The sequence below is a fragment of the Cryptomeria japonica genome, chromosome 10 (assembly GCF_030272615.1).
Source record: "Cryptomeria japonica chromosome 10, Sugi_1.0, whole genome shotgun sequence".
Taxonomy (NCBI): domain Eukaryota; kingdom Viridiplantae; phylum Streptophyta; class Pinopsida; order Cupressales; family Cupressaceae; genus Cryptomeria; species Cryptomeria japonica.
Genome location: NC_081414.1, coordinates 232399285 through 232471373, shown reverse-complemented (window position 1 = coordinate 232471373; position 72089 = coordinate 232399285). Strand labels below are relative to the sequence as shown.

The 72089-nt window shown below is 35.7% G+C and overlaps 1 protein-coding gene across 1 annotated transcript; it reads left to right on the top strand.

Moving 5' to 3' along the window:
- Window positions 1-28952: 28952 nt before the first annotated feature.
- Window positions 28953-57633, top strand: LOC131077792 (AT-hook motif nuclear-localized protein 1). Its single transcript, XM_058015343.2, has 5 exons — window positions 28953-29939; window positions 33959-34008; window positions 41431-41562; window positions 57036-57173; window positions 57254-57633. The coding sequence occupies exons 1-5, from the start codon at window positions 29267-29269 to the stop codon at window positions 57470-57472; spliced, it is 1212 nt and encodes a 403-aa protein (XP_057871326.2). The 5' UTR covers window positions 28953-29266; the 3' UTR covers window positions 57473-57633.
- The last annotated feature ends 14456 nt before the right edge of the window (window positions 57634-72089 follow it).

Here is a 72089-nt window from a genome sequence, read left to right as displayed (position 1 = left end):
TGTGGTACTAAGGCCTTTGTTTTCATCAAGAAATTGCAGTTTATTAAGTCAAAAATCAAAGAGTGGAACCGAATCAAGTTTGGCAACATTTTTGCAAATGAAAGAGATTTGGAGGACAAGCTGGCAGCCTTGCAAGAAGATATAATTCAAAAGGGGATGACATCCGAGATGTTCTGGCAGGAGCGAGACCTCAAAGGACAATATAGTGAAGTGCTAGCTCAAGAGGAGATTTACTGGAGACAAAAGTTGAGAGAGTGTTGGCTACATGAAGGGGACAAAAATACAAAAAAAATTCATAACTCGGTTAAGGCGAGAAGATCCAGGAACAAAATCACAACCATCTACAATAGTGAGAATGTCTTACTAGACAATTTGGAGGACATAATTAAAGAGGCGGTTGAGTTCTTTCTAGCATTATTATCCAAGGATAATGAAACCAATTTGGAGCACCAACAAAATGGCCTAAGTGTTATCACGGGGCTGATAACAAACACGCAAAATAGGCACTGATGAAACCCATTCAAGTGGAGGAGGTTTGAAATAAGGTTTTTAGTATGGAAGGTGATAAAGTGCCAGGACTGGATGGTTTCCCGACTTTTTTCTACCAAACCTTCTAAGAGATTCTAGGTAATGAGGTTTGGGAAGTAGTGGAGGAATCACAGAGCAAGGTGAGTGTTGCAAAGGAGCTAAACTGTACACTACTTGCCCTTATCCCCAAGGTGGAGCACCCTACTACTTTCAATGAATTCACGCCAATTTCTTTGTGCAACACCATTTACAAAGTGATAACTAAAGTGATCTCAAATAGAATGAAACCATTGCTGAGTCATATCATCTCAGAAGAACAGAGCGGCTTTGTCCCAAGCAGGTCGATTGTGGAAGGAATAATAATTGCCCATGAGGCCATCCACACAGTTCGTCAATCGAAAGTGGATCGAATGCTGATCAAATTAGATATTAGAAAAGCATATGGCATGGTGGATCGGGAATTTCTTCTCCAGGTTTTGCAGAGTTTTGGCTTCTCCAAAGAATGGATTAGCTGGATACGGGCTTGTATAGGGGGTCATAGACCTCTATCTTGGTCAATGGTAGCCCGCAAGGCTTGTTTCAAACCACACGGGGGCTTAGACAAGGGGACCCATTATCGCCTTTCCTGTTCATTATATTAGCGGAAGTCTTGGGAAGACTAATTCGATCATAGCAACAACGAGGAAGCTGGAAAGGAATTAAAATTGCGGAAGGAATGGAGCTAGTTACTCATCAACAATTTGCGGATGATACCCTACTGTGTGGACAATCTTCACTTCAAGAGGCCCGAGTGATTAGAAAGATAATAGATATTTTCTACAGAGCAAGTGGTCAGCAGGTTAACTGGGCCAAATCGGAAGCTATTTTCTTTAATACAGAGGTTGACAGACAGCAAGAAATTTCAAACATCCTAGGTGTCAAAAAGGGTATCCTACCTGGAAATTTTTTGGGTACCCCCTTATTTGGTGGGAATAATGGCCCTACACTATGGAACAATCTCATTGATGTGTGTGCAAATTGCCTTGAAGGGTGGAAGAGTAAATGGCTTACTCTGTCCGGGCGGATTATGCTTCTCAAAGCAGTCCTCTCTGCCCTCCCCATTTTCTCCATGACAACCCTGAAGATCTTGGAGAAATTGATTGACTGTATAAACAGGGGGATGAGAAAATTTATGTGGAATGGCAAAGAAGCAAATGACAAATCTCCCTTGGTCACATGGGATAAAGTCTATCGAGCCAAACAGGCAGGGGGAGTAGGACTGAGAAACTGGAAACTCTTAAATGAAGCAATGGGGGCAAAAGTGATTTGGCAGATTTACGCTCAGCCGAACCAGAAATGGGTACAAATTTTAAAACATAAGTACCTAGATCAGATGAGCAGGGAGCGTATATTCACTATCAGCACCTTACCAAAAGGCTCAGCCATATGGAATTTTATTGCTTCTTGCAGACATGTCATTACTAAGCACATCACTTGGGAAATAGGCAATGAGACAGTGGCCAATTTCTGGATAGATTCATGGGAGGGGAGACCAGCTCTTTCAGATAGACAAGACATTGAGAATATTAAACAAGTTACTAGAATCTAGTGAGGAGAAAAGGTAGGAGATTTTCTCTTGAAAAGTAGGGTCCAAGGGGTAGATATGTGCGAATGGAAAGACATAGAAAATCTACCATTGCCAGCAAATCAAAAAGATATGTTAAAGAGGATCATGCAGGAGTACACCCCTATGTTGTCCACTAAGGAAGACACTATAAGATGGTGTGGTTCAAAATCGGGGCAGTACTCGGTCAAGATTGGTTATAGCATTCTTGACAAAATGGAAGAAAGAAAGGAATGGCCAATAAAACTTATGTGGAGCTCCCCAATTCTCCCAAAAGCAGGAGCCTTCACCTGGTTGGCTCTGAAAAAGCGCATCTTGACAGGGGAAAGACTATGCAGACTGGGCTTATTGGGCCCTTTCAGATGCATAATGTGCAAGAAGGCAGAGGAATCCCTGGATCACCTGCTTCTACAATGTGAGGAAGCACGGAAGGTATGGAGCTTCCTTTTAGGGAAGCTAGGATGGATGGTCCCTCTACCTAATACAGTCCTTGACCTTTTCTCCAGCTAGAATATACTGAGTCGTAGATCTATTTTTTCTAGTGTATGGTTAGTGGCGCCATCCCTTGTTGTATGGGAGATTTGGAAGGAGAGAAACAGAAGGATATTCCAAGAAAAAGAAGAATAAATGGAGAGTTTGTTGTTAAGAGTTGAAAGAGCGATAATTGAATCAATATCAGTGGCAGTCAGAAACCATAATCTGGTAAAATACCCCTATACTAGCAAGGACAGAGATATTCAAGCGAATTGGCCGCTTGTGAATTGTCAACCTATTAATGGGTCACTGCAGGTTAATCCCCCTTTAGAAAAAGAGGAGGTTAAATGGGAACCACCAAGCAAGGAATGGATAAAAATAAACTTTGATGGGGCATCTAGGGGAAACCTAGGAACCTTGGGAGTGGGAGTAGTTGTGAGAAATGATAAAGGGGTCATCCTTTTCAAGGGTGCACGACGACTGCAGGATGGAAAAAATAATGAAGCAGAGGTACAGGCGGCACTTATGGCAACTAAATTGGCTATAAACATGAAAATCCCAAAGTTGCACCTGGAAGGAGATTCCCAAGTGATCATCAATGCAATTGCTAAGGGCAATACCCCATCATAGAAATTATCCCATTGGGTAGAGATCATTCGAGAAAAACTCAACCTCTTTGAGGAGTTTTGGGTCTCCCACGTTAAGCAAGGTGCCAATGCAGTGACAGACCTTCTCTCCAACATCAGATGTGACATGACAAGCCAAATGGCCAAGTGGTGGAAGGGAGATGGCAGAGTGTGGAAGTGGATTTAATGCAATCCTAGAAGCATGAAATAATCAATATGCACACAAGCCAGCCCGTAATGACAAGTACGCACTCTCAAAAGCACTGCAATTAATGCGGCAGTTACGGAGTGCAAAGTATCTGTTCGAGATGATGGTGGAGGGCAGCAAATTTGCTGTGAAATCTCATTTCTTTTATATCATTAATTATGCATTTATGACCTGTCACAAATGACAATGGAGGAATTACTATTTTGGTTTGTGAGCGAAGTATTATCAAATAATCTGATTAATGAGAGTTTTTATGTCATTTTTATTATAGTGTTTGGAGATAAAAGTTTTGTGCAAGTTCAATGGAGGCAAATTTTACTCTGAGAACAGAGAAGAAATTGGTTCCTTTTCTAGGGACAGTGTCAGATAAAAGAATGCAGGGACTCTTCAAATACAAAGAAGAGAAACTGTGGAGTGCAACGCGTCTAATGTTAGGGGAGGAGTTGTCGCACATTCACTTCCGGTACAGGATGAATATGGAGGTATACTCCTTGATTATGGCCTGGGCATGCGAATTTGAACCAAAGGTGGAGAAAATAAAGCTCACAATGACAAAGTTGATTGATGGGGACTATCTGATCAACCTTGACTCCATTTTGGAGTGGGTTGTCCCTCATACATGAATCTGTATTCAGGAGGGAGATGTTGAGAAGGAGATATTACCGTTTGTTCGAGGGCCAGAAAACTGAATAAAGGAACAATGTCGTGAGTGAGCTTGCATAGGTTGTGAAGCCATGAAGCTCTGCGTCAAACTAATCATAATAGATGAAGTGTTGAAAGCCCTCAAAGTGGTGGCATGTATGGAGGTTGGGAGAGAATTGCAAGACCGATTTGAGGAAGGGTGGGCGGTCCAGTTTTTAGCAAGTCTAGAAGGAGACCCTGATTTCGGGAGTTTGGATTGCATCCCAAAAATGAAGACCGAAGCAACAAAAGGAAAAGCACTGGAAAATACTGCGAATGAGGAGGAGAAGCAGAAGAACCAGAGCGATATCGACTTAGCGTCAACGGGTCTATAAATTTGTTTTGCTTTACTTCTACGACTGGTTTTTAAAAAAACTATATTCTATGGATGACTGTAATATTTCAGTGCAGAGATGCACAGTACTGGTGTCTTATTTCCTTGCTTTTAGCTTTGAATGCTTCCCATAGTAGGTTAGGACTGTTAGTTTTTTGGGCCGATGTTTAAATCTGGAATGGCCTCAGATGATTGTATCTCTTTTTTGGAATCAATATACCACAAAATTACCGATCAAAAAAAAAAATTTAAAAATAACTTGAATTAAATTAAATTAATTAACTTAAATTAAGTCATTTAAACTTAATTTCCATAATAACTAAATTAAAATTGAAGCTAATCAAAATTTAAGAATTCAAAATTTAAAAAAACAAACTTAAATTAAATAACTTAAATGAATTAAATTAAATAACTAAAATGAATTTAATTAAACAATTAAAATTAAATTAAATTAAATAATTAAAAAATTAATATAACAACTTTTCATTTTATTTCTTGATTTCCTCACGATACATTAGTAGTTTACAACTTATTTACTACTTAATCTACTTGTGCAAGAGTATTGATGTAAAACTTTTATTTTTTGATGGTGTCGTTTATGGGTTGATTATATGAGTTGGACTGAATTTTTTTTTAAAATTATATTTTTAAACTATTGCTTCCCACCCATATGGTTGAGGAGAGAGAAATGCAAACATATGCATGAAATAGAATGACAGTTGCATTGAAATGCAACTCCAAGATGAAGAGAATTTGATGTAAACTATGCATGCGTAATATAGGCCACTATTACTAAACCGTATAGGCACAAAAGTCCAATATTTTTAAAAATAAATTTAGTCAACTTGTAGTTATTTTGAATGTATAAATTCATTATATGTTCAGAACAATTTGTTTATGCTTTATTTAGAACAGCAAAGTCTTTGTATTCTTTTTTATGTATACACTACTTACATAACAATATTGAATGTTCAACAATTTTCAATAATCTAGTAAGACAATAATCCATCCATCTCTACGAGGTGAATATTATTGAGCTTGGTTTGAGTAAATAGTTTCGTGGGATATTCAATTGCATATTAAAAATTGTACTTTGGTTGTAAGCAGATAGTTGTGTTCCTAGTTTATTCTTTGCATTTCTTATGAGTGGTGTGCATGGTTAATGTTTTTCTCTTAGTTGGTGAGTTATGGATCCATATTTTACGCATGTGTTTATTAAATTATCATGCAATATGTTATTTCTTTGACATATTTGTTTTATCTTTCTCATCATTTATGCAACTAAAACATTCTTGATATTACGATATAATTTGTAAACTAAGATGGATATTCTATATTATAATTCATCAAATAATGTATTTATGGGAATGAGGAATTAAAATGAAATTGTTAAAGAAAAGAGGTTTGCAACTAGGGTTTGACGTGGACCCGTTGGTGCGCCTGACATCGGGCTTCTCGCTCCTACATGTGGAGGAGGTGGTAAGACCTCCTCCATGGTGGTAACCTTCTCCCCCTAGTTTTCCTTCTTCTTGCTAACTTTTGTCGAGGTTCTCTGTGTGCGGCAGTTGCAGTTATTGCAAGTGCGAGTGGAGGTAGGATCATTTAATGCTCGATGGAGGTGGAATAAAATGAGCCGTACGCGAATCATTTGCCCTCTTCAAAATCTATGGAGGAAGAACTTATTGGAAAGTCTTTCCAAGACGCCATTGTTGGTGATGTCGTACAGATCTTGCGAGAGGCCAAGTTTTCTCTAGTAAGTGCTTCATCTACAGGCTTCAATGGTAGAGACAGGGGACTAGGTAAGGACCTTGCCTTGGCTCCTTGTACTTTCTCTTTCTCTCCTAACGACTCTATGACCGAAGCCCTTGAACTAGAAAATAAAAGACTCCAAGACATTGCCATTTTCTTTGTTGTAACTAATATGGATAAGTGTCCGACTAGGAAATTTCTTGATGACTGGATGAAAAATGTGTGGGTTAGAAAGCTAGGGTTCAATTTTTCATTCTATAGAATGATTCAAAAGGGTCTTTTTGGTATTTTCTTTAAAGACAATAAATCTCAAGCAGAGGTTCTACATAAACAGTTCTAGGCCGTTGGGAAAACCACCTTCAGGTTCCTCAAATGGTCCTTTGATGCGATTAATGAGGAAATTCTAGCTATCTCTTGCCCTCGTTGGCTTCTAATTAAAAATTTACCTCCCATTTTTTGGAATTTCATTCCCCAAGTTCTTGAATCTATTGGAAAAGTGGTTAGGATTGATCATTCTATGAATCTTATCCCCAACCTGGATGCCAGAGTCTTGATTTCTATCAATCCGAGCATTGATATCCCTAGATTTCTTGAAATCAAACTACAAGATGAATCCTTCACTTGCATTTTGGAAACCCTAGGTGGTCTGGACTCGTGCTTCTTGTGTAGACAAGAAGGTCAAATCAGAAGATCTTGTCCTATTCTCTTGACTGGAACTAAAGTCAATGGTAACCCCCCTGGAACTGTTGCTAATAAAGACGACCCTCCCCCCCTAAATCATCCTCCAAGATTCCAGAGTCACCATATGTCAGAGATAAACTGGATTCTCTTAGTAAGGCCATCAATAATGCAGTGGCTCCCAAAGGTTCAACCTGTCAACCCTCCTAGTTTTGAAAATAATACCGACTTCGGCTTTTTTAATGCAGAACCCCCCCCCCCCCCCCACTTGGCGGTTTTTGCTGCCATCTCCCAGATGGATGGACTCGAAGACTCCGACTTCCAGGTGGTTTCTAGGAAAAACAAGAGGTCCAAAAAGAAGAATTCCCAATAATTGGCTCTGGAAAAAATCAGGGCTAAAGGGCACCAGAAAGCATGTACTGCAGAAACAGGCATAGGAGTTGGTGGATGTAGACCCCCACCTGAGACTCTGGCAATGACCAACCCTGACAAAGACTCTCATGTCAAGTCAGTTGTTAGAACTTTTGAAGGAGTTGATCATGGGGGTGGTGTTAGTAAGAGTAGGGCTGCAACCCCCCTACCCTCTATGATCCTCAATTTGTTCCTGCATCTAATCAATCCCAAGCCTTGGATAACCCATCCAATTTAGCCTTAGTGTAGAACGATGTTGTGGATCTCCCAGGGCATGATGGTCATTCCCCTCATTCTATCCTTATTGCCTCCCTGACCTCTGCCCCTTTGAAATCAAAATCCTTGATTGATGATGATAATGTCCTCTATGAGATTATCCCAGCTGCTCCAAGGATTGACAATCATATAGCCTTTTGCCCATCTGAGACAGGCGTATTTGAGGGTGACTCCCTTGAAGATGCCTCCTCGGTTGACATTCACGAGTCTGAGGTGGAGATTGAGTTGAGATCCAACTTGTCAACTATTAATGGTGAGGAGATGAAGGATACAGACAATCCAAATGAAGAAATATCTGAGGCTGAAGCACTCATCAGAAGGAAAAGAGGGAGGTCATTAGGCTCTAAAAACAATCTCTCTCCCCTGCATAAAAAATCTAACTGAAAGGCTAGTATCCCTAAGTGCTTTAACATCTTTAAGGCTGACAAGAATGATAAGTAACTGCTTGTTCTCTATGAAATGCCTATCCTAGAATATCTGGGGACTAGAATCCCCAGATAGAAAATATGTGGTGAGAAGATTGCTTAATCACCATAAGGAGTTGGATTTTGTCCTGCTTCAGGAGGTTAAAGTAGTTAACTTTGCATTGGAGGTCAATCTGAACTTTATTTGGAGGGAATCCCTCAAATTTTTCACTAAACATGAGAAAGGCAAAGGGGGAGCTGCCATACTTGTTAACCCTAATTGGCGAAACTCTATCCTTTGCTCAGGAATCTCCCCTTGCAATAGAGTTGTTTGGGTAACTTTCCAACATGGTGATTCTTCCTTTAGGTTGTGCATAATCTATGCCCCCAATGACTATAGGGATAGATCTAATCTCTGGCAGTGGATTGCTTCTCTTCCTGACATTCCATGGATCCTAGGGGGAGATTTCAATATGGTTGAGTATAAGGAAGACAAATCAGGAGGAGTTGCTATTGAATGGAAAGGAGAGGAAAAGCTTCATTGGGATGGGCTGAAAAACATCAAGAGACTTTTTTACCCTTTGGAAGGTTTAAAGCATGTACATAAGGGAATTTGGTTTACATGGTGCAACTATCAGAAAGTTGGTAGCAGAATCTATTCCAGACTGGATAGATTCTACACCAAAAAAGATGTCTTCTCCTTTATCTCGAATCACCAAGACTGTCCGGTGGCTATTCGACCCTCCTCCCTCTTTGACCATCACCCCATTTTTGTAGAGATTGTCACTAGGAACTCGAGCAAACCCTTTAACAAGACTGGTGACAAATTCATTCTTAACAACAATCTTCTTAAAGACCAGGATGTTTTAGCTGCTATTCATATTATGAGGGTATATAATAAGTGGAACTCCAAAGATGGTTCTTATATTCATTGAAGAGGGGGAAAATATTTGGAAGGATAATAAGATGGTTAGATTGCACATAAACAACAATAAAATGTGAAACACAAAGAATGCAATAAAACTCAATTATACCTTGCTTTTACCTTCTTCCTCAATGGAGCTTGGATGAAGTTGAAGTGCACCCAAATGCCTCCAATGTGATGTTGATTTGCTCTTAGATTGCTTGATGTGGTTGCTCTCCTTTGCTCGACAAGACTAATGGATTATTGGATTTGATTGGATTTGGACTAAAAGATTAAGGATGAATGGATTTGATAGAGGATTATGAAGAGAGAGAGGAGAAAAGAGCAGCATGACAATGCATGAGAAGTGGATGATTTGTGAGGAGAATAGGCTCCAATTTATAAATTGGAGGAGGCCAATGGAGGACCAAGATTGATTTCCTTATGGAGGGTTGAGATTGATTTGAGATAGAAGGCATGGATCAAGGGTGCCTTGGGAAAATAAACAGGAATATAAAATTCCTTGGAAAAAGGGGGGAGAAATTTGAATTTCAAATACGAGGAATTAAAAATTCCAAAATAAGGATGCATTGAGGGATTCAAAGAAATTTGAATTTCTTTGAGAGACTCAATGTTGATGTGACATGAGTGGGAATTAGAAAATTGAGGGATAATGATAAGCATGATTATGAGAGATTCTAGAAGGATTAATTAGGCTAATGAGATTAGGAAAAGTGATTTGTAGGAATCACATGACTACGTTAATTAATTAGAATTAATTAACTGAGTGGGTTTAGAGGAAATGATTATTGGAGGGGACTTTAGAGGAATAGGGGGATAATTAATTAATTTGATAAATTAATTATTGGACAATAGTGACAGGATTAATTAAATTAGATTTAATTGATTCTGAGAGGAATAAGGATAACGTAATTAAATTAATTAATTATGTTGATAGGCTTAAATTAATTAAATATTAATTTTAGGTGTCTACATTTTGCCCTTCTTTGATATAGCGTCGTGAAATGATGTTATATCAAAGAAGAATAAAACATAGTGAAAGAAAAGGATAACGACTAGTAGCATGATGCCCTAGTCATGAGATGAGAAAGAATGATGAGGAAGAATGACGAGGAGGAAGCAGTGGTATGCCCCCTCGAGAGGACATGCAGGTTCGAAGAACACAGGTGTGCTCTCAAAAGGAATTAGAAGAATAAGTGATGAAAGGATGAAGATAATGAAAGAGGGAACTAGGATGGGTTGGAGTGTTGTGAATGAAATGAGACAAAGAAATGATAAATGGACAGGATTTCTTGTTGAGCAAGTATAGAGAGAAAACCTAGATTTGATATTGCCATGGTAGTCTACACCACTGATTATAAGAACCATGATGATATGAAAATTCGAGGCATGGATTGACGCTCAGTCAAATAGGAATGCCTTGCACACAATCATGCAAGTTTTGATAAACACTAATGCAGGGTTGTCAGTTCGTACAAGGAAGACCTTCAAACACACCATGCCATGAAAACTATGCCCCATTATACACCAGCCAAGACATACCAAGATATAGGATGATCAAGGCAGTCCTGAACAAGTATAATCCTAGGACACAAGATGAAAACAAAGAAAAATGCTCAAGAATGCAAACAACATGCACATGACCAACTGACATCTCTTGCCAAGAGTAGGACATAGATTTGGATAAACTATCGAACTAGGGAAGGAGACATCCCAATGGGTAGGTGATGGATTGATGGACGGATGACAAAAGGCAAGTTGGATGTGCAAGGTTTGCAGATAAGAGGATTTTCACTTGGATTTGATTAGCCAAGTATAAATGGGTGCTTGGATTAGGCACAACTCAGTGCGATCTTAGGTAGATGGGGAAAGCTCAGTTTGATGGATTGGATAGGATTAGAAGAAGGATAAATGATTAGATATGATGAAAAGGGGGATGGATGATTGAATAGGATTGGATTGGGGATGAGATTATTGATTGAATTGGAAGAGATGGAGAATATGATTGGATAAGATAGGATTGGATTAGAAATTGGATAGGATGGGGTGGATTAGTGGATAGGATTTGATTGAATGGAACCAATGACAAGGGAGAACCAATGGGTGGGTAAGAGGATGGATGAATGGAAGGAGGGAGTTATTGTTTAGGTAGGAAACAAATGGATGGAGTGGATGGATATGTATAGGATATGGAGGACTGGATGGTAGGGTGATGGAGACCCAAGGACTATGTTGCAAAGGAGTGCAATGCCCCATGCTAGAGGTAGTGGAATTAAGGATGCAATGAATGGTGGATAAATATGTATGAGTTTGAAGGATAATATGTAATGGATATGGATGGTAGAGAATTAAGGCGATTAAGGCTTGAATGTTGCATGCTTCATTATTTTGCCTCTATCTGATCAAGACAAAAGATAGAAATGGAGGATTCATTTTGATAGGATGAGAGATATGAGATGGAGGGTATGGATAGGATAGTCAAGATCAAAGATAGGAAAGGAGAATGGACTTAGATATGATGCAGATGGATGGGAGGATTGCGTGGATGAAATTTGCCCCCAAGTGTAGAGTGCAAGGGGATGAAGGGTTTACATGTGATGCTTGTTTGCCAAGTTTTCATCATGGTACTTACCCAAGGCGCCACAAGAAGTGGTTCTCACCATTGGATGAAATGATTTTTCTTTACTTTTCTCTAATTTATTTTTTTGTATTTTTCTTGATTTTTTATTTTTTTGGAATTTTTGAATTTTTGGAATAGTTTGGATGGATAAGGATGAGGTTGAGTAGATATGGAAGATAGTGAATGCGTAGAGGAGGAAGGGAGGACTCAAGCATCTAGTTCCATAGATGGTATCCCTTAGTATTTCTTTGAAGTGGAGGTATGCTCATAGATGTTGGTAACAATAATTGGGGAGATGAAATGGATAGGGGATGGAAGATAAGGATTTGGAAAGGATTGGACTAATGGAATGTGATTGTGAAAAGTGGATGGTGGATAATGGGTGGGGTTTTGAAGAATTTTTGGAAGATCAACATTGGCACACACCTTGAAGGGTGGTGGAGTAGTGGGGGGGAGTGTTTTGAATTAGATGGGGGATAGAGTGCGAATTTTGGGAATTGAGGACCCAAAATAGAAGAAGGGGATGATGGAGTTGGGATGGTGGATTTTGGGACATAAGGACCCAAAATGGATTTTGAAGATGGAGGAGTGTTAGATGGAGGATTGGAAGACTTATGAATGGATGGAGCTTTTGGATTAGCAATTTTGGATGCCAATTTTGATTTTACTTTGGGATGCATTGCTCCTTTGGGAAACCACATAGTTTTTGATTTTTTCTTTTGGGGCCTTTGTGGCCTTTTTGATTTTTCTTTCTTTTGGATCACATTTTTCTTTTGAGCATGTTATTTTGAGGGGACATGTTCATCCTTTGATTTTTGTGGATTTTGAGCTTTATGCTTTTAAGATTGGGCATCCAAATTGCTTCCAATAGCAATGGGATGGGTGTATGAGGATGAATGACTTAAGGATTTTATGGATGGTGGGATGATGAAAGGAGAGTGTTGGGAGGCATTCAATGAAATGTGCCTTTGTTGATCTTGCTTAGGGATTATTTGAGGTGATGGAGTGGTGGATGGAGGGATGCAAGGACCCGATATGGATGGAAGGGATGGAGGATTGAGCATCGGAACATAGGGGCCCAAAATGGATGGAAGGAATGAAGGGTTTAACTTTGGAACATAGGGTCCCAAAATGGATGCAGAAGATGAGGGATAACGAGATTTTGATTTGTATGAGGTAAATTTGGATTTAGGAGGAATAGAGGGTGTACCAACATCTTGAGCATTATCTTGAGGACCCTTATTATTTTAGAAACAAGATGCGAGTCCATTTTGAGGGGGATGAGATGTGGAAGGAAGATTAGGATCTTTAGATGGATTGGGATCATGACATGGAGATGAAGGGATACTTTGATCTTGACTAGGGAGGGTATCATGAGATGCAGTGGGAGGGATGATTGGATCATGAGATGGAGTGGGAGAGGTGATTGGATCATGAGATGGAAGAGGATCATGTGATGGAGGGAGAGGGTTGGATAGAGGAATCATATGATCATGAGAGGAAGTATCATTAGATGGACTAGAGGGAGATGCATCATGAGATAGAGAGGATTCTATTCTAGCATGCTTTAGAACAAGCTTTTGGCATGTTTGGAGTTGTGGGGACTGTGTGATGGAGGAAGGTATGGAAGCTTTGATGTGAGTAGATGGGGAAATGGGGGTATCATGAATGTGGGGGATTGGGATTTATTTTGAGGTGGAGGTGATTGGGGTGGATGGAGGACTTGAGGAGACTTAGCCACTTTGCTTTGAGGTGAGGGTTTTGTCTCCTTTGCTAGCATGTCTTGGATAAGATTATGGATGATGGATTTGGAGGACGTGGATAATATGGATTTTGGAGGATTAGGATTAGATGGAGAATTGGGATTATATGTGGGATTGGGATTGGGATTAGATGGAGGATTAGGATAATGGATTGGGGAATTAAGACTAATGCTTGGAGGAATATGGAGTAAAGGATTTGGATGGGGAATAGAGGTAATGAATGTGTTGTGAAAGGATGGGGATTGGGATGTAGATGGGGGGAGATGGAGGTATACATTTTGGATTAGAGGAGTATATGGATGAGGGATAATATGGAGATACAGATGTGGAATAAGATGGATTTCCTTTGTTGAAGGTAGAGGAAGGATAAGAGATATGGTATAGATTGGGATTGGGTGTAATGTGTTGAGATGGGATGGATGAAGGTATGATAGGCGAGTGGGAGATTATGGGATTAACTTGGTAGGCGGGTTCATGAATTTCCATGAGCATCTTCTCATACCAAGCTTTGAAATTCTGGGTAGTCATGTTGAGAGTGAAGGATTAGATTGGAATTGGATAAATATGTTTTGGAGGGGAAATATTACGAAGATGATGTTAAATGAAGATGAGGATTAGGACTTGGCTTGGAATGATGATGGATTAGATTTGATTGGATTAGTCCTTGTATTAGGACTTGATTTGATTGGTCCTTGGATTAGGACTTGATTGGATTTGGATTTGGATTTGGATTGGATTGGATTGGATTGGATTGGATTGGATTGGATTGAATTGGATTGGATTGAATTAGATTTGATTTGATTTGGATTAAAGGATTGGATTGGATTGGATTAGATTGGATTGGATTGGATTGGATTGGATTGGATTAGGACTTGGATTGGATTTGATTTGGACTTGGATTTGGATTGGATTGGATTTGATTTGGATTGAAAGATTAAGGATGAATGGATTTGATAGAAGATTATGAAGAGAGAGTGGAGAAAAGAGCATCATGACAATGCATGGGAAGTGGATGATTTGTGAGGAGAATAGGCTCCAATTTATAGATTGGAGGAGGCCAATGGAGGGCCAAGATTTATTTCCTTATGGAGGGTTGAGATTGATTTGAGATAAAGGCATGGATCAAGGGTGCCTTGGGAAAATAAGCAGGAATATAAATTCCTTGGAAAAAGGGGAGAGAAATTTGAATTTCAAATATGAGGAATTAAAAATTCCAAAATAAGGATGCATTGAGGGATTCAAAAAAATTTGAATTTCTTTGAGAGACTCAATGTTGATGTGACATGTGTGGGAATTAAAAAATTGAGGGATAATGATAAGCATGATTATGAGAGATTATAGAAGGATTAATTAGGCTAATGAGACTAGGAAAAGTGATTTGTAGGAATCACATGACTAGGTTAATTAATTAGAATTAATTAACTGAGTGGGTTTAGAGGAAATGATTATTGGAGGGAACTTTAGAGGAATAGGGGAATAATTAATTAATTTGATAAATTAATTGTTGGACAATAGTGACATGATTAATTAAATTAGATTTAATTGATTCTGAGAGGAATAAGGATAACACAATTAAATTAATTAATTATGTTGATAGGATTAAATTTATTAAATATTAATTTTAGGTGTCTACATTCACAATTGGAATACCTCGGTTAAAAGCTGGCAGAAGATTCTTAGCACCATTGGCAAGAAGAAGGCCAAGGATGCCAAGCAGGTAGAGCTTATCCTATCCTCTAAATTGCATAATGTGGAGCAAGACATTCAAAATGATCCTAGCAACTCTCATCTTACCCACCTGGTGGCGGTGGCTACAGATGAACTCAAAAAACGTCAACATGATAGAGCATTGGGAGCCCGAACTAGAGCTAGGATGCTTTGGCTTTCTTAAGGGGATAAAGGCTCTAAGTACTTCTTTAACCTTCTGAAACAAAAACAATGTAAGGAAAGGATTGACAAGCTTTGGGTGGATGACAATAAAATATTTGCTGATGAGGAAATCATGAATGAGTTCTTCAACTTCTACAAGATGCATTTCTCCTCAGAGGACTCTCGAGCATCCAAGATTGCTAGGGACAAATGTGAGACTCTTATTCCTAAGATTGTATCTCTCGATGAAGTTAAATCTCTTAGTAAACCCTTCTCAACTGAAGAAATCATAAGAGCCATTAACTCCCTTCATAATGACAAAGCCCCAGGGCCGGATGGGCTTACCATTGAATTATATAAGGCTAATATCACCTAGATTGCTGATGATCTTCTTGAACTCTATAATGAAGCCACCAGGATAGGGTCTATGGGAATTGACATCAATAGAGGTCTGATCAAGCTTATTCCCAAAGAAGGGGACAAGGCTCTAATAAAAAACTGGCGCCCTATTACACCACTTAATGTCTCTTACAAGATACTTGCCAAGATGCTTGCTATTAGACTTGAAAATACCTTACCTAAATTTATCTGTTCCACCCAAACCGGATTCATTAAGGGGAGATAAATTTTAGAAAATCTTATAGCTAGTTAGGAGGCTATGGAATGGGCTAGAATTTCAGATCAAAAGGTGGCCATATTCTTGTTGGACTTTGAAAAGGCTTATGATAGGATTGAATGGGGTTTTATCTCCACTATGCTCCAAGCCTTTGGGTTCCTTGAGATCTTTTGTCAATTTGTTCAGGTCCTTCTTAGGGATGCTCATGCCCAGGTGGAAGTGAAAGGTCTGATCTCACAGCCCTTCAAGCTCAGTAGATCTATTCAGCAGGGGTGCCCTCTGGCCCCTGCCCTCTTTGTGATAGCCTCCGATGCTTAGTTTTACCTACTCAGGGACAACTCTCTCTCCCCCAAGGTTAGAGGAATTTCCCTTCCAGATGAATCTGAATTGCTTAACATTCAATTTGCAAATGATACCGCTCTATTTTTTGAATTATCCAAGGAGAACTTGAATTCTTTATCCTCCAAGCTCTCTCTTTTTTGTGAAGCCTTAGGGGTTAAGATCTCACAGTCCAAGACTACTTTGCTCGGATGGACTGAGAGACCTCCAGACTGGCTCTCTACCTATGGGTATCAATGGGGAGGACCAAACACAATTGCCAAATATTTGGGGATCCCCTTTGTTATCTCTCCTTACCTCAAGGATATGTGGGCGTCGATCAAGGGGAAGATTAAGTCCAAACTTACCAAATGGAACAAGCACTATCTCTCACTGGCAGGAAAATTGCAAGTGTGCCAAAAGATCTTGTCCTCCTACAGTATCTACTATGCGTTTGTATGGATGTTTAATAACTATCAAATCAATGAACTGCAAAAAACCATTGGAGATTTTATGTGGTTGGATGGTAGAGGCCACATGAAAACTCACTTTGTCAAGTGGGAGTGGTGTTGTATGGATAAATCTATTGGAGGTCTGGGTCTTAAGGATCTAAAAGTACAAGGGATTGCACTGGCTGCCAAATGTATTTTTTATGCACTTAAAGGTAATGAACCATGTAAAATTCTCATTCGCAATAATATTAGAATGGGAATTCCCAAGAAAGCTAAATCATGGAAATTCCTCCCTATTAGTGATCTATTAGCTGGATCCTTCTCAGTTTCTACCGCAAGCTCTGCTATCTTTAAAACTATCTGGAAAGCATGGGAAGCCATTAGGTTTAGTATTGGCAATAATTAGATCAGCTGAGATAACCAAGTCTTTGGGGAAAGGTCAATCTGGTGGAACTTAACCCACAACGGTTAGCCTCTCGCCCTCACTCAAGGGTGCTCGGCCAAAAAATGGGTCAGCAAAGGTATTTGTTGTCTTAAAGACATTATAACTAACAACAATCTCATCCCATTGGATGATCTCTCTAGTAAATATCAACTTCCTATATCTAATAAAAGGACTTATAACATTATGTGCAATGCCTATAATCTCCTTCAGCTTCCCAAAACTTGTAATGTTAATGAAAACCGATTTCTCTCCTTTGCTTGGATTGATGGAAGCCCGCTTGGGAATTTAAAACCTATCTCTATTTATAAAACCCTCTCTTCTAATGACAATATTCATAAGCACCTCAATACCATTTGGTATTTCGACCTTTCTCATGCTCAATGGAACAATATTCTTAAGGCGTTCTGGGGTTCTCCGCTGGCTCCTAGGAAAATTTTTTCAGATGGCTACTACTACTTGATAAGCTACCTATTAGATCTAATTACACTAAAGAGGATCTGTGCTCTATATGTAAAGTCAAGGAATCCAATAGGCACATCTTTTTTTACTGTATTATTACTAAAGAAATATGGCTTACGTTTGGTTTTACTCTTCCATTACATAGTTGCATACTTGATGTTGTTACTGGGTGCATTAAAGGCATTAAGAAAGACACTAATCTATTCTGGAATCTACTTTCTGGTGATATCCTTTGGTATTTATGGAAAATTAGGAACCTAGAAAAGTTTCAAGGGCAAGAAAGGGCCCATTACTGAGTCTTTTCAAAGTCTCACTCTCCGCTCTGTTTGCTTGCAGCTTACCATGGTTTTTAGGTTAAATAAAGAGAAGTTCCAAAGATTTCTAGCAAACGGTCACACGTCTTCATCTTCGAACTCTATCATGGCTTCACCTAGGGAAGAACGAATGTTGAAAGAACACCATTTGTCAACGCCTTAGATTCTCTCATGGAAGAAATCAAAGGCAATGGCCATTTGGTTCGACAACAGATGATCCAGTCTGTCAGGATGCTGGATGATCCTAGGCTAGTTTGGATGGAAGGTCCTTCAGGATGGATCGCCTGGACTTAGTCCAGACATATACCATGGATAGTTTTTTTTGTATTTACCTCCTTCGATGGATAGTCTTTATATCTACCTCTCTAGTTTTGTAAATAGGCAGTCTTTGTCCATGACTCAATCGTTAGATAGACATGTATTTTTTGTAAAGGAGCATGTTGACTTAGCATGTACAGGAAGGTCTTCTTGACTTATTATGCACAATCGTGACCTACTGATAAAACTATAATATCTATATTGTACCTTAGTTTATTCGTTGTAATCAATACAAATAATGCATTTATGAAAGAAATGAAGTGCCGAAATAATAAACTAGATTTATCCTAGAGAAACCCATGTGTTGCCCAAACATGTCCGAAATGTTGAAAGAAAGAAGAATTTTGAAGACATGGGGTGTTTCCTTGTTATAGAAACAAACTGCTTCTTTTTAGTAGGGGGCACTCTCAAAACACTATTTCTCTCTCTCTCTCTCTCTCTCTCTCTCTCTCTCTCTCTAAACATTTTTTTAGTTTTTAGCCTTATTCTTATGGAAACTATAAATTTTGTATAAGGTAAAGTGATCTACCACTCAACTTTGAGTTTAATAGATCAATCATGTCTATCTCCATCACGCAATTAGTAAACTTCGTAATTATCTTGATCTAATATTATAATAAAAGAAATAAAAATATAATAATATTATAATATCTTAATAATATTTTGTATAACTTGTCTTCGAACATGTAATGTCGTGGTTAAAACACTTCGTTGGTGAAGCGGCCACCAATGTTCAAACCCCTGTCGACCATTGTGCTTGCAGGCCTTGTGTTTTCGCTGGACTGTTGTGCTCGCGGGTTTGAACAAGTGAAGTGTGGGGATGAGGTCCCCCGACTGTGGCCTCATCGGTTCATAGCTCCAGGTCAAAAGCGTTTCATGTGGAGCTAGAGGGCGTGTCATGCCAGTGTCGCCGGTCACGTTAAAAAGTTTACCAGACATTTAAAATATATATATTGTATAACTTGAGTTGGCTTAGTGGTGGAGAACTTGTGCTCTTGAAAGAGAGGTCACAATTTCAAATCACACAAGGGGGTAGGGTATTTACACCTTATTGGCTTTAGCCCATTATCGATAAAAAAAATTCTTAATAATATTTAAATATTAATTATAATATCTTTATTTAATATTAATTACAATATAAGAATATAATAATTTTTAAAATGAAATAATGAACAAATATGATATCTTTTAACGCACTTTATTTATAGCTTAAATATAGTTAAATTGTCAAGTAAATTATATAATTATTACAATATTGAGAGCAAATATAGTTAAATTTTTAAATAAATTAACAAATATAAATTATTATAAAATTGAACACAAATATAGTTAAATTATTAAATGATTAAATTTAAAAAATTTAAAACCATACTTCTAATAAAAATAAAAATAAAAATAAACCATATAACAATTCATAAATTAAAATTTTTAACTTTTATATTAAAAGTTACAAATAAAGTCAAACATAAAAAGTTAAAAATAAAATGAAATCTATCAAAAAAATACTAAAATAATTTGTAATTTATAATTTATAGAATTCACATTATATATATTTATAATAATAATTATTATTATTATTTTTAAAAATTTCAAAACATATTACTATCTATGCATATATATAATAATATTAAAAAATTTTAAAATTAATTTTTAGGTTTAAATTTTTTTTCTTCGAATTCTTTGGCTCTGCAACTTTGTCTGCAACTAAGTCTCGCCTTCAGGGTTGGCACGAGGCTGCAGGGGTCATAGCTACTGACGTGTGGGAGTGCAGACAACCTCCTCCATGTAGGTAAGTTTATTTTTGTGTTTTGCTTGTTTGTATCTCCACTATTCTCTTTTTGTGTGCATGCGTTATTGCTTCTTGTCCTTCCCCGCTGTTGTTCGTACTCTCTGCGGGGGTGGTTAATGTGCATTTATGGAAGGCTCTTTTGGAGGCATCGACAAGCCAAGCGACAAATTGAAAGCAGATGAAGTGAGGAAAAAAACCTTCAAGGAAGTCGTCAATCAGGCGCTCTTCACTGTCGCGGAGGGTGCAAGGTTTGTGTCTTTCGAAAATGGCGGCCCCGGTGGAGAAGGTAAGGACCCTAATTGTACAGTGGGATCCATCTCCATTTCTCCTAATGAATTATTATACAATGAAATTAATATGGAAAATAGTAGGTTAAGAGATACCTCTATTTTCTTTGTGGTTGTTGATGTCGATAAATGTCCGGCCTGAAAATTTCTTGATGACCAGTTCAGGAATATGTGCAATACTAAATTAGGTTATCATATCTAATTCTGTAGATTAATTCAAAAAGGCTTATTTATAATTTTTTTCAAAGATCATAAATCTCAAATGGAGGTTGTTAGCAAACAATATTGGACAGTTCGAAAATGCACCTTTCGTGCCCTAGGGTGGTCTCTTGAAGTGGTCAATGAAGAAATTTTGGCACTTTCGTGCCCTAGATGGATTCTTGTTAAAAATGTTTCTCCATTGTTATGGAGATTTATACCACAAATAATTGAATTGATTGGCAAGACTATCCGGTTGGATAACTCGACCTCTCTTATACCTCACTTCGATGCTGGGGTTCTAGTTTTGATCAACCCTGGCCGTGACCTTCCCAATTCAGTAAACAATGATCTAGGAAATGAACTTGTTTCTTATCCTATTGAAATCCTCAGAGGGATTAATGCGTGCTTCCTCTACAGAAAAGAGGGGCATATTTGGAAGAATTGCCCCATTGTTAATCGATATAAGGGAGTGGAGAAGGCTCACAATGAAACTAGCATCCCTCCTCCAGTCCATGGAAATCATATTCCTATCATGGACAATCTTGACTCCATTAGGAAAAAAATCAATAGTGTTATAAATGGAGAAAATAATAGAGCCACGGATTCTAGTAAAAATGCTAATGTTGGAATCTCCAATAATATCTCTACCACTCATTCTTCTATATCGGAAGCCCTAAAATAGATGGGTGAAGAACAAGAGGATGGTTTTCAAGTAGTTGAAAAAACCCTAGGAAAAGGAGAAGAAAAATTGCCCAACAATTGGCATTGGAGAAAATTAGAGCGAATAACCCTAATAATTTAAAGAGTAGAAAGGACAAATCTTTTGTGGGAAACAACTTGGCCTCGCCTATGGATGACGATGTGCAATAGATTCCCCCAGAAGTGATATTCTCAATCTTGAATGCAACCTCTGCCCTTGATAAACCCATTGAACAAAATATCGAAGGGAGGGACGGTGTCAGTAGTGAGTTAGGTAAGGGAGGGAGTCCTGGTGAGACTGTGAGTTTAGAGGCTTCTCATAGGAAGTCGACAGACATGGATGTCTCCTATGAGCCGACCTTAACATGTGTCACGAACATTGTAGTAGAATCCCCCTCTCATATAGAATTCACTCCTGATACGGTCGTTTCCCTTCCCCCTAAGAAGTTTGTAGAAATCAAGGACAACTGTGTGATTGAGGTCATTGTTGCTAACCCTAATTGTTGTGATGACAGGTGTAGTAAACCCCTAGCCCTTGAGGATGAAACCCTAGACTATTCTAATAGCTTGAAGGCACTCAAACATTGTTCTAAGAGTAGTGAGGCTCCCAGTCAATATGTCCTCAAGGAGGTCCCTGATCTCGAGGAGGAATCTCAGAATGATGATTACATCGGGGAAGAAGGGGAATGGATGATGAATAGTGAGAACCCAAAGGCTTTACCCAGAAGAAGAAGAGGTAGACCACTAGGTTCAAAGAATAAGGGCTCAACTAATAGAAGGAATAATGAAGAAAAGAAAGAGCTCCCTAAGTGTTTTAACAGTTTTATGTTCTCTAAAGAGTAAAGAAATCTCATATTATCATGATGAAGTGCATCTCATGGAATATTAGAGGGCTAGAGTCACCAGACAGGAATCAAATAGTTAGGAAGTTTGTTAATTAGCACAAGGATGCGGATGTTGTCATGTTACAAGAACTTAAAGTAGTTAAATTTACCTTCGAGGTCAATTTAGAGTTCTTTTGGAAAGACTCTATTAAGATTTGTTAAGACCATGATAAAGGTAGAGGGGGAGCTGGGCTGCTCATCAACTCCAAATGGAAAGACCACATAGTGAACCAAGGGTGCTCACCGTGTAACAGAGCAGTATGGGCCTCATTGGACATTAATAAAACCATCATCAACATATGCTCAATCTATGCTACCAATGATTATAGGGAAAGGACCGCGTTGTGGTATTGGATTGCCTCCCTCCTTGATATACCGTGGATAATTGAGGGAGATTTCAATATGATTGAAGGGCATGGGAATAAATGTGGTGGTGCACTTATGGAGTGGAAAGGATCGAAGAAACTACATTGGGAAAGAATGAAGAGTTGTAGAAAACTTTTTGACCCCCTACTAAGTAACAAGAAGGATGCCAAAGGAATTTGGTACACATGGTGCAAATACCAAAGAGGAAAACATAGACTTTACTATAGACTGGATAGGTTCTACGTTGATAGAGAGAAATTCTCCTTTGAACCAGATAAGAAGGGTAATATCATGATAGTATGGCCGACCTCGCTCTCGGACCATCATTCGGTTATTTCCCATATTAGACTCAGAGATTCAACAGTAAGGCAAGGAAAAGAAAGAGAGAAATTCTTCCTCAATACCCATCTACTCAAGGATCTAGATGTGTTGATAGCACTAAAAATTGTTAGAATGTTCAACAAAGGTAATAAGGATTTGAACTCGCGTGTAAGCAGATGGAACTAAAATGTTAGAAGTTGGTGGGCTCTTCTTCAGACTATAAGGTAGAAGAAAGCTAAAGATTATAGGTGAAGGAGAAAACTCTTTCTGATGAACTGCACCAATATGAGGTAGAGGTCCAAAATAGCCCAAGCAGAGTAGAACTATCAGACAAAGTGGCCCAGGCAAGGGGTACTCTGAGGAAGCACCAACAAGCTAAGATTAGAGGGGCAATGATTAGGGTTCAAAGTCAGTGGATGCACTTCAGTGACAAAGGATCTAAATTTTTCTTCAATATGCTAAAGCAAAAACAATCTAGAGAAAAGATTGATAGGATATGGATAGACAATAAAGAGGTAGTGGCTTTGGATGATATTAAGGAGGATTTTTGCCAGTTTTACAAAGGCCTCTTCTCCTTGAAAGATTCCCTTAACTCTTAGGAAGAAAGAGAAAAGTGCAGAGCTATTATTCCCAGTAAGATTGTAGCAGAGGACGCTCAAGCGTTGAGGGGCCCTGTCTCGTGGATGAGCTGAAAATTGCTATTAGGAACCTGAGAAATGACAAAACTCTGGGCCCGGATGGTCTGCCTATCGAATTTTATAAAGCTAATGAGTGGATTTGTCAAGATCTCCATGAACTATATTTAGAGGCCTTTGAGATTGGTTCCCTAGGTGAACTTGTCAATAAAGGGACTATCGAGCTTTTACCCAAAGAAGGGGACAAGTCACTTATTAAAAATTGGAGACCAATTACGCTCCTCAATGTTCCCTATAAAATACTGGCTAAAACCCGTGCTCTTAGGTTAGAGAATTTTCTGCCCAAATTAATTTATCCCACACAAACAGGGTTCATTAAGGGAAGATTCATCCTAGAAAATCTAATCACCACCTGGGAGGTGATGGACTGGGCAAATGTATCAGGTCAGAATGCGGCCATGTTCCTTTTAGACTTTGAGAAGGCATATGATAGGGTGGAAAGGGACTTTATTTTAATGATGTTAGAAGCCTTTGGATTTCCAATGGAATTCTTCAAATGGGTGAAGATTCTCCTTAAAGATGCATCGGCTCAGGTAGAGGTGAATGGTTCTCTCTCTCAGAATATCAAGCTCGACAGGTCCATTAGATAAGGTTGCCCTCTGGCCCCTGCTCCTTTTATTATTGTTGCAGATGCCCTGTATTATATCCTAAGAGATTGCACCATTTCCCCTAAAGTAGAAGGTGTTAAACTTCCTAATGGCTCTGAGCTGATTAATACACAGTTTGCTGATGACACTGCACTTTTTATAGAACTCACCAAATAAAATATAGAAGCACTGGAGTGCAAAATTAAGTTCTTAGGAGAGATTTCAGGGGCCAAAATATCTCAGGTTAAATCCACCCTGCTTGGCTAGAAAGAGGAGCCTCTAGAGTGGTTGCAGCAGTTTGGGGTCCAATGGGGGGGCCTAATAGGATTGTCAGATACTTGGGAATACCCATTGATATCTCCCCATCTCTCAAGGAGATGTGGTAATGGGTTAGAAGCAAAATAGACAAGAAGCTCAATAATGGAATAATATGTATCTTTTGCTTGCTGGAAGAGTGTAGGTGTCAAAAAAAATTATCCTCTTACAACATATATTAGTCCTCGATGTGGATCTTCTCCAACTATTAAATCTTGGAAATACAAAAAGCCATTAGGAAAGTCCTATGGTCTGATGGGAAAGGAAATAAATAGATTCACTCTGTAAAGTGGGAGTGGTGCCACATAGAGAAGAGTCTGGGAGGACTTGGGTTAAAAGACTTGAGAATTCAAGGGGTTGCACTTGCTGCAAAATGGATCTTCTAGGCATTTGATGGCAATGAGCCATGGAAAATTATGGTAAGAAACAACATCCCGAGAGTTGTTCCTAAAAAGGCTAAATCTTGGAAATCTCTACCCTTTTGTGACCTAGTGGCTGGAGGTTTTGCAGTCTCAGTGCAAGGCTCGAGTGTCTTTAAGTCTATTTGGAAATCCTAGGAAACGATTAGACCTTTCATCAACAATAATAGGGCCACCAACAATGACCTCATCCATGGGGAAAGATCCATCTGGTGGAACCTTCGCCACTCATCTAGACCTCTTGCACTTACGCAAGGGTGCTCTACTAAAGTCGGGGCCGTTAAAGGCATTCGCTGCTTTAAAGACATTATTGAGAACGACAAGCTTCTTAGCCGAGACTTCCTTAGAGATAGATTTGATTTGCAAAATTCCCAAAAGAGAAGATGAAAAATGCATGTTCAGACCTTCAGTTGCCCAAGAAATGCAAGAGTAGTATTGAAAATTGTATTGATTTTATGTGGAACAACAATATCCCTGTGTCTAATATAAAGGCTATTAATGTTTATAATACTCCAACATATGATGAGTCCATTATATTGTATGCTGACAAGTTGTGGTTTGCAGAACTTTCATTGAAATTGTGGAAAAAGGTATTTTCACAACTATGGAGTAGTCCTATTACGCCCAAGAAAAAAGCTTTAAATGGTTGATGATAATTAACAAGTTGCCATTAAGAAAAGATCATAGTAATTGTGATGTTTGTAATGTGTGTAGGGTACCTGAGTCCGTTAGGCACATTTTCTTTGAATGTAATATTGCTAGAGAAATTTGGCTGTTATTTGGTATTTCTATTCCTAAGCAGATTACTATTTTAGATGTTCTTACTGGATATATTAAGGGTCTGAAAAAGGATACTAATTTATTTTGGCATAATATTTCCACTAATTTTTTTTGGTATATATGGAAAATTAGAAATGAAGGCAAATTCCAAGGTATAGCTAGGGCCCTTACTGAGCCATTTCGTGGACTCACCCTTCATCAAATTTCCTTGCAGATTTCTGTGACAATGAACATCAAGAAGCACAAATTCCTTAGATTCATTAAGGATGGAAACACCAAGATGTACTTGCATGAGATGGAGAATGGATACAAGTGGAAGCAGGCAACAGGAGGAAAAAAAGATGTTGATCTAGCTATGGAGAGCCTTGGACTAGAGGTTGATAAAATCAAAGACCCAGTTAAGGATCACATTCAAATGCTTACGCAACTACTGGAGGGCAAACAAGCCATGTGGATCGAAGGTCCCCTGGGGTGGACGACCTATATGGAGGCTTTTCAAGAGCATGCACAAACATGATCTGGCCTCAACACTTCATTTCCTCACTCATGAGCATTGTGTAATTTTGTATTTAATCCTATGTACTTCTCTGTTGCTACAATCCATATATACATAACACTATGTATTTTTGTATTTAGTCCTAAGTAGTCTTTTGGATCTGCGATCCAGTTATACACTCAGTTGTAGGTAGTTGGATATTGGAGAAGTCAGTTTTTTTGTAACAGTTTCCCCCCTATATGCAATATGAAAAATAAAATAAAAATTAATTTTTAAATAATTTTAAACATATAATTTATTATTTTTATATTTTATTTATTATTTTAAAATTAAACTAAATTTATATATTGTAATATAATTAATATTAAAATAAATTAAAATTTGTCACATATGGAACATGTAGTGTACTTATTTTATTTTTATTTTTAAAAATTAAAATTAAATATTTTAAAGTATTTTAAAATTTAATTAATTAAAAGTATGATTCCAATGTTTGGCATATAGCATTTCTTATTTAAGGGAGTCAAAAGATTTTAAAAGTCAACTTGGTGCAATTTGACACTTCCAATGATTGAGCTTATAGATTTTTCGCTTCTTTTAAATCCATTTCAGCACTGTTTCTGACTGCCTTTTTATGTCTTATAGAATGGGCACTAGTTTTTTGCTAATACTGGTATTTTTGTTTCTTCTCCGTGCCCATTCTTTGATCCTTCCTTTGCTAAAATATTTGAGATTCCAATTTAGATTAGGCTTTATATCCCTCCTCAAATTTCGCATGATCTTGATATTATCAGAAATTTGATCAGTCATGTGGGGATCTATGTCAAACAAGATTCTATTGAGGAGCTTCCTCCTTACATAATCATTAGGGTATATGCTTTGGTTGACATATCTAAACCTCTTACACACTTTGTTCACATTCCTCAATGGGTACTTGGACTCAATTTCTAGATTTGAGGGCCTTCCTTTTAGCTGTTTCCACTGCAATCAATTGGGCTACAACATCAGAGTCTACACCTCTCAAAGCAATCAGGGTATACGAAAAATTAGTATCAAGAAATGGATCTTGTAGTCGATGTCTTTGGATGCAGATTTTATTTGGAGAATCCATGGAAAGTTTTTTGAAACTCAAGAGGATCTTAGGTTTGAGCATGTTTCCCCTTCGGATCCTATTCCTACTATGGTTCCTTCATCTGACAACTTGGTTGTTGACTCTCGACAGAGGATGCTGACATCAAATTTGAGGGCACTTTTCCATTCATGGATGATTTGGATGATGTTTCTCTGGATTTGTTTGAGCATGATTTCACCCTTGTTCCTCCTAAGGGATGTTCAATTGCTCAAATCTTAAGAAACCAAACCAAACCAGATTACAACCTTCCAAAGTAGAAAGGGTGTAAATTTAATGCTGAAAGCTTCGTATTGAAGGCAGGGATGCTATTGTTGAGGGTTCCTAGTGGACCATGGATGGCTTTCCTCAGATTAACAAAAAAGTCCAGGTTCTGTTTGTTTGCTTTGCTTGGTCAAGTTGATGTAGGTTACTTTTAGTTTATTCCCCTTTTTGGGAGTTTGTTGCTTTCTCTTTTCTCTCTTTAGTCCTTTGTTAGGTTTCTCTCCTTCTTGAGCTTCTGTATTTTTGATTCTTAGTCTTCCTATGCCCCCTAATTGACAGGCTTGCATTTCTCTATATCCTTTACGATCAATTTATAATCGATTGCCACTTTGTAGTGCCTTATCAAACAAAAAATAAAATTAATACTAAATGTTAAAAATAAATTAAAATATATCAAATATGGAACATGTAATGTACTCATTTGATTGTTATTTTTAATAATTAAAATAAATATTTTAAAATTTAATTAATTAAAAATATGATTACAACATTTTAGCATGTAGCATTTCTTATTTAGGAGAGTCAAAAGGTTTTAAAAGTCCGATAATTGGAGATTGAACAAACCCATGAGCACACTAGCCCAACGAGACCCTTCAAAGAAAAGTTTTTGTCTCTCCAACAAGGGTATGGAGCCTGCGAGCACACCAATGGGGCTTCACTAGTAGACCAAAGGTCCATTGAGGTGCTAGAGAAATTTGAAAATCAATATCTTTTTGAATTGGTGTGTTAGATATCTCCATTTAATAAGTGCACAAAAATGTATCCCATAGAAAAAGTGAAAAATACAGCAAGTCATTCACATTATGATAATAATTAAAATGCAATGGACAACAATGATGATAGAAAAATTGCAAATACAAAAAAAACAAACAAAACATATTTACAATTTTTAACTTTATTATTAAAAATTACAAATAAAGTCAAACATAAAAAATTTAAAACAAAATGAAACCTATAATTTTTTTTTATAATTTATCAGATTCAAATTACACATATTTATAATAATTATTAATATTATTTTTTTAATAAAACTTTAAAACTTATTACTATTTATCTATATATAATAATATTAAAATTTTCAAAAATTCCCTAACAATTTTTTTTTTTCAAAAATTCATTTTAAATAATTTTAAACTTATTATTTATTAGTTTAAAACTAAATTAATTTTAAATTATAATATAATTAATATTATAATTTTGAAATTAATTAAAATATATTCATTTTTAATAATTAAAATATATTCATTTTTAATAATTAAAATCAAATAATTAAAAATATTTAAAAATTTAATTAATAAAAAATACAATTTGCATGTAGTATTTCTTGTTTAGGTGATTCAAAAGGTTATAAAAGTTTAATAATTGGAAACTAAACTTTTCTAGTTGAATGAGGGTCTTTAAAGAGGGTCTTTAAAGAGTAGTTTGAAAAAAGTGAAAAAAAATAAAATAAAATTAATAATAAAAAATTTCAATGGCAAGTAAGTTGTTCACAAGAAATTAAAAAAAGAACCATGGTAATAATGCAGCCGACAATGGTGAAAAATAATAAATAAAAAAGCAACTCAAACAAATACTAAAAATAAATCTTTAAGTGACATATCAAATACTAAAAAAAAGTAAAGCAACTCAAACGAATACCAAAAATAGGCTATAAAAGGCTTTTTAAGTGAAGATGACCTAAAAATAAGTGTTGCAGAGCAGAGGAAGCTCAAGTAGAGAGAAATTTCAGGAACATAAGTAAGGCTCATGGCGGCTCTCGGTTATGGGCTTTTAGCTTTACATCTAGTTAACTATGGACAACTAGCTTTACATCTAGTTACCTATCGACAACTAGCTGCACCGTCTCGACCCTCAGTTTTGTCCCCAACAGAAGATTCAAAAAATAAATAAAACCCTGTAAATTGGAGGATTGCTGAGCCTCAAAAGTAAGCTGGAATTGAGAGAATACTATAGGAGCCGCAACATGGAAGAACAAGGCACAGGAGGCGACCAGACTCCTCTTTATTCTCAGGTCTATGACAAACTGCAGCAGTTTCGCAACCATAATTTTAACCTACAGCAGCAGCATGGGATTGCGCCTTTCAATGGTGCAAGCTATTATAATGGGACTGCGCCTTCTAATGGTGAAAGCCATAATAATAATAACCACTATCGTCAAGAACAGGCACAGAGACAAACTCTGCAGCAGGAACAATTTCAAATGGTGCCGCAAAAACTACTTCAAACGCCGCAGCAAACACATATTCATAGACAAATTCAGCGGCAGCAGCAGCCGCCTATCATGAAAGTGCAAATTACGCAGCGGCAGCATATGAACATGGAAATTCCGCGGATTGACCTGCAGCAGCAGAACCAGAATGGTAATGTGCATCCGCAAGATATGGGTATGCAATTTCAGCCGCGGCAGAATATAGAAATGGAAATTCAGCAAATGCAGCTGCTACAGCAGCATAATATGGATCAGAGCAATAATGTGAATGCCAATGTGGTTTCACTCACGGCTTCTCATCCTATTCCTCCACCAGATGGAGAGAAAAGGAAACGTGGAAGACCAAGAAAATTGTTTAACCAGGCGGACAATCGGGCTGCCAAACTGCCTTTTGGTTCTAGCAAGACGCCTCGGTACCTTCAATTTGGTACATTTTCTGCTTTAAATTAATAATTTCAATCTTTTCGTGCCCTGAAAGGCTCTCTGCTGTTGCTGCATCATTTGTTTTGAGATTGTGCCCTGTTCTGTTTCTAATTTCTTTTTAAGTATTCATGCATATTTTAACAGTTGCTTTATGTATTTTCTTGAAGCCCCTTTCCCACCAAGAAAATCTAATTTCTTTTTTAAGTATTCATGCATATTTTAAGAGTTATAGGTTTTGCCCAAGGAGGTGCTTTCCAAGAGATTATAACTATCTGTAATTGAAATCTAGGTATTTCTTTCTTTCTTTTTCAAGTCATATGTTCATTTAGAGTTATTTAGAGTTATTTTTATTGACTGTCTTTGAAGAGATTTGAACTTAGCATCTTAGGTGTCTATTAGAGTTATAGTTTTTAATAGATGGAGGTGCTTTTAAGAGAGATTATAAATTCATATTATAATCAACCTGTAACTGAAACCTAGTTATCCCTTCTTTTCCTTGTGAAGTCACATGTTCACTTAGAGATATTTTTATTGATGGTTTTGAAGAAATTTGAACTTAGCATCTTAGGTTCTTATTAGAATTATAGGTTTTACAGAGAGAGGTGCTTTGCAGATCGATTATAAATTTATATTATAAACAACCTATAACTAAACCTAAGTATTCCTTCCTTCTCATTCTTTCATGAAAATCCAAATTAAGAAAACCAAATCAAATGTCTACTATATCAAGATAAGAGGTCATCAACCGATTGATCCACTTGATGACCAAAAAAAACTCAAGATAGCACAGTGGTAGGGATGGCAAAACTTCTTTGCACTTTGGAACTATATTCTACCTAGTAGGTTCTCGACATACATGGAATAACTCAAGAAAAGATGGTCAAATCAAAGAATCATAGGGTTCACAACCAGTCAAACAAGGTCCGTGGGAAAGGCCAACAATGGACATAGTCAGCAAAGAGGATGCTGGGTGTTCTATGAGAACCTCAGGTGCATCATAGAAGATATGAAAGCTCCAAAATCCTCCGTCAAAGTATGCAATGCCAATCCACAGGCCGACATGCATTTTCCTTTTCAAGTTACAACTTTTTTTTTCTAGCACTAATGGAATACCTCACATATTTCTTTTTTTTTCTAGCGCTAATGGAATATATCACATATTTCATCAACCTCTCATGGATTTTCTTATTGCTTTAACGCCAAATTGATGTAGACACTTCTCTATCTCTAAATGCCAACTTGCTAAACCAATTCAAATAAAAACAAATGCCACAAAGAGGCAGAAAGAATTATACAACTCTCAATAAATATCCATTGAATAACAAAGTAATTAAATATGATCTGATTTATAATATAACAACATAGTTTTATATATCCTATCATAACTATCCATCTAATAAGCATGCATTGCTGAAAATACCCAGTGGCAGAGTTCCTTGAAGGCTGCAGCCAATATGCAGCGAAGTTGTCTATTTCAAAAGTGTTGTTGCCAACCATATCTCAAGAGTGGAGAAGGAGAAAATCCATTTAGATAAATGATGCAGCGAGTCTGCTACTCAGTTAAATACTTGAAACATTCAGACTTCTCAAATAAACACACAGAAATTGAAGAGCTCAGTTATCACGTAACAGTTTTTTTCTACAAGTTTGTGCCATTACTAATTACTTTTAAACATAGCAAATACAGTTAGACTCAGGATAGCAAATACAGTTAGACTCATATGCTGATTCGTAGGAGTTAGTTTACATTCAAGAAAGTAACCACCCCCTAAATCAGAGTAACTGCTGGCATAAGTGGTGTGGGGACTATCACCAAGTAGCAAAAGGTTTTGTATCTGAAGCAATTAATTTACAAATGTTTTTAGGGGTTGAGATTAATTGGTTGAAGTATAAAATTCTTATTTTGATAAATCAAATTCAAATCTTAAAGAGACATCTAATATGAAATTTTAAGTTGGGACTCTTGATCTTGTACAGTTAGTTTCACTACTAGTGAGAGATGGTTTCTAAATAAGTGAATTTCTATGTTGTGATTCTTGATCTTTCATAAATGATTTCTATCATGGTTGCTTGAAAGGAACTGATATTAATCTCATGATTGTACTCCAAGAACTTGTATTAATCTCATATTTATTCTAGTATGAACAGAATATCTGTAAATGATTAACAATATAAAAATATTAATAATCCACTGACTCCCACAATCCCATATCTCATCTTGGCTTATAAGTCAAATGAAAGAATACTCCTCTACTATGGAAATGCCGTGTATTATAATTGCCATTAAGAAATTGAACATTTAGCATATAGCTGCTGTTGATAGTTGAAAATAAACGCTGCATTCATTGTAACCACCAGTCTTCTGTCGAAACCATTAGCAACTACTATCGACTATTTAGTTACCTTCTATTTATATTATGGTTTACTTCAACTTTACATCAATGTTTGACTAGAAATATTTGAATCTAGATTGTATTATTACCAATGTGGCCTGTCCACACATTAAAATTAGGTTTATATCTATTTTATCGACAAATCTATGGGTATTCCCTCTTGCAAATATGAAGATCGCATGGAAAGTAGGCGTTTTTGTGTGCATACTTCTATTCTCGATTGACTTTTTAATTACAGTATGTGCCTCTACAAGAACTTATATTGATGACCAATTTGTAACTTAAAGATCTAGTGTCTGCTATTAGGTAGAGGATTAAGGGCAAATGATTATCGAGAGTCTACGTATGTTGCAGTGTGGCTTGCACTTGCAATCTGTTTGTTAGACAGTGACCCCCTAACCTTAATGCAAGCTCAAGTTAACAAGAACACAATGTTTACAAATTAGAACGTTGAAGGGAATGATTAGTAGACATTTGGCTTCAAAGATTGTTAGAAATTGCATCTCAATAGACAATCTTTATCCTTTTTTGGCATTTGAGATTTTTAGTAATCATTTCCAGCTCGATCATGGAAACCTTTAGGCATGTTGTATTGCTAGGTAGGGTTCTGGTCAATTAGAAGAAGAAACAAGATTTTATCCTTTTACTTGCACTCATAAAGTTCACAAGAACATAGATTTTCAGTTTCCGAATCAGAATGCATATTATTCATTTATAACTCGATAGGTATTGTTATTGTGGGGCTAACCTATTTTTCAGTTCCCAAATCAGAATGTATAATTTTTCAGTTTTCAAATTAGCCCCACAATAAATAACAGTCATTTGGCTTTTCTAATTGTTTGTGATTGTTAGCGCATAGTAATCATTTAAGCCACGATGGGCATATTGTTATTGTGGGGCTAAACTATTTTTCAGTTTTCCAAATCAGAATGCATAGTTTTTCAGTTTTCAAATTAGTCATTTGGCTTTTCTGATTGTTAGTTCATAGTAATCATTTATGATTCGATAGCCATATTGTTATTGTGCGGCTAGCCTATTTTTGCGTCAATTAATTCTCCTTGCTGTTGTCAAATATGAGTGCTTACACAGATAAAGCTAATTGTCAACAAAATTATTTACGCCCCTGCCCATAAAAGCAGGTGCTTGTATTACTGCTTGAGATCATTCACTAATTTGTATGCATTTCATTATGCATTTCATCGTTAACAGCAATGTACAATAGACAGTCGATAATTATAAGAAACCGTTGATCATGCCCATTAATAATCACTTCCAAAATTATTTTAATAAGTGTACTTGTAAATGCTAGAAAATATGATATCAAAACTATTTTAATAGTAGTACTTGTAAGTGCTAGAAAATTCTTCTTTCATATGATATCTTTGTTTCAATTTTATTCATCAGATGCTATAGTATTGAATATTTACACAGACATTTTCATATTTGCAAATACTATAGAATATGGCATGGTAACCATTCAGTAAGATTTTTTTTTCCATTTACAGTGCCTGTCACATATTCTATTTTTCAATGTATGTAGTGATGTATGTTCTATTTAATTTGTAATGTTGTGCATTTAAGTGTGGTGCCGCTGTACATAATTACTAATGCTAATGAAGTTTTGTCACAGAGTATGGGGAACCAGGACTTTTTCGAGTCATTGTCATTGCACCTGGGGAGGTAAGCACTCCGGCTTGTTCCCAAATTTTTTTTGTCTCAAAATGATATTTTAGTGTCCTGCTTTTATTTTGAGAACGAGTAACTATTTATGATTAGGAGATACTAGGAGATTTAGATGGTTTGTATTTCTAATAAAAGTCTTCTATTTAAAAGTTTTTCAATGGAAAACTTTCCACTTCTTGTTAGTTTTATTCATTGGGACCTAGTGTTAGGCTGAACTTATTTTTTCTTAAATAACTTTGTCTTTTAGAAACTTATCTATGTTTTAGTAGAACATATAATTTTTATTGGAAATTGAATTCTTCAAAACACAAGCTTTTGAAGAAGTAATATATCTTTTTATATAAATGATCAGTGCGTTAATTGAACAATTAGCTAGCAGTTATTAAGATTTACACAATGAAAGCACAAGAACACAAAATAATGACAAAAAGATTTGAAAAATTCATGTTCTTTACTATTTTTAAAAGAATGTAGAATTGTACATCTTATGGACCATTCCAAAATTATATGAAACCCAAATAACATATACTATCCAGCCCAATAAAGATTCTGCAATATCTATGCAATCATCAGACTGCATATTTTAACAGTATCAATTAATTAAAATAATAACTTTTTATTTGTAATTAATTAATAAACACGATCAAAAGTATAATCTGATAAAAATAATAACTTTTTATTTGTAATTAATTAATAAACACGATCAAAAGTAAAATCTGATAGATGCATAAACAAGAATTAAAGATTTAGCGAACTTGAAAAACCCTCCATTACTATCTAAACCTCCTACAAGTTGATTTAATCCCTGTACTGACTTTAGTTCCACTTCAGTTCTGACTCCAGCTACTTCTAAAAAGGAAATAAATCACTTCTATGTTGATGCGGTGACTATTGGCGTGTCCACTGATGTGGGATTTGAAAGGTCCTTGTTGCTTAAAGAAACCTGATGCTTCAGCTTCAACCCAACAATTTTGTAGATTCTCTGCTACTCGTGTACGCTTGTGAATCCCACGTAAACACTATGGACTGTTCATAAGAGTTTGACATAACTAACAAAAAGAGTGTGTTGTTTTCCACCTGTTGCCCAGAGAACGGATCCTTAACATATCTAGTCTCTGATATGCGGACTGGATCTTATGTGGCTTTCTTAAGCTTGTGTGGCAGCATACAACACATTAGTGCAATGCTCTGCTTCATGCAGTTTTGTGAGGAGTTTTGCTGTCTTAGCAAAGGCAAGAGCCTGCTTTGTTTGGCACCGATATCCAGAACCAATGAACTTTGGGGTAGATTAATTAGGATTCCAAACCTCCAAAAACAAAATTATAGCAAAAACACAAAACACTTTCCAAACTAAAATTCAATGAATGAATTTCGCTTAGATGATGTAAGATTACTTGACCTTTAGGATGTTCTGTATCATTATTCTATATTTAAATCTTAACAATGATATCATTTTGTGAATTCGTCTATATATTTTTCATAAGAGTAGAATCATTTTCAATGAACTTATGAGTTTCTACCAGGTTTATTTCTTGTGTATGAGTTTGATGTCTAATTATATAGGCTGTGTCAATGGACTTTTGGTCTGTTGGTGTAGTTGAATGGCTCCAAATGAATTCATCAGGGATCAAGTCTTGCTGAGTGCAAAGCTCCTACATCATAAGGGATGAGACCAGGATCGTGCCCCAGGCTGATTTGGTCTCTAGCTTTGTGCCCATGAGGTCTAAACTTCCATTTAAAATAAATAAATAAATAAATAAAAATTATATAAACTGTTATAGGATTCTTATATAAACTTTTTAAAATAAATTTCTATATAATAATTTTACAATTGTATGTTTTCAACCATATTGGCATGAGATATAATATCTTCTTTTATAGAACATTTCAGTTCAAAAAGAAAATCACACACAAAAACACACAATTATAGTAATAGTACAATAAAATCTTTTTGTGTTTGATCCATAAGATGCCTTTGTATCACTTTTTCAATATTTTAACCTCAATATTGATATCATCTGGTGAATGTGTCAATATATTTGTGGGAATCAAATCATTTTCAGTGAAATCATAAGTTTACAGTAGATTTGTTTCCCGTTTGGATATAATTTGCAATCATATGTTTTTCAAAATTGTTGACCTGAGATACTAAATCTTCTTGATAACATTTTGGTTACTAGCTTTGTGCCCATGAGGTCTAAACTTCCATTTAAAATAAATAAATAAATAAATAAAAATTATATAAACTGTTATAGGATTCTTATATAAACTTTTTAAAATAAATTTCTATATAATAATTTTACAATTGTATGTTTTCAACCATATTGGCATGAGATATAATATCTTCTTTTATAGAACATTTCAGTTCAAAAAGAAAATCACACACAAAAACACACAATTATAGTAATAGTACAATAAAATCTTTTTGTGTTTGATCCATAAGATGCCTTTGTATCACTTTTTCAATATTTTAACCTCAATATTGATGTCATCTGGTGAATGTGTCAATATATTTGTGGGAATCAAATCATTTTCAGTGAAATCATAAGTTTACAGTAGATTTGTTTCCCGTTTGGATATAATTTGCAATCATATGTTTTTCAAAAGTGTTGACCTGAGATACTAAATCTTCTTGATAACATTTTGGTTACTTAAAGAAAAAAATATAGTTAAAAATATAGTTGCATTGCAATTTAAAAACTTATAATTAATCTCAATTCCTGAGTAATTAACATTTATCTCATTTGCCCTTATCATTTCTTGAGTTTTTCAAATATTCGTTATTAAAAAATTTAGTAAGCCTTTTCTTTTGCTCTTTTTTTTCTCTTACAAGAAAAAAAAAAAAAAGCATACGACAAATGTAACTTACTAGTCTAGGGTTAAGGCCATGACATTCTAACTTCTCCAAGTTTAATTTTGAATAGATGAATTTTTGACTTAAACACTAATGAATTTTTCTTTTAATTTTATTTCTAATAAGGGTTTGGTAGAAACATTGGGTTACCCCTAAAATAGTTGGCTATGTTCAATGGTGGTAGCACTTACCTACTATTGTAGAACCAATCATATATTTTTAACATAAACCCTCTTAGGGAAAAGTAAAATAATTGTTTTTAAAAATCAACCTTTTTATAATATATTATGATTCTTTTTAATCCCTCTTAGGGAAAAGTAAAATAATTGTTTTTAAAAATCAACCTTTTTATAATATATCATGATTCTTTTTAATCCTTATGCACTATACTTGACATGAAATAACAAAATCAAAGTTCTCTATTCTTTTACTAATGTAATATTTGTTTTTAGTTACTAAGTTTTTGTTGAGTTATTCTTGTTTTAAACCTATGTAATTGAATTACAATTACACTTTTTTGTCAATAGAATGAATCTATTCATTCAACTATAATAAACTTTAGTAATCGACAAGCTGAACTATAATAAACTTTAGTAATCGACAAGCTCTTATCATCTTGTATTTGTCTAAGGGTAGCTATAACTATTCAAAAGCATCATCAAGCCTCCCTTTAGAAATAGGAGAACGTATTCTTATGCAAGAGACTTAGAAAGGAATTTAAGAAAAATACTAAGTCGAGTTCAAGAAAGTGGCAGCCCTCTAAGCATTTTTGCAAGAGATTTTCAAGCTTGAAGACCAAGTCACCTTCTTCAAAGAAAATCATGGAGAGAAATAAGCCATAATTGTTGCTACTATTCCTAAAGAGAGTGCCTAGTCTAGAAAAGGTTAACTGCTACATTCAAGAGGCATTTAGGAGGCTCTAACTCCTCAACCCTTGCAAGGGGCATTGCCCCTTGAGCCCATGGGGGAGAACTACCCCCTCGATCCTTGTAAGAAGCACTACCCCTTAAATTCATTGATCGTTGCCACCCCTTGTTCCCTTTTTTCATAAGAATTTTATTTTATTTTAAGGATTTTTCGTGATAATTAACATTCTTTTTTTAAAAAAATGAAAAATTTGATATAACTCTATTTTGGTTAGACTGTGTGCAAGTTTTTGAATCAATGTTTCGAATCACACTCCGTGATCCATGATCGTGCAAGTTTTTGAATCAACGTTTCGAATCACACTCCGTGATCCATGATCCAGGGCAAATGATTATCGAGAGTCTATGCATGTTGCAGTGTGGCTTGCACTTGCAATCTGTTTGTTAGACAGTGTGGCTTTCGAGCTCTTGAATATATTGGAGAAGTTATTTGATTTAGAAGTTCATTTGGAATAATTATTTTAAATTAGTCAAAGGCAACCTATAGACGGTAGTGATAGAAAGTATGCAGGTCGTGTGAAGCGAAAATGAAGATTCATGGGGAAAATGGCAACCGAACCAGTCGTAACTTGCTAAAAGGAAAATTATATAGACTTAGAGAAGACATGGAGATGGTCGTAGGCTTTGAATAGAGGCTGGACATGGAGATGGTCGTAGGCTTTTGAGATACTAGGAGATTTAGATTGTTTGTATTTCTAATAAAAGTATTTTATTTAAAATTTTTAATAAGGCAATATTTTCTTGTTGGTGGTTTTATTTATTGTGATCTAGTGCTACACTGTCTGTTAAAAATTTATCTATGTTTTAGTAGAACATATAATTTTTTTTTGGGAAATGAATTCTTCAAAATACCAGCTTTTGAAGAAGTAATATATCTTTTTGATGTAAATGGTAATAAGTGTTGCTAACAGTTATTCAGATTTACACAATGAAAGTACAAGAACATGATAAAGTATCTGAAAATTTCATATTCTTTAATATTTGTAGAAGAATGTAGAATCGTACATCTTATGGACCACTCCAAAATTATATGAAATTCAAATAGCATATACTATCCAACCCAATAAATATTCTGCAATATATTTTATTTTCAATTAATTAATAAACATGATCAAAAATATAATCTGATAACTGCATATATATAAGAATTAAATATTCAGCAAACTTAAAAAAACCTCCATTACGATCTAACCCTCTTAGGGTTGATTTAACCTCTGTTCTGAATCCAGCTATTCTAAAAAGGAAATAAATCACTTTTATGTTGATGCGGTGACTATTGGCGTTCCCACTGATGTCGGATTTGAAAGGTCCTTGTTGCTTAAAGAAACCTGATGCTTCAGCTTCCACCCAGCAATTTTGTAGATTCTCTGCTACTCGTGTATGCTTGTGAATCCCACTTCAACACTTTGGACTGTTCATAATAGTTTGACATAACTAACAAAAAGAGTGTGTTGTTTTCCACCTGTTTCCCAGAGAACGGATCCTTTAACATATCTAGTCTCTGATATGTGGACTGGATCTTATGTGGCTTTTTAAGCTTGCGTGGCGGCATACAACACATTAGTGAGATGCTCTACTTCATGCAGTTTTGTGAAAAATTTTACTGTCTTAACGAAGGCAACAGCCTGCTTTGTTTGGCACCGATATCAGAACCAACGAACTTTGAGGTAGATTAATTAGGATTCCAAACCTCCAAAAACAAAATTATAGCTTTCAAAACTAAAATACAATGAACGAATTTCGTTTACATCATGTAAGATTGCTTGACCTCTAGGATGTTCTGTATTACTTTTCTATATTTAGATCTTAATAATGATATCATTTTGTGAATTCGTCTATGAGTTTATATCAGGTTTGTTTCTTGTGTATGAGTTTGATGTCTAATTATGTAAGCTGTGTCAATGGGCCCTTGATTTTTTGGTGTAGTTGAATGGCTCGAAATGAGCTCATCAGGGATCAAGTCTTGTTAAGTGCAAGGCTTCTACATCATATGAGGCCACGATTGTGTCCTGGTGTGGTCTTAGACTTTATGCCAGTGATTAAATGTTTAGATATAATTTGCAATCATACGTTTTCAACAGTAATGACACACAGGAGATACTAAATCTTCTTGATAACATTGGGTCACCCTTGTTGTTTTGTAACTAGTTTGGAAAATATTTATAATGGATTCGAATTGCCAAAGGCAACATTCAAATCCATTAGGATTAAATAGGGTTGGGCCCTATCTCAATCTAATATGTAAAACAAATAGGGCTAGGCCCTATTCCAATGTTGTTCGGATCATTATATGGCTGGGCCCTACTTCCCTTATATTCCTAACATATAATGTTCAAAACACATGGACCTATTTACCAAACGTGTGGGCTAACGTGTGGACCCATCCTCATTATGTGCCGTGTGAATTAAAGTGAGTTTAGACGCCAAAATGTATTGGGCCGACCCTATATGCATTCCCTCTACCTTGTATAAATACAGATTCATTTTGGAAGGAAACCATTCAAGCAAGTTCACAAAATACCTCTGCTCCAAAAGTGCGATTCAGATCTGCTCTAGGTGCGAAATCTCCAGCTGTGCAAATTATCGTTGAAGGTCTGCAAACTCAGTTAGGAGTCAGCAAATTGTCATTGTATGGTGCGAATTACATCTGCTGGGTGAAATCCATCTGCTGTGCATCTATTGTATGAAGACGGTGAACATCATTGATGGGCAGCGCAGCATATCATCATAGAAGCACAGTGAACCATCATCGAAGGAAAGCGAATTCATTGTCTTGTGATTTCCTTGCATCCGAAGGACTGAGATAAGTCGGTTTCTATCTATTGTCATCTGCTACTATTGTGCCTTAGCTGGGTCAGACTTGTAACTATAATTTCTGTCTATTATAATCAGATCTGAAGATCTGTTGTTGCTGGGTTTTTCCTCCAAGGGGGAGGTTTTCCCAGGGTAGTCTTGTGTTGTGTGCATCTCTATTTATGTGCTTTATTTTTGTTACTGTACATTATCTACTTATGCACCTATAAGTTAAGCGATTGCAAATCTGATTACTAAAATCTAGCAACCCTTAGCCCTCCGACTCGGCCCAGCAAAGACACAAGGCCTGCGAGTACAATGGCCCAGCAGGGGTTTGAACATTGGTGGCCGCTTCACCAACGAAATGTTTTAACCGCGAAGACAATAGTAGATTTTTTAACGTATTATCATTCTGTTTAATCTTTTTGTACTATACTTACATGAAATAACAAAATCAAAGTTTTGTACTTTTTCAAATGTAATATTTTTAAAAAAAATGATGATACATAGGATAAATAAAACAAGCCATGTAATGCTATAAGAAAAAATCTCAAACAATATTTTAAAAATTGTATAATTTATATCCACAAATTCATAAATATTTTCTAACCTTGTATCTTAGATTAGTTTCTATAAGAGCTTATTCTACATATTGTTTTATAATCTAAATGAAAATTTAAAGTTGTTTATAGCTTATGGTGTCATTAATTTTGTCTTCTTTCATAATAAAGTATTGTCTTGATTTGAGGCCAAGTTGACAAAAAGCATGACTCACTAATTTGACATTACTAATAGATTGAATTCTTAGTTGACTTGTCATTCTTTCTGCACTTTATTATTTTGCAGGATGTGCACGAGAAAGTTATGTCTTTTTATCAACAACAGACATCCTTAACTGTTTGTATAATCTCTGCAAAAGGAATTATTTCTAATGTGGAATTTCAAGAGGTTGAGTCTAGAAGAATTGTAAACCATAAGGTAAGGTTTTGAAGCTTTCAATTATATTATGAATGGGTGCAAATGCTTTTTCTTTTTGTGGTGATGAAACAATAGCATTGATATTAGCAATATAAAGTTTAAAAAATTATATTATATTAAAAAAAAAAAATGGGTGGAAAAGTCACATCCCCAAGTCTATGCAAGGAAAAATCTTAACCAAAGAGGAAAACATAACAAATTTTCCTAAGATTTGCTTTTGGAAATAGAAAATGAATAGTAAGAAGTAGAAATATATATAATTCTCACTATTTGTGAAAAGTAATTTATTTTTATATTTATGGATGTCCCCTTTTTGGCCTAGGTGCTATGAGAGGAAATAATTTAATTAATTAAATAAGATTGTCTTAAATTTATATTTTAAAGTAATGTGTATTTCATTAATTGTGTTATTAAGTTGAATATTTTATTTTTATAAAGTTATTTTAGTTGGGGTCAAAATATAAAATAATATAAAGTCATTTATAAGGAGTTAAAAAGATTATTATTTAAAGAGTGTTTTTAAACACAATTTTTGGAGAGTTCCACAAGGGATTGTAAAAGGAGGTTGGAGAGGCACGTTTCATTTATTTCTCAAATTTGACATTTATTAAGACTCAAATTTATTAAGATCCTAGCTGTGGAGTTGAACAAATTTCTATTCTCTTAAGATGAAAACACTAAGATGAAATTGGTTTCAAGGGTAAAAGATCTTCTTCCTTTCAATTGTAGAGGTGGATTATGACAAAATTTACATTGATGTTGAATGTGTGAAATATGAGATTGGGATGGAACAATATGTCTTTCTAAGATTTGACAAATTTACAAATACAAATTATAGAAATTTTTGAAAAAAAAATAAATTTGTTGTTCCCTTATAGCACGTGCTTTTGAACATATTTGAAGTAGTTATTTCATTTAGAGATTCAGTTGAAATAATTATTAGCCGATAGGCTATTTTATGGGAGGAACTCACCATCGGAAATGTCTCACGCTGAGATCGGGAAAGTTTTACTTGCCGTGGTCAAAACTCGCCCGGAAAATTGTCCGAGGGTTTTCTATGTTAGCTGGCAACCTCTATCACCATCCTCCACTTCCATTCGGCACTTGCTGCCTTAAACCGCCATCCTCCATCGCACTGCCATTGGCATCCTTCAATGCCCTACGAGGTAGCAGTTGGAAAACATCACTTGATTGTTTGTGGATGTAATCTGTCTCTTACAAAAAGAGCATGCACTATTTTATGGCCTTCGATCCAATTAAGTCCAGGAATCTTTTAGTTCGGCTCTTTCATCAATTTCCTCACTATTTGAGACTCACAAAGCTAACTGGTTCTGCATAGATGCCAAACAATATAGGTGCGCCGTCTACGATTCAACATTTTTCATTCATGTCCATTGTCAACAGAGCATTTCCAAATTCAATTATGTGACAAAAATCTCCCTACCGTTATGCTTTGATGTATTTCCATACCCCATTCCAGAGATTCGATGAGACAACATCTCTTTGAGGCATGTTGTCAAACAGTTCACGTGCCTTGGTTAAGCCACATTTTGGAAGCATAAGAAAATGTCATTTTTTATAAGAATCACGAATAGAATCGCCTTTTCGTAAACAATTTGGTTATTAAATATAGAATTCTGTAGTTTGTGTATACGGTCCTCTGTAACCCTATGCCTATGCCTATTGTCTGACGATTTCTTGATTTTCAACAGACGTCTACAGAGATTATATAGGTATCTTGAATAAAGGTTTTACGATTTCTTAAAATAAAACATGCTGTGTTCGCAGTCTAAAGCAGTCATGTATAGAATAGTCACGAGGAATCTCCAGAAGCGTTAAACCTTTTCAATTTTCTGTAACCTAAAACCTTAATATTTTCAAATGTATTGAAGCAGCAAACGTAGGGAGTTGCTTTTGGTTTGTTGATTCTCAAAATATTCTACCGTGCTAGGGTTTTGTGATTTTTCTTAACAAACTCGACCCATTTTTTTATCATCGACATTATTAACACCATGCCAAATTTTGTGCAGAGAAAAATGACAAAACCCTAGCACGGTATAATTTTTGAATCATTATGCGTCTAAAATCACATTGTTCCACTCCCAGTACATGTCCATTTTCTCCAACTGGAGCTTCCCCACATTAATTTGTGAAACCTCCTCTTTACTAGGGTTTTGATAAAACCCTATTCCAGCCTGAAAATCAGTATAAATATACAGATCATAAAATGGAGTCCAGTGGGCATGGATTCCATTGGTTCCTTCATCACTCGATGGCTTCTCGAGGCGATAATTCTAGCTTCGTGATAAAACCCCAGCGTGCCAACAGCCAGGGCAACACACAACAAGCTTCTGAAATGCTACCCACCTGAAAATCAGTATAAATATACAGATCCTAAAATGGAGTTCAGTGGGCATGGATTTCATTGGTTTCTTCATCACTCGATGGCTTCTCGAGATGATTATTCCAGCTCTGTGATAAAACCCCAGCGTGCCAATCGCGAGGGTAGCACACAAGCAGCTTCTGAAATGCTACCCACCCACCTGATGACTACCAATTTTGATTCCTTTAAATTTTAGTAGAAATTAAAGGTTTGTTTTACTCCATAATTATTCAGGTTCCCATGCTCAACATTAATAAGATTTGTGGCTCTGTTCAAATTTCCTTTTTACATGAAGGATACTTACTTCCTTCAAATTCCCAAGAAATGTTTCATTTCTTCTGACATAGTAAAACTTCTAGGCAGAATTGGTTCCATTTCTTCCGTGTAACAAATCAATAATAAATTGAGTCATCTGGTCCTCTTTGTTTCATGCTGAGATTGGAGACATTTAATTTTGTGCTATTATTTGTGTTCTTGACAAGATTTATTATAAAAATTTCTAAGAATCTCTCTATTTGTTCCTTCAGCCCTTTACAACCTCTTGTACCATCGTTTCTCTAGGAATCCTACCAAAATATGCTTCACCATAACCTTGTTGTGGGAAAATCTTGGAATTTACTTGGTCCTCTGGCATCATAAATCTCTTTTTGCCTTTGCTTCTTTTACCTAATGATTAAGTTTTCCCTCTTGGGTAAGAGAGTTGCTTTATCCACATCTCTGTCGCTGAAAGCTTTTGTCCTTGTTTTTTCACATGAAGAGGGGTGATCTCCTTCAAAACTATTTGATTATCATCTATAATCATAAGACGAGTTCTGTTTTATCTTAAAGTTCGTTGATTTCATTTTTTTCCAAATTTGCCAACTTCTAACATATAAAGGTTGGAGCTAGATTCGATGCTAACTCAAAATATGTGGAAACTAGCTTTTATGACTGGCCAACCACTGAAAATTTGTTTCATGGTACTGGAACATCATTTATTGTTTTCAAAGATTAGGTTAATCCACACTGCAACCATAGATGCTTATTTCCTTGTTAGGTTATCATAGTCTATAATAATGTTATTGTGTCCAAATTATTTGAAGTAAATTGTGTGAATATTTATTTTTAGATTTCCACCTTTATTATGCTTGTTATCACATGCAGGGAGGATGCTTGTAACGGTTGTTGAATCTGGCTTTACACCTGTCAATTGCATTTGCTTGAAAGTTTCTAAAGCTTTTTCAACAAATCCTTTGTGTATATTCTGCAACATTGCAAGCCATGAGACCATATTTTTTTAGAAATACTGCCATGTTTTGTCTATTCTTTGATGGATGTCCATACTCTATTATCATAGCTTCCATCTAATCTTGAATTTGCCTTGTCCTACTACACCCAAGATGAATTTAGTCAATTTTCCCGAACTGATCAGTTTAGCTCATTTCTTTTAAGTAATCAGCAAAACTTACAATTTAATTCAAAAGCTCTTAGATTGGCTTGCAATTATATTGCAAGAAATTGAAGATTCTAAACAGCTAATCTCAAATTTGCCTTGTCCTACTACATCAAATTCATTTAGTCCAATTCTCTTAACTGATCAGTTTAGCTCATTTCTTTAAATTAATCAGACCTTGGGATTCATTTGGGGAATTTTGTATATCTATTGCAATTTCAAAATGCACTCAAATCTCACTTATTTAGTACTTAGAAGCAACTGCTATTATATGAAACAATTCCATGCATTGGAGATATACTAGGTAAATTTTGAAGCATGTATATCTTACCCTGATTTATAAGCAAATCAACAGTTGATAGCTAATATATCAAAAGCAGAAAGATGAATAGCACAAACTGAAAAAAAGGGTGTCTAATTCTTTTGACTTCTCTTTTTTTTCCTCTGACAACTGACTAGGTGCTATCTTTAGTGAAGGTTGCATATCTTAGTAATTTCAAAGCAATTGCCCAAGCAATCCAAGAGGCCTTTCAATGGAAACCATTGATGTCCTTATTACTAATGTTGGATGAACTCGTGGTGGAAACTTGGAGACTAAAACTATTGAAGATATTGATCTAACAATTGAGACCAATTTAAATAGAAAAATTACCCCAATACATGGCTCTTCCATTGTTGAAGAAACATAGTAAGGAACACCTTGTATCCATTGTCTTGATTGGATCTCTAGCCTCTATAATAAGGAAATTTATCAGACAATGGATGTTATGCTTTTCTGCTTCCTAGAACAGGCCGTAGAATAAAGATTGAGAAAATTCTCATAAAAACGTTTGAAAAGATCGTTAATCAAAATAAATTTAAAATAATAACGAAGAATGAACATTCTGTAGCGTAAAAAAATTGTACCATCCATTTTTTGAATACTCTGTTCACATACCATGCCCCATTTATGACATAGCCATTGAATACATTGAATTACATAGTATACCACCTCACCTGAAAGTGAACGTCTGAAGGGAACGACATGTCTTTTTTGCTCGAATCCCATTTGCTAATAATTCAAGAATCTTCCCATGAATTTAAAACAGAAACCATGATTACTTTGCTCACGCTTCCAAAATGTACAAAGTATTCATTAACATAAATTCCACATCACAAAAAACAAGAGACAACATAAAACAGAGATGAATGGCATCGTACTTGAATGTTAGAAGTGCGTTAAATTATGTAGAGTACTATTAAACAATTTACATACATCCATTGTATATAAAATTATTTATCTAATCTAAACTAGTGTAATGGACACCCTAGAATGCCCAAAAACTAACCCCACTGCTGATAGGAATTTAGTCAAACAGTTTGCAGCCAATTCCTTATTCCTCCGTTTAATGTTTCAATGTGTTTTTTTTTTGTTTTAAGTCTTTGCACAGGTATGAAACCACATAACATGAACTAAAAAGAATTTACAATAATAGGCAAGTTGGAAATTGAACTATTGCTGTTATAATATTATTTCCAGAATTAACAAACTCAAATACAAAGCAGGTTATTTTCAACTCACTAAATACTCCAGCATTTTGACATAATGTTCCAACAAAAGTTTCTAATTCTGCTGCTGCATGAACATGAATAGTGCTGCATGAATAGTGCCAGATGAATAGTGCCAGGTGAATAGTGCCCGCGTGAATAGTGTCGCGGCCTGTAGCTGGAAATGCAACCAAATAATGCTGCTGCTTGTAGCTGGAAATGCAACCAAATAATGCTGCTACTTGTAGCTGGAAATGCAACCAAATAATGCTGCTGCCTGTGGCTGAAAAATGCACCCAATCTGCCTGTAAATGAAGCTGATCGCAAAGGATTCCAAAAGCCAAACCCCAAGAGAATGACGTCTAGAATGTCACAAGAGAGGATAGACGTCCTCTAATGCCAAGAACGGATCTGCAACTCACACACCAAATTCTTCTCATATTCAACATGCCCAATGAAGCCACAAAAACTCCCTTTTATTCTTTCTCCAAGGGGCGACCCAACTCACTCAAACAATGTGGGATAAAACATGTTCAATATAAAACATATTAAAATATTCACTTATGTCTCCCTTGGTTGCCCCTTTGATTTACACATATCTCCATAAAATAAATATTAAAGTAACACTTTAATATTTTACAATTAAATTAAATGTTACTTTAATAAAACTTCAGGCATTAAAATATATTAGCAATCGGATTCCGAATAGCGTGAGTGATAGCTCGTCGGAAAGCTCTCGCCAAGGAGTATCAAATCCAATCACCAAAACTAGCCTCCGTTGTGTCCTGCTGACTTACTAAAAATAGTAAGTATGCCTGAAACTAAGTAAATCAACTTCGTTTTGGCCCAAACTGGAAATGACTAGGCCAAAACACTCCAGGATCCCTTTAAACCCTTCGTTAGCCCTCGGGACCATGTAGAGCTAGGCTAACGCACATATGCTTGGTCAATCTGCTAGAGTGGGGACATTACAACTAGAGCAAAAAGCTCTTTATGAAACCCAAAATATGACTAATTCAATGTTTCGAATGTTTTCCAATTCATAACCATGTCCCTTGTTTATATTAAAAAAAACACATTCTCTATACAGTTCACAAAGAAAGTCTTCTTTATTTGGTCTTCATTCATTTCACCTACTTATCACTTAATTTTCTACCTACTTTTCACACAATGTATGCTTATAGACCAGCCTTTGACTGTTATAATAAATCATATTTTATTAAGAATTGCTTTTCCAATTCATAATCAATGTAGCTCTTTTATTTAAAAGAAAACATATTCAGTGTACAACTCACAAAGAAAGTCCTTTTTATTTCATCTTGATTCCTTTCACCTAGTTTTCACACAATGTGTGCTTATAGACATTCCTTTGACTACTATAATAAATCATATTTTATTGAGAGTTGTTTGTTAATCTTATAAATATTTTTTTATTAATCAATTTTTTAAAGTAAAATAGGTTTAAATTATTAATATTTTTTATTAATTTGATTTTTAAATAAAGTATGTTTAAATTATTCATAAATATTTTTTAAGTATTATTTTAATTTTAGAATAAAGTAGGTTTAAATTCTTTATAAATATTTATTTTATATTAATTTTATTTTTGAAACAAAATCATCATTATTTTTTAGTATAAAAATGTATAATTCAATAAAAATAGTTCAAAGGATACATACATTGTGGTGGTATGTATGTAAGATCAACAAGTTGAATTTAAAAAAGACACCATGATTATTGTGTTGACATTGCCAAAATGCACAAAGTATTCATTAACATAAAATCCACATCAAAGAATCATAGATGAAGTTCACAGACTTTCCATTACAAAAATAGTTTTTTTTAACATTTGAAGAATAGGTTGTATCTTTAAAAGAATAAGCTTTTACATGATTGGCACAAATCAAGTCTGATCAAAAGAATGTCTCGTATACAACTTTTTGAGAGTAGACAATTTAGAAGCTTTCTATCTGAAAAAACAATTCATTTCCTAATGAAAAGAAGAGAATTGTTTTGGAAACTTTAGATACCTTCTTATATTATTTTTATTAATTAATCTAGCTTTTATAGATTTTATACTTTAAACAAATTGTTGGAATTGATTATAATATTAATATAAATAGACAAGATGTTAATATTCATATTATTTTGTTGTTATCTTAGGAAATTTAATATTACAAGATAAATAAACAATATATTAAATTTTTCTAAAAATATTAAAGAAATAAATGATTTAAAAAATATTTTACAATAAAAAATAATTAGAAAATTAATAAATTATTTTATTACAATATGTAGAATATCATTAATTGTGAATTGAATTACAGTACTTAATCTGATGTAAATATTGAATAATATGTAACATCTTTTAATTGTAGTATGAGTTAGGGTTTATATTAGTTTGAGGGTAGGATTAATGATTGGTTAAAATTAAAATTTTCATTTTAAAATAAAGGTTAGGTTAGGGTTAGTATTAGGACTCAATTAAGATTTTCATTCTAGAATAAAAGGACTTAGGATCTCAACTATTGATTTATGTAACTTACTATGACATACTATAAATTATTATCACAATTCCTTCCATTTACACCCTCTAATATAATATTAATATATACTATGACATACTATAAATTATTATCCGTATTCGTTCAATTTACATCCTTTAATATAATAATAATATATATTACTATACGTAACCATTGCACCTCTTTTTGATACAAGTGATAGTTTAAAATTAGTCAAAGACAACCTATTTGGGTAAGTTCCATAGACCGTAGTGATAGAAAGTATGCAGGTCGTGTGAAGGTCGTGTGAAGGGAAAATGAAGATTCATGGGAATTGGCAACCGAATCAGTCGTATGCTAAAAGGAAAATTATATAGACTTAGAAAGTATGCAGGTCGTGTGAAGGGAAAATGAAGATTCATGAGAATTGGCAACCGAATCAGTCGTATGCTAAAAGGAAAATTATATAGACTTAGGGAAGACATGGAGAGGGTCGCAGGCTTTTGAATAGAGGTTTAAGCTCCTTCCATCACTATAACCGCTCATACCGCTCATATTTAGGGAGAAATCATGGCAACCGAATCAGTCGTATGCTAAAAGGAAAATTATATAGACTTAGGGAAGACATGGAGAGGGTCGCAGGCTTTTGAATAGAGGTTTAAGCTCCTTCCATCACTATAACCGAATCTGTTCCTAATCCCATCGCGGCCCTAATCTATGCATAGAAACATTGAAGGTGTGATTTCGATGGGATTACCACCATTAATGTCTGCCGCCATTCACAAGTCATGTAGGGTCAGTAAAGTTGCAACAAAACCATTCATAACGACAGAAAATAAGTTCTAGGCGTGGCAAACAGAATTTTGGGAGATTCGAAGTTAGCATTGGCTGTAGTCCATTGCATTGCTAGTTATCCAGACTTAATGCTCTGCTGTCAGCCAAAGGACTTATGGGCAATATCATAAGGTTATGGGTTATTTGGTGATTTTGTTCGAAAGTTTGTATAAACATTAGTGTTCTTTGATAAGCATTGTAACAGAAATTTATAGCACAAGATGCACAATAACGACATTTCATTTTATATTTGAAAATAGCATAATAATGCTGTTCTTGTGATATTAACCTTTGCTTATGAATTTGTCAAAATATCCATTTTGGTGTGTTTGAAATACATGACAAACAATTTCTAAGCAAATCAACCACCAAGGGTTATTACAATTTGAGGACATAGAGTGGTAGTAGATCCTCATTATGAATCAAGGTTGAATAGTCCTCTTCAAATCTTAACAACCCCAAGGTTAATAGACCTAAGTTCACACTAGCAAAGGGACACAACATTGTAGATAAAGAGTAATAGGGTCTTGACAGTAGAGTGGTTCTAGATTGAATGGATTGATATATTTGTGAGAAGTTCGGTTAAAAAACAAGCTAAATAAGTGCTAATCTTATCTAAAAATGATGGGCACTAAAATTAGTACAAAATACAGAGGGAAAAGTGTTAAGTATGCACTATTTTCTGTACACATATATCAAATAGATGTCTTCTTGATGGTGATCTACACCCAAATTTTCTATTTTGATAAATGGAAAGCCAACAGGCTTCTTCTCTTCTTCAAGGGGCATCCGGCAAGGAGATCCTATATCTCCATTTCTCTACATCATAATGGGGGAAGCTTTAGGGAGGGCTATAAAATCAAGACAATCTAACAACCTTCTAGAGGGAGTCAAAGTAACCACAAATTTTGTTGTCACACATCAGCAATTGATAGAGGACTAGGAACAATAAACTTTGGGATCCTCTAAAGCTAAAGATGGAGTAGAGCACAAACTCCTGGAAGGAAAATTGCCTTAATCGCATGGGATAAAATTATCAAACCTAAGTCAATGGGGGGTTTAGGAATTAAAGATCTAAAATTGCAAAACAAAGCCCTTGGGGCAAAACTAGCTTGGAAGTTAATAAAAAATCCTAACGCAACATGGGTTAGGATGCTGACAACTAAATATCTTTCAGATCAGGATCCCCATAATCTCCTTAGAGCAAACATTCATTTGAAAGAACTTGGAATTTCATTGTCTCTTGTAGAAATCTGATTTCAGATTCCATGTCTCGAGGAATTCATGATGGAACCTCTAGCCTTTTTAGGGATGACTCATGGGGAGGATATCCTAGCATTGCAAATTCTCTCAACATTCCAACAACAGAGCACTGGCTTAAGCAACATTGGGGATCCTGAGTCAGTGACTATATAGCGGTGGAAAGGACTTTGAATATGCAAGGACGGAGAGGTGGAAGTCTATGGATGGATTGCCTATTCCAAGGGTTGAATTAGAACAACTTTTAGATTTGTTAAAAGTAAGAAACATCAACCCTAGAAGAGAGAAAGATACTTTAATTTGGGCCTACTCCAAAACAGGGCAGTATAATACTAAAGATGGTTACAGAGTTTTAGTTAGCGCTTCAAATCAAGATGAACAAGACATTCCAATTAGGCTTTTCTGGAGTAGTAAGATTATTCCAAAAGCAGGGATTTTTGCATGGCTAGCTTTCCAAAAAAGATTTTTAACGACAGAAAAGTTCACTAAAATGGGCTATGAAGGGCCTTCTAGATGCATCATGTGTAAAGCCCATGCAGAGACAGTTGATCACCTTCTTTTGAATTGCTCCTTTGCCTCAAACTGCTGGCGATGACTTTGTGCAAAATTGGGGTGGATTTTAGCTCTGCCTAATGATATAATTTCTCTTTTCCAATATTGGCCTCTTCCTTTGAAGGAAAGCACCTTGAGCCATATTTTGGAAGTTTCCCCGTCTTGCCTTGTCTGGGAAATTTGGAAAGAAAGGAATCGAAGGCTCTTTGATAATAAAGCCAGAAGGTTTGAATTAGTCCTAAACTCAAATGAAACGTCAATTGTTGAGACAGTAAACTGTAAATTAGCTTTCTCAATAGAATCGTCCAAAATTTTCTCTTCTTGGGATGAAATTATAAGGAAAAATTGGTAGGGAATTAAGATTCCTCCCTCTTTTGGGCAAAAATCCAAGTCTAGAAAGGAAGTTATTTGGATCCCTCCTAAGCGCGAGTGGTTAAAATTGAATTTTGATGGTGCTTCCAAAGGCAACCCAGGCCCTTCAGGCATAGGATATGTGATTAGAGACCACTCAGGGTCAATCATTGGGAAAATGGCTAAGCCAATGCCATCGGACACTAACAATATAGCAAAATTTAAAGCCTTACAGTTAGGATTAATGGATTGCATCAACCATGGATTAAGAAACATCACAGTGGAGGGAGATTCAGAGATAGCAATAATGCAATCAAAATGCAAAAAACCCCAAACTGGCGGCTATCGGCAATTCTAGATAGTATATCAGAAAACTTGGTGAAGCTAGAGCAATATGAGGCTGAACATATTTTCAGAGAAGTGAACACAGAGGCAAATGCCCTCTCAAAAGTTGCAGCAGAGGGCGTTTCTATTCACTGGTGGGAACAACGAGGCAACCATCAAGGCTAACTATTACATGCAAGGAATTTCTCATTAATGTGCGTTAAAGAAAGTGCCGCCTAGGCTCTGCTATGCTTTCTTTGCAAGCCATTATCCTTTCCCAATCTGCAAGTGATCTCATTAAAGATCAATCTGCTTCAGACCTTTCTCCGTACCCTCGACAACCATCAAGGCGTCAAAGAATTCGGTAGCCATGTCTGGTGAGGAGCCGTATGGGTTTATAATGAGCGTAAGGCCAATTTCATGCTTTGGCGTAGATACTCCCATCTCCCTTTCGGCTTCCACTCGACAAGTTTCATTCAGGAAAATAACAGACTTAAGATTGAAGTGGCTACTGCTTCATCCAGAACCAACAATCATTTTGGCGTTAAAGTTGATTCTGGGAAATGGGCATTTAAGAAGGGAGGAATACCCTCGTGATAATACAAGCATTTCATCTAGATTTGTTGCCTCCCTTTTGGATTTGAAGTTAGCTAAGCAAACTGTTTGGATCCTCACAAAGAAGCTATTCCTAGACGAAATCTTGCTAGAATTGCAAGAGATCCTCAACAAGGTGCGCTATGATTCAGGAGCTTCCCGACCGAGTGATAGAATACTGTTCAATGTTCCAAGGGAACTCATCAAATATTATCCCTTTCTGCTCGACCTTAAAGGCAAGGACGTAGACAATCACAGATCTTTCGCAGGTATGGGGCTCAAATTCCTCAAATGGTGCTTCCTTGGCGAGAATCCAGAAGATTTGGGTAGGGAGGAAGAACTCCTTGAATTTGCTAGGTTGAATGGAGTTCTGCCACCAAAAGCAGAAGAAGAGGAACCCCATGCTGAACAGGGCAGGAGAGGTGGTGGCAGAGGTTTGGGTCGTAGTTGTGGTCGTGGTCGAGAACGGCCTCCGTGCAGAGGCAGAGTTCCAATTCCCCCTGTTGAGCCACATGAAGATCTTTAAACATATAGGTTTTATGCTGGTGGTTTCTTTTGAAGACATTGCTAAGCCTTTAGTTGTCTGCTGGTTTACAAGTTTTTTCTTTAAAAATATTTTAGATAATCTCTGTTAAACCTAAACTCGTAATTAGAATGTTAAGCTTTGATCTTCGTTGCTATAAACACTTAAGGTTTTTTGGAATTGATGAAGAAACTGTATAGGGCTTAATGCAGTGCAAGATAAACTTGTTTTCATTTTTAGCTCAGAATATGCGGGCATTGAAACTAGATTCCCTCACTGTAAATCCAGGGAATGGTTTCAAATGTCTATCTTAGGTTTATGATCTTTTTGGAATTCTGGATCTTTTATAAAAATGAATATATAATTATGACTCTGCCTTTACTGATAAAAAAAAATACTGTCTTTATCTCTACCTTTATTCTTAGAGTAAACAAACTATTCTTCTTACAATATGTACGGGGTAGAGTTATACCACTCATAGAACAATATATAAGGTAAATGAAAAAAAAATCCGTATTGCATAATGGAGGTCACCTACGCTAGATTTGTATCTTGGTTGGTCAATTGTTTCATCATCTCAATTTTGAATAGTCATTGGTCAATGTTCAATGTCATAGATGCTATTTTTATTTGAAATTCATCCATCTAAAATATTGAATGATGTTTTATATTTTGATGTAGAGACTGTGTACTCTCAATACAAACTCACAACACAAAACTTCGTATAATTTAATATCAAATCCTCATTTTTTTTTCAATTCAATTTAGTTTACATAAATCTGCTACAAAATAAAATTATGTTCTTGACCTTCATGGCCTATCACCACTCATCATCTCTCCTTTTCTTTCAAGCTCCATACAGAGCTCTCTATCCTCTACATTTCTTTATTACAGATCTTTCATTCCTGCCCCCAAAAATAGTCCTCCCACTTTTTTTTTCAACAGCCCCCAAAATGGTCTCCTCTTCCTTATTCTTCACCTCCTCTTGCTTTTTCACTTCTAATTCTTCCTTCCAACTTCCACTCTCCTCCACGCTGGCAAATATCATTTAATTATTCTGTTTTAAATAGTTTAAAGCCCATAAATGGGCAGCTGCATAACTCCTATGCCACCTTACACCTTAAATGCCTTTACAACGCCTCCCAAACATGGGAGACTAGTTACCATTTTTTAAAATTAAAATCCCTCCATTTAAAATGAATTTGGCGATTAAACTTACGATAACGATTTGGAAACCATCACGAAAGCATTTCTTGAGAAAAGGAATTTATTGCCCTTAAATAGCTGCCCCATATCTATTTTTCAAGAAACAGCCTGAAAAACGACTTTATGCATATATCAGAAGCTTGAAATCATCTGCGTATAATGACCTCTTTAAGCTCTCCTCTAAGCCATTTCATTCCAGCTCTAATAAATATTCAAAAATAATATTTTTTATAAATTATCAGGAAAACAGAAAATTTTAAATTCTCCAAAATGATGATGAATTCGATCACGAAATCTTTTAGACATTTGAATAAATGCTCCTATGAATGTTTCTATTACAGAAAATTTGTCCAATTTTTATACATAGATTTTCAAGAACAATTGTTTCCATAAAACTGCCTATGACACCTTTAAAATAGCGAGTCTACAATTTCAAAATATATAATTCTGACCATAGGAAAGCCTTAAAAATTTCGAGAGATGCCTGAATTAACCTAATATCTCAAAACTGAGAAAATATAATCCAATTTTTTTAAAAAAATGTAGGATCGCCTATGATCTCGGATGCTCTTGCGTCATATTTTAATTACACAATTGATAGGATGTAAACATTTATGAAATTTGCCATCCGATACCCTCACCGACATTCGATATTAATGTTTTTCCATCATAGAAGCCATCCCCCGTGTTGCCCTCTACCACCATCTTTGAAACTCAGAGAAACATGTGTGGCTTATGGGGGGTATGAGGAAATTAGGGCATAAGGATGTGTGGCTTATGGGCCACATTTCTTGGCAAGTTGTCGGTATGAGGAAATTAGGGCATAAGGATGTGTGGCTTATGGGCCCCATTTCTTGGCAAGTTGTCGGTATTTCAGGATCAGAATTTAGTGATTAAGGAGATAGATGGGCTTTGATCAAATTTCTTGCTAAATATGAGTACTTCTATAGAATTAAGATACAGGGAAATTTATATAGTAGATTTAAAGTCATTGAAATAAATACCCTTATGGTCTTTTTCTTCTTTTTTTGTTTTCCCCTGCAAGGCACCTTGAAATAGATCAGAAATCACTTGTTTGATAACATTCTAAAGTCACTTTCAAAATGGACAGGACAGCCTGTTGTTTTTTTCTTTATTTAAAAATATCGGTTTTTTTTTGAAAATTTAAATATAGAATAATGCCATATAGTGATGCTGATCATATATAGTTTTTCAATTTTAATTTGCATCACCTGTTTATTGTTAAGTTTCTGTGTGTCCAAACTAAGCGCCATATGGTGATGCTGATCATATATAGTTTTTCAATTTTAATTTGCATCACCTGTTTATTGTTAAGTTTCTGTGTGTCCAAACTATGGCAGCAATAGTTACTTTGCAAAGAACACAATCACAATTATCACCATTAATAATAGTGCTGATGTGAACTGAGATGCAAATGCCTCAGCATTAGTTTGCTATAGTATAATGTTGCTAAATATGATCTTATTTCACTTTTTCTAGTAGTGACGGCAAATACATTAGTAAGAAAATGTAATCCCACAGTATGTTGAACTGAATTATCTCCTCTATGTAGAAATTCATTATCAAACAAGCATCTCGACCTTAAGAATGGAGGTGATAGTTTCTTGTTTTCTGACATTTGCAATTATTGATTCCCCACTGTGACGTGTTCTTTTCCAGGCAAAGCTTTAATCTTTTCTTGAGATAAGTTAAATGATTGAAATTAAGTGTCTTTATAAAGACCATGATTAGGTTTTCTTTCAAGCTTCTTTTGTCTAACTTTTTTTGGTTTCGGCTTTGAAGTTACCTCTGGATTTCTTTATGAATTTCTGGCTTGTTTTCTTGGAAGCAGATTTTTGTGACACACACGATGCAGTGTTAATCCATTCCATTTACAATTTTCACAATAACTCGTTTAATCTTACATTTTTTGGTTATCAATTGTTTAGTTTTGGTTCTAACATTGTATGCAATTTGCTTCAGGGAGAGTTCGAAATTCTTTCTCTGTCACGTTCGTACACAAAGGACAATAATGGCCTCCGTGTTACATTGATTCATTTAGATGGCAAGATTTTCCGGGGCATAGTTGGAGGACTCCTTATTGCAGCAAGCTTTGTAGAGGTGATGGCTCTAGTCTTTTGTTTTTAGAATCACACAGTTTATTTTTTAAACAGGGTTTCTAAGTTAATTGCTATTTGCAGGTGGTAGTTGGTGTTTTCTCCTCCAACGCTGTGTATATCTCAGGACAAGTTGGAGGTAAAGGACCTTACACTGATAATGTACGAGCACTTACTACTGAGACACCTATCTCCATTTCAGGGCAACCAAATGCAGAAGTAATGACGCAAACGAGGGCAATCTCCAACAAATTACAAGATCTCAGCGATGAACAATTACCGAATAGAAAGTTGGGTGTCTAGACTAAACCTTGCCATCTACATGTTGCCTAACAACAATGTGTGCTCAAAGTGGATTGTTCTAGACACCCAACTTTCTATCTGATAATTGTTCATACACAACATGTGTGCTCAAAGTAACTCTGCCCAGAGCTTAATTATACTCATAACAGGAGTGTCATAAATTATACTCATAACAGGAGTGTCATAAAAAAAAATTAAAAAAACAAAAAAACTAAAAAGCAAAAAAAAACCAAAAACGTTTTCCTAGTCGTATATCATGGGGTGTGGGTGTAATTTGGATGAAGTCAAAATTCTAATGTCTAGATTGTAAGAACACTTCTAATTTTGATATATACATTAACTTGTGTGTGTTAAGAATTTAATGGTGTGGGTTAGAAACTTACTTTTTAATTGTTAAATAGTATAACTGTTAAGTAATTTAAAAGTTGTAAATTTAATGGTTTCATTTTACTTATGACATGGTTGCATTGATATTCATATGTTAAGTTTATCGAACTAACTTGGTATCAACATTATGATGTATGTATGAGTATTGGACGGTTTTGCAGTGATCAGACTGCAACAAAAGGTAGACTTGACAACCTAAACTAATAAATGTCTAGAAATACCAAACTATATTATATATAGAGGAAAGCATATTTTACTTTTTATTTATGAATTATTTTATTCTATTCAAATTGTTTATTTTTATTTAATTTGAAAAATATTTTACTTTTTTATCTAACTTTTAATTTTATTTTTGAAAAAGCCACCATTCATTATTTGTATGATTCTTTTATTTTGTTTTTACTTTGAAAAGTGTAATATTCGAATATTGAACTTTAATATAAAAAGTAATGTATTGTAATTTAGTACAATTAGATTTCTTTTGCTGTTTTTATAATCTATTTTAATGTTTGATGAATTTTTATATAAAACAAAATTTTATAATATTTTAAATAATTTAATTAAATGTATGATTGAAATATAAACAATATCATTGATCTAGCCTAGTCCCCAACCCAACTTTCATATTTTTTTAATATTATATCTAGATTCAATTTTATTCATAGATTAAATTAATACCATCAAAATGATTTTCATAGACATTTAACAAGAAGAAATCTCATTAATCAAATTGAATCTATTTTGATAATTTCCCTATTACTTTACCTTAAAAATTTTATCTCTAATATTAATAATATTCTTATATTTTTGTGAGATATTTTTCCTCGTTTTAATATTATAGTTAATTATTTCAATCAAAATTTGGTGACTTATATTTGATATATTTGAATGTAGTATTTTTTATTCTCTATTTTTACCTTTCCTCAAGTTTTGAATGCAAATTCTTCAATTTTTAGTGTTACTTTATTATTTCAACTATAAATTTGGAGGTTCCTCATCTTGTTAGTTCTTGTGTGTAACTATTGCATTCATTCATTTTTTAAAACATAATAATTGTGCAATTTGTCACCAACATTGATTATTACTTTTATTAGCTCCTATTTTGATATTTACAATGTTGAATATGTGTATTTTTTAGCTTAATAATAAGAAATAAATAATTTATTTGCATTTTAACTTACAAAAAAAATCATTACTAATATATTAAAAATTAAAAATCAATAATATTTAATTAGAATCTAATGTTAACATGAACTCATGTAAATATGAAATATCATTGCCACAATGAAACAATTAGAATCTAGACTAGTGAAGTTTGTCCTCATGTAGTAGGTTAATAGTCACTTTGACTAGTATGATGTTCATCTCTACAATTCTTAGGCCCTTCAATAGTTGTGATGGGACACTTTTTAGACTTAATTAGTTTTAGAACTTATTAAAATGTATTTTGTATTCATTAATTTAAATGATTATTCATACATGTTTCTACTATTAAAATTAATTTTGTTAGATTTTAGTTGTCTTATGTAAGATTTCGTTAGTTGGATCCTTTTTTATAAATAAAATGTGTTTCATACAATAGAGTTTAATTTAGACCCTTATAAATCCTTTGCACTCAAGAATAATTTTCTTTGGTGGATATGTTTGCCCAATATATAAAGGCACGTTCTCTAGAAAATGAATATACAAGAAAAGAAGCAATGTTTGTGTGAAATAGGCTATACAAAACAATTTTTCATTAGATTTTCTATATAGTAAAGTCTACCTTCTTCACAACCAAGTTTGGCTCCTTTGAGTTTAGTATGTTAGCGAATATAAGAAAGCAATGTTTTTACTTGGTGTATTTGAAGTAGATCTAATTCAATAGAAAGAGTAGAAACAACTCTAATTTATACACAATAGAAATAGTCTTTGTAAAACACTCCACAATTTATGTTCTCATGTCATAGCATGAAATATAAAATTTGGAAGATGAAACATTTTCTGAAGTTAGAAGTTAATGCCTTTATGCCCATAGTAGATGTCATTTAGCAAAAAATTGGCTAGCCAAGCTTAACATAAAACAAATGCAACCCACACTATCATCAAAGAATCTTGTAAACAAAAATAGTGAATTTGTAAAAAACAAATGTTTATCTTTGACAAATAAATATTTCCATTTATAGAGCTTTATGAATACGAGGCATTAACTTTTGTTGATTTGGCACTTGTAGATACCAAGGTTTCTACAGTGAGCAACTTAGTCAAGACATTTCGATGCCACTCAAGGATCTTAGTGGCTTAGATGACATTTAGTGACTTAGTCAAACTTAGTCAAACATTTCGATGGCATTTAGTGACTTACTCGAGACATTTAGTACCTTAGTCAAAATTAGTCAAACATAGTCCAAAAGCATACACGACGTAAAAGTTTTATGCTTATTGAAATAGCATAAAGAGGACATTTGAGGCCAGAGCCTCAATGTCTCTTAGGTTGCAACCTTACAAGTAGTTTTCTATCAAGAATAAGAGATTAGAAAAGCTCAAGGTCAAGTTCTACAAACAATACAATATCATGAGGAGAGTTTGAGAGGCTCCCTATGAGTTGGAGCTTTTAGAACATAGTCAAATTCATGATGTATTTCATGTTTTATTACTCGAAAGGGCACTTTGAAAACATATCAGCCCTTCATGGAGCTACCCTATTTGGATGATGAGGGCATTTCAGACTTGATTCTAGAAGTTGGCATTGACATCCACAAAAAGTTGAGGAATAGGAGCATCGCCAAATACTTAGTGCAACAGAAGAATCTCATGGTGAAAGATGCCACATAAACATCAAATTTGCAATTATTTTAGAACGGGCAATTTTGCGGAGGGATGACTACTATGTCCCTTTCTCAAGGTTGATTACCTTGATCACTTTTGGGAGTCCAAATTGCTATATATGGGTGACTTAGTGATACTTAATGAAGCCATTCTTTATGATCTACCTTCTTGGCATTTGTATTAATTATTAAAAAATACTTTTTATTTGTTTTTAGAGGGAAAATTAATTTGATGGCCTAAATTGTGATTCTTATGAAGACAAAAGCCAATGCCTCTTTTGGCATTCATTACATCATTATTTCTAGATGGGATGATCTAAGAATAACACCTTTTGCTGGTTTAGATCCTTTTTTGCACAAACATTACTGCATCATCGACATACTCTGCAACTCCTTCAACAAATCGCATCCACTTCAACTCATATCATAACTTGCATCTTCTATGTCAAATAACTCATCATGATATCTTTTTATAGATATTAGATTTCATATCGGCTCCTAAACCTTGACACAATTTCCTAGGTTCAATGAATCTGGACAATCTTCCTAAACACGACACAAATCACTGCCAAATCACTGCCATAGTGTCGGTCAGTGGTAACACATCACAACCGTTGATAACTCATCACACAAATTGGGAAAACTGGTTAAAAAAAAGATACCGATTAAGTGTTGACCGCTTCAAACTCACAAACCGATTCACTTTGAATTCATACTGGGTGATTGTCTCCACACTCCTCCTTGACTTTATCTGCCGCATCTCAAAACTAGTAACTCTGGAACTGATCAAAGCTGGTTGACTTAACTACATATATCAGTTATCTACCTACATCGGTTTAGACATCTTCATACCGGTTAGACTTCCACTATACATATGATATTGGTTAATAATGACTCAATAGTGCCGATTTACCTTAATTGGTAAACAAAGATGACCATGACAATTAGAACATATGTGCCATCAATGACAACACATGAAGTCATCAAATACAAAAATCATCATCAAGCCAATATTGGAAACTATTTAATTATCTTATAGGTCTACAATCAATTTACCAATGCATAAGTAACACATTTAATCCATATGATGTCTTCTATCCAAACACATATTTTCAAGCATAAACTACTCATGGAAACCAATACATACTTAGTAAAGCCAACACAATTCTTAGCAATGCTCATTTCCTCAAGTCTTAAAATTGGAACAACTTCAATGATTCTTACTTGACCTCCTATTACATAAGGTTCACATCATCATAATGTTTAATTCTTATGTTTAGTTTCACTTTATTTGGCACAATCATTGTTCATTATTTTGAGCATAAATCACAAGACACACACGATCCACAAAAGTCACTTGGTGATCAAGAACTAAGGACAACCAACATATCTTTTGATGAGTTGACCTTAGCCGTAATATAATTTGTGGATCAGGAAAATCTGGATGGTTAGAACAATCAAACCAAAGCACAAAAGATCTAACTCAGTTAATCATGAAACACTTAATCAATCATGCCAATCTATCCCAATCTAACCAACAAAATAAGTGAAATTAAACTTAAATTAAATGCAAGCCTTCCTTGTGTTCTTTTTCAATTTAACTTCGTTGTTTTGCCTTTCACCTCCAATTTCAATATGTTGCTCTCATCGTGCAAGTGTAAATACAAAGTGAAAGGATGAGATAGGTGAGATTTAGTAGTAATGTAATTGGTTGATGAAATGATGATGCGAAAGGAATTTTGACAAAGTAACGATGAAAATTAGATTATTGCTAGACAATTCGACAAAATGAAAGTGCATAAAAATTAGATGATTGGACAAAATAACAATGCATGAAATTAGATTGCTAATTGAACAGAATGAGGATGCTTGAAAGTTAGATGATTTGATTGATGAAAGATGTCCCAATTTATAGAAAACTTGAGACTCGACGAACGAACAAGATCAAAAAGATTTTTTAATTAGATAGACGAACCTAATTGAGTGCACGATAGAGCTGCCATTCGAGGAAGGATGAAGATGACAAAGAAAAAGCAGAGAAAAAACAAAAAGCAAATTTTTGAATATGCATACCTAATTTTTGAGATATTTCCAAAAAGATGGATTTTCGAAAAATCAAAGAGGATATTAGTTTACCATTTTCGAAAATTAGGAGGATTTGGGGAAAATCACTTAAAACAAATAAAATATTTGTTTCGATTTAAAAAATTAGGAGATAAATAAATAAAGATATTTATTTAATTATTATGACATAATTAGCTAATCAAATAATTTAAATAAATCATTCAATTATGGGAGATAGAAATTAAAAATTTAATAAATAATTAAAATCATTTAATTAAAGTTTAAAATTTAAAATTAATTAAATAATATAAATTATGGGTAAGTGCACCAAGACGGTGTGCAAAAAGGGGAATATAAGTGGACACTTTTGTTTTTTTCCTGAAATCAGTTAAACCTGAACTTGGAAGAGAAATTTGAGAGTCACCCACTCAAAATATGAAGATACCCAAAGAAAAAGATTGTATTACTTTGAATCTAGTTTCCAAACTACGAATTTTTTTCAAAATTGGATAAGATTAAGGGGGTCAAATCCTTTGTGCACGGAAAACAGATACTGATTTAAAAAAAAAACATAACAGTGTCTTACGTGCGCATAAAAAAAGTCATAGTTAAACTTAATATCTTGACAAATCCTTTGGTAGAAAGATAGTTAAGAGCGAGTACAAGAAGTTGTGTATTTTTTTGTAGGTTTTTGTTAGGAGTATTTTTTTTATGATTTTTCGAATCGGGCACATCCTGAAAATCAGGTACCTGTTCATGCGCGAAGCATAACTTGCACCAAAATAATCGAAAAATGCAATTTTTTTAAAGAGTGTAAAGAATAAAGTGCACTAAAATAATATGGTTTTTTAAATTTGGATAAGTAGATCAAAATTTATTAAAAAAATGGCACACATATGTCTCTGAGAACTATGGAGACACCGGTAAAAGAAATTCAAGATTAATTTGTTATTGTTGTTCAATTTTTTTTAAAATTATATGATTAGAAAGCTCATAAGATGGGTGAAAATATGGTGGCAATTTTAGAAATACCCAGTCGATGAGGTGTAAAACTGATGATGACAAAGTCAAGAAACCAATTTGATAAAACAAAACACATCAAAAAGGAGGATAATGGAGAGAAATCAAACTTCCAATCCTTAACCTTGTCATCCAAGCCTAATCACAAGCCTAAACGTGCTAAACACATACATGATTTGTTTTAGCAATAGCGCATATGGGGTTTAGAGACAACAAAACCCGTACGCATTTTGGAGAGAAAAAAACCCATACGGGTTATGTCAACATAAAGACATCCTATTATATAGAAATACATATGTATGTATATGTATAATATGTATTCTCTCTCTCTCTCTCTCTCTCTCTCTCCCTTAGGACCCCACATAACCCCTAATGACATCATATAAGGTCCCTTAGAACACCATATGACCCCTTAAGACCATATGATGTCCTAAGGGGTCATATGATGTTCTAACATGTGCAATCCCATTAGGACCCCACATGAGGTCCCCAATGACACCATATGACCCCTTAGGACTATGTATGATATCCTAAGGGGTCATATGGTGTCCTAAGTGGTTATATGATGTTCTGACACATGCACAACCTCATTAGGACCCCGCATGACCCCCAATGATACCATTAGATCCCTTACGACCATGAATGATATCCTAAGGGGTCATATGGTGTCATAAGGGGTCATATGGTGTTGTAACACATGTGGCCCAATTAGGACCCCATGTGACCCCTAACGACATCATGTGACCCCTTAACACACCACATGACCCCTTAGGAGCATATGATGTCTTAAATGATCATATGGTGTCCCAGTGGGTCATATGGTGTTGTAACACATGTGTGCCACCATTAGGACTCCACATGACCCCCTTAGGACACCATATGACCCCTTAGGACCATATGATGTCCTAAGGGGTCACATGGTGTCCTAAGGGGTCATATGGTGTTCTAACACATGTACAGACCTATTAGGACCCCACAAGACCCCTAACAACACCATATGACCCCTTATCATACCACATGACCCCTTAGGACCATATGATGTCCCGAGGGGTCGTATGGTGTCCTAAGAGGTCATATGGTGTTCTAACACATGTGTGGCCCCATTAGGACCCCAAAGACTTGTAGCGACACCATATGACCCCTTAGCATACGATATGACCCCTTAGGACCATATGATATCTTAAGGGGTTGTATGATGTCATAAGGGGTCATATGATGTTTCAACACATGTGCAACCCCATTAGGACCCCACATGACCCCCAATGACACCATATGATCTCTTAGGACCATGTATGATATCCTAACGAGTCATATGGTGTCCTAACGGGTCAAATGATGTTCTAACACATGAGCAGCCCCATTAGGACGCCACATGACCACCAATGACACCATATGACCCCTTAGGACCATGTATGATATCCTAAGGGGTCATATGGCATTGTAACACATGTGTGACCTAATTAACACCCCACATGACCCCTAACGACATCATGTGACCCCTTAGCACACCACATGACCCCTTAAGAGCATATGATGTCCTAAGGGGTCGTATGGTGTCCTAAGAGGTCATATGGTGTTGTAACACATATGTGGCTCCATTAGGACCACACATGACCCCTAACGACACCATATGACCCTTTAGCACACCACATGGCCACTTATAACCATCTGATGTCTTAAGGGGTCGTATGGTATCCTAAGGGGTAATATGGTGTTCTAACACGTGTAGACCCATTAGGACCTCACAAGATCCCTAACGACACCATACAACCCCTTAGCATACCACATTACCCCTTAGGACCATATGATGTCCTAAGGGGTGATATGATGTTCTAACACATGTGCTGCCCCATTAGGACCCCACATGACCCCTAATGAAACCACATGACCCCTTAGGACCATGTATGATATCTTAAGGGGTCATATGGTGTCCTAAGGGGTCATATGATGTTCTAACACATGTACAACCCCATTAGGACCCCACATGACCCCCAATGACACAATATGACACCTTCGGACCATGTATGATATCCTAAGGGGTCATATGGTGTCGCAAGGGGTCACATGGTTTTGTAACACATGTGTAGCCCAATTAGGACCCCACATGATCCCTAACAATATCATGTGACCCCTTAACATGCCACATGACCCCTTAGGAGCATATAATGTCCTAAGGGTTCATATGGTGTTGTAACACATGTGTGGCACCATTAGAACTTCACATGATCCCTAAGGACACCATGTGACCCCTTAGCACACCACATGACCCCTTAGGACCATATGATGTCCTTAGGGGTCGTATGGTGTTTTAAGGGGTCCTATAGTGTTCTAACACATGTGTGGCCCCATTAGGACCTCGAAGACCTGTAACAACACCATAGGACCCCTTAGCACATGACATGACCCATTAGGACCATATGATATCTTAAGGGGTCATATGATGTCATAAAGGGTCATATGATGTTCTAACACACGTGCGACTCCATTTAGACCCCACATGGCCCTGAATGACACCACATGAGCCCTTAGGACCATATATGATATCCTAAGGAGTCATATGGTGTCCTAAGGGGTCATATGATGTTCTAACATATGCGCAACCCCATTAGGACCCCACATGACCACCAATGACACCATATGACTCCTTAGGACCATGTATGATATCCTAAGGGGTCATATGGTTTCTTAAGGGGTTCTATGGCATTGTAACACATGCGTGACCCAATTAGAACCCCACATGACCCCTAACGACATCATGTGACCCCTTAGCGTACCACATGACTCCTTAAGAGCATATCATGTCCTAAGGGGTTGTATGGTGTCCTAAGGAGTCATATGGTGTTGTAACCCATATGTGAAACCATTAAGTTCCACATGACCCCTAACAACACCATGTAACCCCTTAGAACACCACATGACCCTTTAGAACCATATGATGTTCTAAGGGGTCATATGGTATTCTAACACATTTGCAGACCCATTAGGACCCCACAAGACCCCTAATGACACCATATAACCCCTTAGCATACCACATGACCCCTTAGGATTGTATGATATCCTAAGGGGTTGTATGGTGTCCTAAGGGGTCGTATGATGTTTTAACACATGTGTGGCCCCATTAGGACCCCACATGACCCCTAATGACACCATATGACCCCTTAGGACCATGTATGATATCCTAAGGGGTATAGGTGTCCTAGGGGGTCATATGATGTTCTAACACATGTGCAGCCCCATTAGGACCCCACATGACCCCGAATGACACCATATGACCCATTAGGACCATGCACGATATCCTAAGGGGTCATATGGTCTCTTAAGGGGTCATACAATGTTGTAATATATGTGTGGCCCAATTAGGACCCCATGTGACCCTAACGACATCATGTGACCCCTTAACACACCACATGATCCCTTTGGAGCATATAATGTCCTAAGGGGTTGTATGATGTCCTAAGGGATCATATGGTGTTGTAACACATGTGTGGCACCATTAGGAATCCACATGACCTCTAATGACACCTTATGACCCCTTAGCACACAACATGACCCCTTAGGACCATATGATGTCCTAAGGGGTCGTATGATGTCCTAAGGGGTCATATGGTGTTCTAACACACATGTAGACCCACTAGGACCCCACAAGACCCCTAATGATGCCATATGACCCCTTAGTATACCACATGACCCCTTAGGACCATATGATGTCCTAAGGGGTCGTATGGTGTCCTAAGGGGTCATATGGTGTTCAAACACATGTGTGGCCCCATTAGGACCCCACATGACCCACAATGACACCATATGACCCCTTAAGACCATGTATGATATCTTAAGATGCTATATGGTGTCCTAAGGGGTCATATGGTGTTCTAACACATGTGCAACCCCATTAGGACCCCACATGACCCCCAATAACACCATATGACCCCTTAGGACCATGTATGATATCCTAAGGGGTCATATGGTGTTGTAAGGGTTCATATGGTGTTGTAACACATGCGCGGCCCAATTAGGACCCCACGTGACCCCTTAGGAGCATATGATATCCTAAGGGGTCATATGGTGCCCTAATGGGTCATATGGTGCCCTAATGGGTCATATGGTGTTCTAATACATGTGTGGCACCACTAAGACCCCACATAACCCCTAACAACACCATATGACCCCTTAGCACACCATATGACCCTTTTGGACTATATGATGTCTTAAGGAGTTATATGATGTCCTAAGGGGTCGTATGGTGTTGTAATACATGTGTGGCCCCATTAGGACCCCACATGACCCCTAATGACACCATAAGACCCCTTAGCACACCATACGAACCCAAGTAGGACCATATGATATCCTAAGGTATTATATGGTGTCCTAAGGAATCATATGTGTCCCGAGGGGCAAGATGGACCATTATTACAATATAAAAATGAGTGCCAATATTATTTATAAGAATTAGTTTAGATTACTTAGGCCCTTAGCACACCATACGACCCTTAGAACCCCACATGACCCCTAAAAACATCATAAGGTCCCTTAGCACACCATACGATCCCATGTAGGACCATATGGTGCCCTAAGGGGTCTAATGATGTCATAAGGGGTCATATGGTGTCCTAAGGGGTCTAATAGTGTCCTAAGGGGTCATATGATGTCCTAAGGGGTTGTATGGTGTCTTTAGGGGCAAGATGAACCATTATTACAATATAAAAAGCAGTGCCAATATTGCTTACAAAAATAAGTTCAAATAATCCCCTAAGAGCAAGCATCAGGTTCAAGGATGAAAATAATAAACCAGTATACTCGCCCTCTCTCGCTTCCTCCATACCCAATCCCTCTCTCTCTCTCTCTCTCTCCCCCTCCACTCTCCCTACCTCCCCACTCTATCACCCTCTCTCGCTTCCTCCATACCCAATCCCTCTCTCTCTCTCTCTCTCTCTCTCTCTCTCTCTCTCTCTCTCTCTCCACTCTCCCTACCTCCCCACTCTATCTCCTTGTTAGAAGAAACCAAGAAGGAAGACTAAGAGGGGGGGTGAATCAGTCTTCAACGAAATAACAAACTTAATCACCAAAAATAGATATGATAAAATACAACAATAAGACATATAAGCAAATTGAAAGCACAACACACAACACCAAGATTTTGACATGGAAAACCTGGTTAAGGGAAAACTACGGTGGGAACCTACCCAGAGTAAGATGATACTCTGTAGTAATATATGAAAATATTATAATGAAGAATGCACATGCATTCAGACACACTGCTAAAATATAATGGCCTGGAGGCTACAACTCTCAAGGAAGTCTCACTGACTTACAATAAGATTCAAACTAAAATCCGGAAGAAATGAATTGAAAGAATAGCATCTACACATGTCTGATTTCGATTCCGATTAAGCACAATTGTCTGCTCTGGAACACTAATCTCTCTTCAACACAACACTAAATGATAAATCACTTGTTCGCACATACACCACTCTTTGATAATGCAGACATAATCATACAACTACTATTCACATGACAACATCACCTATATATACAAATCATCAACCTTGATGACAAGGTCGGCTAAACCCTCAACCCTCAATTACAAAATTACATCACACGATACAAAGATTGACCACCAGACCAATATAATGATTTACATAGCATAGCATGGACCTAAATCAAATTCTCAAATGCACAACTCCACTGGAAATCACGCCAAGATCAACTGCAACATGCTACACCACCAGGAAAACAACATAACATGAAAGTCATCACTGGTTCATAGAAACCACCAAAAAATCACACAATGATCAACGTGGATCACCAAAACAAATAGGACATGACTAGGAAACACCAGCAAGCACATTAGAATCATCAATAACAAGTGCTCCAACACCAATTATCAAATCTTCATCGATCAACATATGAAAGCTCAAGAACACAACCAATCGACAACTATGACGAATAAAGATAACTAGTAGAGCGCCAAATCATGATCCATTTGAAATGAAGATACAAAAGACCATCCCAAGCAATATCCAAAAATACCAGCACAAGATCTGATCATACTAGAATATACTAGAGGATATACCAAAATATGCAAAACAGTGATCAACAAAACAACACTGCAAAATTGGATCATAAGATCTTTCCAAACACACCAGAGCAATACACAAGAATATGTTGACATCAATGACAACATATCCTAGTAGTAGAAATGACCAACAATATCCAACAATCTCCCCCTTTGGTATTAATGACAACATATGAATGTGAAAAACAATAAATGCAAAGCAAGAAGATATTTCCAACACACTCCCCCTAAATCAAGACATATAAAGCAGTTTTTCACATGATCTCTCTCCCCCTTTGATTGTGTAGTGTCATAAAATTGCGACCCTTACAATTTTTGACCATATTAGGGTCTTCACGTTGGCGATTCAAATCCCCAAGCCTAATCAGAGACCCGAGACTTGCTCATCCCTAGAAACTGCCATTTTTCTATCCTTCACACTACCTGAACCTGTTTCCCGTCCTGAGATACCTATTCCCTCTAGGACAGGGGCATGGCACCCCTTTCCTTGCCCTATTTCAGCGCCCCCTCTGTCCTATCTTTGCATTGGTCTTTTCACTTTTAGTGGGAAAACTTTCCCTATGTCGGCATATGACAAAAAATCAGTCAATTAACCCTAATTGATGAATATATAAGTTGCATTTACCTTCCCATTTGCATAAGTCAGAAGGTTGGAAGTTTTCATCGATCACAAGGTCAAGCAATCAAGCTTTCCTTTCTAGCATTGAGCATTTTCAAGTCTCCCTTCAAGGCTAGGTGTTGCATTCAAGTCAAGGATTCAACCATTGAAGAGCAGATCCCTTTCAACATTCAATTTTACACAAGAAATTCTATCACAACCTCTCTTGAGGTGAATTACATTTCAGTCTTTCATTGACATTTACTTGCAAGTACTTTCTTTCATCATTTGGTTAATTCCAAAACTAGGTTTGACTTGAAGGCAAACCCCCAATCCCAACCCCTTTTCCCTCTCTTTTCTATGTGTAGGTTGCAGGTGTGCAACTGTGTTTGCAGATTTGGACTCCATTTGCTGAGGCGGAAAAACCCTTTTTGTTTCACGGATTTTTCGGAAGATCGTGTGCATTTTCAATATGTTCTCGACAACTTTTCCTCAAATTCACAGGGTAGCTTCGTCTTGACATATTATAACCAGATCCAAGCGCACAACTTCATCCCACACTTCTATTTCAAGTTATAATCAGTTCTTTGTTACTTCTACACAGTCTCAAAACATATAATTCAACCATTTTCCATTCTAAAAGAGGGTCCAACTTGTCAATTTCACACCATATCAATTTATTTAGTATTCAATTTCTTTCCTAAGAGATTGGATCTAGTGAATTTCCCCCTTCTTTTAAATGTAATGTGGATAAAGTGTTTGAAGGGAAATCCACAGTGAAACTTTATCTCTCCTTGGAGGGAAGAAAAAATTTCCTCTTAATTTCTCCATCATTCACTTTCCCTCACATTATATTTTAGTGAACCCGACGTCTTGCATGCTTTATTCTGAAAAATCATTGCATATTTTTCATTTAAAAGTTTAATTTTTTTGCAAATTTAGTGGTTAATTCATTCAAAACCCTAGTTTTTAAAATTGAAATTGAACTTGTGTCTTGTAAAAATTGCTTCCTATTGTCTTGGATCTAAAAATTGCTTTGTTTATCAAATTGAATTTCTTCATTGTTCAAATCAATTTGCAAATCAAATTCATAAAATTAAGAGGTTAATTGTCAAAACCCCAATTGTGAAAAAATTAAATTTTCATTTAATTTTTAGATTTGTGACTGTTTTCAGACTTACCCTCTTTCCTAAAATTCAAAATTTCAATTTCCCTCCTTTTTTCAAAATTCATAAATTCAAAAATTACGTGGTTAGGTCCTAAAACCCTAATTTTCAAATTTAATTGAATTTTGTACAAATTTCAATCAATTTCAGTTTTCTAAACATTTTTCAAGGTGTCCTTATCCATTAGGTTTGACCCTTTTCAAATTTGCAATTCAATTCCTCTTTTTTCTCAAAACTCTAATAGGGTCCTATTTTCACATTCAAATCTTCATTTTGCCTATCTAGAGATCGTAAAATCTACCAATTTTGGGGGGTTAGCTTTAAAATCATCTTAACTTCCATCCCTGAAAATTTCAAAAAAAGTTGGTCGGACTGTGTGCACTTTCAACACGGTCCCCAACTTTTTTCTTGAAATTTCAGGAGACTATTATGCCTATATTTAATAGCTTAAATCTAGAAAATTGGCTAATTTTGTCAATTTTTGGTCCCTCTAAAATAAAAA

Coding starts and splice junctions, on each gene's coding strand:
- LOC131077792 (XM_058015343.2), top strand. CDS start 29,267: ATGGAAGAACAAGGCACAGGAGGCGACCAGACTCCTCTTTATTCTCAG. Junction 34,009..41,430: donor TTGTCATTGCACCTGGGGAG/GTAAGCACTCCG, acceptor ATTATTTTGCAG/GATGTGCACGAGAAAGTTAT. Junction 41,563..57,035: donor GAAGAATTGTAAACCATAAG/GTAAGGTTTTGA, acceptor AATTTGCTTCAG/GGAGAGTTCGAAATTCTTTC.